The 55,348-nt window shown below is 36.4% G+C and overlaps 1 protein-coding gene across 1 annotated transcript; it reads left to right on the top strand.

Moving 5' to 3' along the window:
* Positions 1-16,498: 16,498 nt before the first annotated feature.
* Positions 16,499-35,069, top strand: LOC123876820 (apyrase-like). Its single transcript, XM_045923185.1, has 11 exons — positions 16,499-16,630; positions 18,670-18,892; positions 19,743-19,940; positions 20,373-20,503; positions 22,650-22,797; positions 23,535-23,661; positions 24,295-24,449; positions 25,052-25,142; positions 25,453-25,599; positions 26,414-26,580; positions 34,839-35,069. The coding sequence occupies exons 1-11, from the start codon at positions 16,530-16,532 to the stop codon at positions 34,977-34,979; spliced, it is 1,629 nt and encodes a 542-aa protein (XP_045779141.1). The 5' UTR covers positions 16,499-16,529; the 3' UTR covers positions 34,980-35,069.
* Positions 35,070-55,348: the final 20,279 nt, after the last annotated feature.

Genomic DNA, 55,348 nt, shown 5'->3' with positions numbered 1-55,348 from the left:
CCATGCAAAAAACCACGTCGACTGGTTGCTCCGTTGCAGCGTGATTGAATATTAAACCAACAAACACACTTTCGCATTTGAAATATGGCCAGTGATTATAAGAAACAGTTTAAATCTCTCTCTGCTCTCTGAGAGACGTTAGGCAAAGTGAACACGAATTATGACACTTCTGTGTTCTTATACAAGCTTAGGTCTCTCAATTTTGTCAATTAATGTCAAATTTCTTTCTCAGATCAAAACCTAGTAAGTGGTTTAAATTCAAAAGAAGTTTAGGCCGTCGTAGTTCTTTCTGGTCCAATGCGGAATGGCATACTTCACACACCTTTGAGAACATGGAAAACTTGCAGGTATGCAGGTTTCCTCACGATGTTTTCCTTCGCCGTTAAAGCAAGTGATATTAAATTGCTTAAAACGCACATAACTGAAAAGTTAGTAGTGCGTGATTCCGGGATCGAACCCCCGACCTTCGATTAGGAGGCGGACGTTCTAACCACTAGGCTATGACAGTTTTTAAATTAAAGGGGTTTAAATATTTTAGTGTGAAGACTGGCCAACACATTTATTCATTACATGTGCATCATTTTCTTTTTTAGGGTTCTGTACCTCAAAATGAAAAACGGAGCTCTTAAAGGACCACTTTGCTGTCTGCCCATTTGTCCGTCCGTCCGTCAAGAAAACCTATACAGTACTTCCCGTTGATCTAGAATCACGAAATTTGTTCTCGGATTTATTCCTTTACTTGGGCTATGAGAGTTGAGACCTATCTACCTGCCCATAATTCTAGGTTAACGGGAAATACCCTATCGGTTTTCTTGACAGACACGACAGACGGACAGACGGACAGAAAGACAGACAACAAAGTGATCCTATAAGGGTCCCGTGTTTCCTTTTGAGATATGGAACCCTAAAAACATTATGTAAGTAATAAGTATGCAAAGTATTTCCCTTGCAAACCATATTTAACAGTTGACATGTAGAGGTCATTGACTTTTCCTATCTTACTTTTAAGTTTTAATGCATTATTAAGTATTTACTGTTTTGACATGGTATTTAGATAATGGGTGATATTTATTTTATTTAATCTAATTCCTTTTAAAAACTTAGTAAGGCGCATTAATCTATAAAAACCTAGCCAGTTCAAAGACTTACTATGTTTTAAAATGGTCAAAGCGACTTACTAGCTTTTAATTTTACTTTAATGTGGGTGTCCTTACAATACAACGGGACATACTATGAAAGTTAGGCTTATGACATAAAACGATTTTCGGAAAAATGACATTTACTTTGTTTTGATATGGGGCGGTCGATATAATTAGGTACTAGGGTAAAGGCTCGAGTAAATGAACAGATTGGACGTTTTTACATGTATTAAGAGCTGGAATAAAAAACCGGCTGATATACCTTTTTTAAATATTTTCTTACAAATTCTTACACTTTTTTCAATTTCAATTTCAAAACCGTGTTCCGTTCAAACCGTTCAAACGTGCGTGTGCGTGCGTCCATGTGTGTGTGTGAGTGTGTTGTATGTTTGTACGAGTGTTTGTGAGTGTGGTATTGCGTTGTATAACCACATGAGTAGCGAACAGAGTCAAAGCTTCATACAAGCGCGCTACGATAGGTACACTACTACAAGCTTGAGGCGCGTGTGTGCGTGAGCACAGGCGCTACGTCGCGTACGGAGAGAAATCGGTTTATACCGGCTCGGCCTGTGCTCAAGCTCAGGGGCTGCAGTACACGTCGCGCGTCGTGTTTTCATTTAATTTAATGTTAATGATAATAATTTAAATAGTGTTTAAAATCTATTTTCTTGAACTGTCATAGATTTTGTTCAAAATCAATATCTGAGGATCCCTAGGATCACAAAACAGGAAATTGTTACCAAAATTTAAAAAAATCAACGCCATTTTGAAATTCTTTGTTAATTGACCGATTTCGTTCAAAATCGATATTTAGAGCTCCCTGGGATCACAAAATAAGAAACTGTTACCAAAATTTAAAAAAGTCGACGCCATTTTGAAATTCTTTGTTAATTGACCGATTTCGTTCAAAATCGATATTTAGAGCTCCCTGGGATCACAAAATAAGAAACTGTTACCAAAATTTAAAAAAGTCGACGCCATTTTGAAATTCTTTGTTAATTGACCGATTTCGTTCAAAATCGATATTTAGAGCTCCCTGGGATCACGAAATAAGAAACTGTTACCAAAATTTAAAAAGTCGACGCCATTTTGAAATTCTTTGTTAATTGACCGATTTCGTTCAAAATCGATATTTAGAGCTCCCTGGGATCACAAAATAAGAAACTGTTACCAAAATTTAAAAAAGTCGACGCCATTTTGAAATTCTTCGTTAATTGACCGATTTCGTTCAAAATCGATATTTAGAGCTCCCTGGGATCACAAAATAAGAAACTGTTACCAAAATTTAAAAAGTCGACGCCATTTTGAAATTCTTTGTTAATTGACCGATTTCGTTCAAAATCGATATTTAGAGCTCCCTGGGATCACAAAATAAGAAACTGTTACCAAAATTTAAAAAAGTCGACGCCATTTTGAAATTCTTCGTTAATTGACCGATTTCGTTCAAAATCGATATTTAGAGCTCCCTGGGATCACGAAATAAGAAACTGTTACCAAAATTTAAAAAAGTCGACACCATTTTGAAATTCTTTGCTAATTGACCGATTTCGTTCAAAATCGATATTTAGAGCTCCCTGGGATCACGAAATAAGAAACTGTTACCAAAATTTAAAAAAGTCGACGCCATTTTGAAATTCTTTGTTAATTGACCGATTTCGTTCAAAATCGATATTTAGAGCTCCCTGCAATCACAAAATAAGAAACTGTTACCAAAATTTAAAAAAGTCGACGCTATTTTGAAATTCTTTGTTAATTGACCGATTTCGTTCAAAATCGATATTTAGAGCTCCCTGGGATCACAAAATAAGAAACTGTCACCAAAATTTAAAAAGTCGACGCCATTTTGAAATTCTTTGTTAATTGACCGATTTCGTTCAAAATCGATATTTAGAGCTCCCTGGGATCACAAAATAAGAAACTGTTACCAAAATTTAAAAAAGTCGACACCATTTTGAAATTCTTTCTAAATTGACTGATTTCGTTCAAAATCGATATTTAGATCTATTGATCGATATTTAAAGATCGATATTTAAACTAAGCAATAACAACAAAAACAAACTTTACCAAACTTGTTGAACAAATAACTATTGTTAATTAAATTGTATCCTCCAGTGCCAACCCTACCAAAATAGTTATAAAATTTGCTCACTTCTTAGAAGCTTTGCCTCTGTTTGCTACTCTGTGGTATAACACCATGTTAGTAAATCTTAGTATATTTTTAACCGACTTTAAAAAAAGGAAGAGGTTCTGAATTCGTCGGTATCTTTTTTTTTATGTATGTTCCCCGATTACTCAAAGACGCCTGGACTGATTTGGATTTTTTTTTTGTTTGATAGGGTATACTTTGCAAGTGGTCCCATATAAATTTGGTAAAGATCTGATGAATATCTTTGAAGATGGAGAACAGAACTCCTCAATGGATAAGAGCAAATTCAATTTTTTTTTAATGTATGTTCACCGATTGCTCAAAGACGCCTGGACCGATTTGGAAATTTTTTTTTTTTTGAAAAGCTAGGTATACTTTGCAGGTGGTCCCATATAAATTTGATGAAGTTCTGATGAATATCTTCTGAGATGGAGAACAGAACTCCTCAATGGATAAGAGCAAATTGCTCGCGATCAGTGTAATTGCTTAGTAAACAGTAGGGTTTTAGCTGGGCATGGCATATTATTATAGTACAGTGGGGCCACTAAAAATTTTGAAATAAAAAATTTTCAAAAGAAAAATAAAACCGACTTCAAAAACCACAATAACTTAAATTATTTTTTACTTTTTAGTGTTTGTGATTTTGAAGTCGGTTTTATTTTTCTTTTGAATTTTTTTTATATTTATTCTGGTATTCTTCTTTCTTGGATATGGATCCCTCTTGGGTATCCCCATTTCTCTCTGTCTTTGGTACTATCAAGCTAATTTTCTCTCGCGATTTGCACAATAGCATTAGACCAACGCGTCTTCGGTCTACCTACCTGTCCTTCTTTCATCTGTAAAAATCGATACAATATGACCATTTGCATTTCAGTTTTAGGGCATGTCTCAAGGTGTCTGTAGGCTTTGTCTTTTTTCTTATGTCTTCAATTCTCACTTTGAATATTTTTTGCTTAATTTATGCAACTTGCCATCGCCCTTTAGCAAGTTACTATTTCTTTTTATATTCTTTGTCTGGACCCATGTTTGGCTGGCATAGGTAAGGCATGGCAGGATGCATGTATCTATAACGGATCTTTTAAGATGTACTGGGTAAGCTCCTTTCATTCTTTCCTTTTGTGCCCAGTAAAACAAGCATACTCGGGCTACTTTGAGAACCCATTAGCAGCTAACAGCAAGGCCTGGACTCCAATTTTTATATGTGGAAGCTGTATTTCCTCGTTGCGTTTATGAGCAAATAAGAATAGTTAACTACTTTTACTAAAAAAAAATTTTATTATTTGGCGCGAACCATCTAAACACCATGATGATTATTATTTCTGCGTTGTGAATATTACCAGAAGAAACAGCAAAAAAATTGTTCCAAGCGGCTCTATTGTAACTTGCAGTCTGCAATTTGAACGATTCTGACTTCTGGTGATAAATCTGTACCTCAGCCCCAACCCAGTACCTCTAATCTACCATTTCAAGAACTTTCAGAAGGTAGTGACGATGTAGTGACTTTTTTACATCTCAACTTAGACCATTCAATCAAAATTATTTGGATCACTTAATGAGAGATCTTAGATTGTCTAAAAAGCATCAGAACATGTGGCTTCTCGGCTCAAAGGAACAAATCTGATAACATCAGACACTTGTGTTACGGTATATTATTCTCACTACTCTTAACACATTCAGTAGCTGATGTTGCACTTCCAGCGACTTGGATGCAACAAGGGCGTTAAGTTTCATTTTCTCTGTAGTCATTTGGACTGTTTTCCAGAAAATTTAGGTGACTTTCAAACTAAGATAACTATACCAAAGGGGATAATATCATATGAAAGGGCTCTATTATACATTCTAAAACAGGTTTTATTTATTATTATTATGTAAAAGAGTTTTTGATTTATCGCGAAAAATGTAGAAAAAAATATACAATAAGTCAAAAACTGAAAATCTGACAATTTTTTTTGAATTCCAAGCCGAAAATATACTTAAGAATTTATTAATAGGAATCGAGAGTTTATGCACTAGATAGAGTTCGTTCATTCACTGAAATTTCCAGTTCATTTACTGGCAATTTATCCTTTTGTTAAATAAAATAATTTATAATAATTAATACCACGCATTTTATTTGATTTTTTGATATACTGTGTACAGATACACAAAAAATAAAAATTATATATAGAACAATTCTCATATATCTTAATTTTAGGTGAAAGTCAGGGTAATCCTTATTCGTTCATGTACTGGATCTTTTACCCTCCTACGTCAAAATACTAAAAGTCCGCGTAAATTTCGCAGATTGAAATGTCTGCTTGATTAATTGTCAATAGAGGGTCATGACATGTCAAAATTGCTAGTTTGAAGGTGAAATCGTCTAAGTCATTCGAGATGGTTTTCCTCTTAACAGAACTTTTGTTCATCTTTGACACGCTCTCCTGTAAAGTTACGAAAAATTAAATGCGATAAATTATTATGTTTGAAGATAAAGAATAGAATAGAATAAATTTTTATTCAAATAAACTTTTACAAGTGCTTTTGAATCGTCAAATAATTTACCATTGGTTCGGAATCATATACAAATATATTATGTGTATGTATAATGTATATGCATCTTATGATTAAAAGCCGATTCACACCAAGCACGTACACGTGACACGCGCCTTGTGACGCGCGTGAATCCGTAGACATAACTGCACGCATTACGTCTAGGCAAACGTTCACGCCACGCAAGCGGTATGCTATGTCTCATACAGTTCCATACATTACAACGCAATGGTACGCGCTACGTCTACGCTTACGCGACGCATACGCGAGCTGTGTGGCCGGCGCGTTAAATATGCGTGTATAAGTATGAATGGTGAAATCTAGCCCACAATATATACCTACAATATAGATTTATTATCAGAGTGATTGAAGTTTCGAGTTTATTGTGGTTCATTGATGTAATCCCCACTGAACCCTCTTCAGAGTTGCGGTGGCTGCCGGATTAGTCTGTCTCACGCTTGTCACGTCGATATTACGTTTCGGTAGTCATTATTATCGCGGCCAGCCATTTTGGCAGCGTTGCGACATGATGTGGAATTACAATTTTTGATAACAGTCCATACCGTTACCGTATACGTTGCCCGTTAGTGTATAATCTATTTAATAATATTGATCTCTACATAGAATAAAATTAAGTCGTTTCCCCCTGTCTGTATATGTACGCTTAGACCTTGGTCTGGTGGGAGGCTTCGGGCGTGGTTAGTTGCTACCTTACCGGCAAAAGCCATGCCGCCAAGCGATAAAAAAAAAATCCCGGCTGGATTTTTAAAAACCTAAATGCACGCGAACGAAGTCACGGCTTGGATGAATTAACCACATCAGCTAGTTTATTATTATTTTAACCCCCGACCCAAAAAGAGGGGTGTTATAAGTTTGACGTGTGTATCTGTGTATCTGTCTGTGGCATCGTAGCTTCTAAACGAATGGACCGATTTTAATTTAGTTTTTTTTTTTTATTTGAAAGGTGGGGCTTGATCGTGAGTATTCTTAGCTATAATCCAAGAAAATCGGTTCAGCCGTTTGAAAGTTATCAGCTCTTTTCTAGTTACTGTAACCTTCACTTGTCGGGGATGTTATAAATTTTTAATTTACACTTGTTTTAGCAGTATAAGTAGGTACCTACAGGTAGAGTTAGTTCCTCGTTTCTCCTTCCTAGGAGAAGGTAAGCGTATTCCATAGTTTACTTGAAGTACACTCAGTGAATGTACTCACCGCCTGCATAAACTCAGCATTGACTAACTAAACTTCATGAATAATTCACAAGCAACGCTATTTCATTACCGATGTAACACTGAATTTCAATACCATATATCGCTATGAACTGTCAGAATATTTGGTTTTACTATTTTTATGAAAATACACGATAGTATCATAATATTAAATTTAAAACATCCCTCTGTATTAAGTACTAGAGGATGCCCGCGACTTCGTCCGCGTGGATATAGGTTTTTAAAGATCCCGTGGGAACTGTTTGTTTTTCTGGGATAAAAAGTTGTCTATGTCAATAACATGGACGCTACCTCGGTACCAAATTTCATACAAATTGGTTGAGCGGATGGGTCTTTTGGGATCCCGTGGGATCCCAAAGGGAGCAGACAGACAGACAGTCTATCTGCTAACTTTAAAAAATATTATTAGCGTAAGTAAAGTATTACTTAGCAGCTATTGTGAAAAAATTTTAAAATTGTGAAAAAGTATTTTTTAGTTAGTTTTTTCACAGGACAATTCGTGTTTGCAAAATAGTTATGTGTTACATATTTAAATGTATATTTATAGATATTATTTAAATAAACTAACAAAATTTTACTTATTCTGTAATATTACAATAGTAGCCATCTTCCGAAATTATAATCTTTGAATAGTCAAGTAAAAACCATTATAGCGGTAATTACTAATTAACAACTCTATTACAAGAGATAAGACGGCCTCTTCTTAAATAATTTCCCCTAATCGACGTCATTATTATTCAAATTACATCTAAGTACCATCTCGTTAGAAAGGTCCCGGTCCTTTCGTAACACGGAAGGCGTCGTTACAGCTTTTGTTAGTAGGCAATGCAATAAAAACAAAATGGCGGAAGAGCGCGGTAGGAAATAAAAGCAGCGAACCTAATGTTTGTAAATTGTTTTTCAGAAAAACATTTTACAAACAAACTTTCTTCATCGTCTCCTGTCACCATCCTGTCACCGATCCACTGAACTCCTTTCAGAATGAGAACGGTTTATGAAGGGTTTTATAAATACCATATTCTACCATGCGGGCTAAGTGCGGATTGGCAGAATTCACACTTTGGCTCTTTGAGAGCTTTACGGAGAGCTGTTTTTAACCACCGACCCAAAAAGAGGGTTGTTATAATTTTGACGTGTGTATCTGTGTATCTGTATGTGGCATCATAGCTCCTAAACTAATGAACCAATTTTAATTTAGTTTTTTTTTGTTTGAAAGGTGGCTGGATCGAGAGTGTTCTTAGCTATAATCAAAGAAAATCGGTTCAGCCGTTTGAAAGTTATCAGCTCATTTCTAGTTTATGTGATACACAGATACACACGTCAAACTTATAACAACCCTCTTTTTGGGTCGGGAGTTAAAAAATATTGTCTTTAGTTAGAGGTTTGGATTCTCTACCTTTCCTAGCCGCTCACTTCCTACCAAATTCTAGTGACCCGATCGTCCCGTGGGAGCATGAACCCATCCAGAATCGCTTACAAAAAAAGAAAAACAATTTTCCCAAAGTGAGATATCGAATTTGGATCGACAAAAGACAGAAATTCTTTGAAATCTATTCCCGATAGTTATTCTCAATACGTCTAACCCCCGCGGATCGTGTTGCAATTTACGTTCGTACGTGAGTTACAATTTTTGTTGCTTTTTTATTTTATTGATGCCCAAAGTCGAGTACGCGGAGGGACTGCTTAGAGAAATAGTAGACTTTAGGTAAGACAGGTTTTTGGCAAGTGCTACCGAACAAGTGCTATAATTCTTGAGTTTGGATTTAAAAATAGAATCCGACCCTAGCGAGGCAATCAAAGGCACGAGGCGCAAATCATTTTGGAGTCATGTGAAACACAATTTTCTTCCCACTACAGTGAGGAAAATTTATAGTGCTTCTCTACTTTAAACACTATGCTCAAGACTGGCAACTAAAGTCAAGGGGTTTGACAGTTCTAATTTTTTTCTAAATAAAGCCATGCTAATCATAACTAACACTCCCCTTTCCCCTCCAATTAAGCGTGAAGCTTGTGCCAGGAGTGGGTACGACAATAGTCAACGGGTTTGAACCGCCGACCTTTCGGAATTTAGTCCGCTCCTCAACCGTTGAGCTATCGAGGCTCTGAAAATTAAATTAAGCTTGTCTATCCTTTCTTTATTCTATCTACATAAGTAAAAAAAAAGATGCGAATAACGTTGATCAGAATCAGTACCAATGACATATCCACGCTAGTGGTTAAAATAGACTTTTCAACGCAGATTTTGAACTTATTATTCTGTGGCATACAATACAATTAAATTCATTCATTAATTTTTTTCTACTCATAGTTCCCTTTGTCTTATGTTTGTGCTGTCCTCGTTAAAATCTTAAGGCGGACTACTTTCTTTCGGAAGGACCTATTTTTACTTGCGATTCTGTCTCAATTTTCTTCCACTATACAGTAGTAACTGAAAACCTTTTCTGAACAACACTAGATAAAAATAAAGGATGATCCTAGTATGGAAATTGTTATGGACTAAGAGCCAGCGTGTGCCAGACCTTCGTTATTTTATAAAAGCTAAGAGTTTATCTACGCATTGCCCCCTACATAAGAAGAAACGATCAGCGACTAAGAAGTTTGGATCATGGTGGCTTTGGGAGATACCTAACAGGCATTAAAGAGCAGGTCATATCTGTCGCAGATCCGACGGCCGATGTGGCAGACGTATTCTGGAGTGGAGACCGCGTACCGGTAAGCGCAGTGTGGGATGACCTCCAGCCCGCTGGACCGATAACCTGAAGAAGGTGGCGGGGAGCGGGTGGATGAGGAAGGCGGAGGACCATGTTTGATGGCATCTGGAAAAGCCTATGTCCAGCAGTAAACGCATACAGGCTGATGGATTGGATTGGAATAAAGGTGTAAAAATCTTACGTCAAAGTATAAAGTCAATTTTTTTTTCTTCGGAATAGTATTAAAAATCACGTCATGCATTGCCAGACACTTGGTATCTTGCCAACCCCCTGCCAGACACTCAGTCGACTGAACAAATCTCCTCTCCTCTCCGCTTAAGTGGATACTGGGCCTAACTGGAGTCGTGGTCACGCTGTAATAGATATGTCATCTAAATAGAGCCTCTACCTCCATGATTCGTGTCGTGGACGCTCCCGCATCGCATCCCACAGCCCACGTTCATAACACGTAGGTGTGGCCTTAGCTTTATGCCTTAGGTTCATTTTGTCACCTTGTTTAGTAACATCAAAGGAGAACACCGTGTTATTTTGCTCTAACCTTATCATGTTATACGGTAGTTAGATTTACGTCAGCTATACGACATGCTTGGTGTCGTGATTCTACATACATTATATTCTACGTATATTTCAGTATTGATCACAAATCTATATAAAGCACCTAACTCACCTACTTATTATTTGTTTAAGGGCAAGCACTTTCTCAGCCGAAATGTCTTGTATTAATTTTTTAGTTATCTAGCTAAGTGTGCTTTTGAACTAAGTTTTATCTCAATCGGTCTAATAAGCCTGACATCTAATAGAGCATATTTTGCCATTGCTCAGATTTAAGTTTAAATTAAAACGACACTTGCAAAAGATGCATATAACGCTGTCTCATTTTACTGAGCAAAGTCAAAGTGATCAAATCAGGAATGAGGAGATCAGAACCTTAGAAGAACCAGGGTAGCCAACATAGCGGATGCTGAACTGGCCATAGGAGCAAGGGGCTGGGCTGGACACCTCGCACCGAAAGCGTAGCGTTGGCAGATCTCCATTAGGTGCACAGACGACACACACAGTTACAGGTAGCCGCCGCTGGAACCAGGCGGTCCAAAACATCGGTATGAGGAACTCCCTGCAAAAAACCTACAGTCCAGACCAGCAGTCTATCGATTAACGACGGATCATCAACAGCCCATCACCGGCTCGCCACCTTGGGTCTCCTCTCAGTATGAGAAGGGTTTGACCACAATCGACCACGCTCGCCTAGTGTGGATTGGAAAACTCCACGTACAGCTATCTCTCTCAACTCTCCAGCATGTAGGTTTCCTCACGATGTTTTCCTTCACCATTACGAAAAAGCAAGTGATTTTAATTAAATGCTTAAAACGCACATAACTCAGACCACATCATCACTTTTCATCAGGTGTAATTGTGGTCAAGCGCTTGCCTATACTGAATCACACTAATATTATAAAGGCGAAAGTTTGTATGTGTGTGTGTGTGTGTGTGTATGTTTGTTACTCCTTCACGCAAAAACTACTGGACGGATTTGGCTGAAATTTGGAATGGAGATAGATAATATCCTGGATTAGCACATAGGCTACTTTTTATCCCGGAAAATCAAAGAGTTCCCACGGGATTTCAAAACCTAAATCCACGCGGGCGAAGTCGCGGGCATCGGCTAGTAAAAAATAAAAATAAAACTTCGAAAAGTTAGAGGTGAGTGGCCGGAATCAAACCCCCGATCTTTCGAATTTCGAAACCAGGTTAGCATCGCTGACGAGGGATGGACCAGATAAAATGCTAAAAACTTATTCCCGCGACTTCGTCCGCGTGCACTACTTAAATAACAAAACCCTATTTTACCCCTCAGGTTGAATTTTCAAAAATTCTTTCTTAGCGGATGTCTACGTCATAATAGTTATCTGCATCCCCAGCATGATCCATCCAGTAGTTTGAGCTATGCGTTTATAGATCAGACAGTCAGATAGCTTTTCCTTTTATACATTTAGATTGAGCTGCCCCTTAACATTTAACGACGTCGTTAAAGTCAAGAGAGCCACCGTTAACCTACAGGGTGCTTGAATCAGGAAAGATAACATTAATACCACACTTATTGTGCTGGACGGGGCATTACTTATATCTAAATTGTCTATTTTATGCTCTGAGCACTGAATTACAGCATAGAGTTTCAGTATATTAAGGTGAAAATATACAAGAATACCCGCTGCATCAGGAAATTTTAGCCTGCTAATAGTTCTACCTTAAGTACCTAACATATTATTAAATTCGTTATAGAAGAAGATATGAAATTGAACTTTGAATTAGAAATTTTGAAAATTGAATAAAATCTCACTAAGGCACACAGATTTTTTATGCATACATCTGCAGTTATCGTCCTAAAAGAGGTACTTAATTGGTCCAATAAATACTTAATGGTTATCGCTTTAGACGATAGACGAGTTAAAAAAGTGACAATGGCAAAACAGACCAAAGAGTATCTAACGGTTATGATAACAGTAATCGAAAAGTTTAAAACAAAAAGTCCCTGATATGACGCTAACCGTGTGAACACTGCTGAATAAACTTGGAAACTTTTCAACTTTCCTAGACGAATCACTCTTGAGAGTAGATGTGATGGCTAAATGCACTTTTATCTTGGCTGCTGTACCTTCGCTATGTTGAAATCATTCATTCTGTTTTAACACGCCTTTTCTTATTAAACCAGTAATCTCGCTCTGACTTGCAATGCGCATATTGTTACAAAAAAACTGCTATGGTAAACGGGAAGGTAGAAGTAGGAATTTTAATTTTTTTTAAATTATAAATATGGAATACCAGAGGATGCCCGCGACTTCATCCGCGTGGATTTAGGTTTTTGGAGATCCCGTGGGCACTGTTTGATTTTCCGGGATAAAAAGTAGCCTATGGCGTCCCCGGGATATAAGCTAACACTGTACCAAATTTCGTCAGAATCGGTTAAACTGTTGGCCCGTGAAAAGGTAGCAGACAGAGAGGACAGACAGACACACTTTCGCATTTATAATATTAGTATAGTATGGATTCGTCAAACAATATTTCTTCCAGTGTTAGTTTTATGCATGTAAATTACAAAATTGAGTATAGGTACCTATATTTTTTCACAAACAAAAAATATTAGAAGCGCTTTAAGCGCTGTTTTCTCGAAACTGCCTTTTCTAACTTAATGCCATCTCGTTTATCACAGCATGGATACTCAAAGAATTAATCTGAAGATATGTGACACGATTCGGTTTAATTACTTAATCCAGTCACAAAATTTTGCCTTGCAATCTTCCATTAGCATTATGAGGTTCCTACAACTTTAATATTCGACCATTTGGCTCTTTTCGCAATACTGCTCAAACTGCTGGCTTTTATTAGAACCTTAACATTTTCCTCTATTATGTAGGTACATAGAGTCTAGACACGCACGAAGAATGTATTTTTAACCCCGACCCAAAAAGAGGGGTGTTATAAGTTTGACGTGTGTATCTGTGTATCTGTCTGTGGCAACGTAGCTTCTAAACGAATGAACCGATTTTAATTTAGTTTCTTTTTGTTTGAATGGTGGCTTGATCGAGAGTATTCTTAGCTATAATCCAAGAAAATCGGTTCAGCCGCTTGAAAGTTATCAGCTCTTTTCTAGTTACTGTAACCTTCACTTGTCGGGGGTGTTATAAATTTTTAATGTACACTTGTTAGTAATATCATTCGAGTGAATCCGGAGTGGGTCAGCAAGTTAGCAGCATGTAGCAAGCTTGGCTCAGCACAGCCCAAGCATCGGCTAATCCACTTTAAAACGCATTTCACGTCAGTTCGCAGCACGTTGTTATTGGCAAAAATCCAAGATTTCACAGCCTTGCAAAAGCCGTTACAAAATATAGGAAAATCCCAATTTTGCTTTCTCGCCTACATTTTTAGATTTTAATATTTTGAAATATTTTATATTGTAGATAACGGGTAAATACCTCGATTAATTATGTGTTTTAACTGCTGATATTTCGACTAAGCTGCATGGGTCGTAGTCAACGTCACTATTAACTTAGATAATATTAGCGAAGTGTTGAATAAAATTGAAGGGAAGTTATTTGAACTTTCTTTCGTAAAAGTACGGAATAATTTTCCTCATCTCAGTCTGCTTTAAAACGTTAAAACGTCAAATAAGTTAAAAAGTATCTACTATTATTTTCTTCAAGATTTCTGGACGTATATGAACGTGTTTCATTTTTGAAAAAGCTTTTGAGATACTTGGTCCCATTAAAAAATTAAAGTGTTTGCAAAAAAAACTATCGTATTCTTAAAAGTATTTAAAAGAAAGATATTGGAGTGGCTCTTTCAAAATCAATGGATATATCGCATGGTGTGCTATTTAGGCGTTACACACAAGGAATAAAAATTATTTTTACGAATACATAAAATCCTAGATCATTTCATCCTACATAAAAGTAGGTAAGTACCTACTAACACGCGTATACCGCAAAATTTGTAGTTTTTTTTTTCTCTCTCGTCTGGCTTTACAAAGATTAGCCAATGTCAAGTTTGTAGTTATTTGTAATAAGTTAGTTAAACTATACAAGTATGAACATACGCACGGCCGCGGCACCCCCTTAGAGCGCTTTCCAGTCAGTTTTAACAAAAAAAAACACTCCAAAAAGGTAGAGCACGCCCGCCAGTTAACACCAACATAGACGAAGTCAAATTTGTAGTTGTAGGTAATTATAACATAACATTGTATATTGGAATAACTTAAAAGACTTCAAAATATGAATACAAACACAAACTTTTTTACTGTAGTTTTGTACAACTATAATTAAAGGTCAAAAAGCTTACTGCTACTGTTTCATTCTCTATTATGAATATAAAATAGTGTTATTCGTTTTAAGCAAGGCTTGCATCAGTTTTGCCGTTGGCAAAAATCCAAGGCTTTACCGCCCGATCCCACGCTTGCCGATATGAGCCTGATTGCACTTCCTTATCGTTTAGTAGTGAGCTCCGGTGCCAAAAACGCGGAAAAATGTTTAAACACTAATTTCTACAATGATAAAATTATAAAATTTGTCTGTTTATTTGTTTGGCGCGGAAATTTTACAGACCACTGGCACAGAGTAACTATCTAAGGATTTCAAAAACATTTCAAAGTTAATAGTGACGTGAGTGTATTATGTTGGACAGCTCATGAAGTCGGAGCACGACTCATGCAACCGAGTCGAAATCACAGAGTAGGTAGGTACATTACATATTGCTCCATATACCAACAATTAAAAACACCTAATTAATTGTGGTATGTACAATGTTACTATAATCAACGGGAAAAACGGAAGCGGAAAGGGTATTTCACATCTAGCAGTGCGTATTAGAAACGAGGAAGCAAATCGCTTCATACGAGTCCATGGGATTTCGACTATGTAGATGGAGGGAGACCTTGATGATCCTTAAGCTTTAAATATAGCTAAGGAACCCATTATTTTCGAAACAGACTCCGACCTATCCCTCTTGACACAGTCTCTGAATTAATGCTCTGATATTTTGTGGATGGTAGCACTCGAGATAACATTTTTACTTGAAATGGACACCTAAGCTAATACCCTAATCTTTTTATCAATAAAAAGCTACCAAACACTTATGTAAGAAAAATGGAGTAACCCACTCTTGACTATGACTTATGACTAAATGACTAATACTAAGTATGTACTTACATACTATCGTTTACTAAATCGCTTGCATACGTAAGGGCTTGAAATTTGTGTAGTCCACGCGTACAAAGTTTCGGGCATAAGCTCATTTACTTATAGAGTAGCCTCTCTGTATGTTTCTCTATTTGAGGTAATGAAGATGACCTTTTTTTCTAGTCCTTATCTATAGTAAACAGTATCATAAGGAGAGTAGAAGAAGAAAATTGCGAGTAGATATTATATCCAAAAAAAAAAAATAGATTCCGACGAATTGAGAACCTCCTCCTTTTTTGGAAGTCGGTTAAAAAGGGCAAACTACGCGACTAGACATGCATTTTTACCCGACTGAGGCAAAGCCAAAAGGAAGGATTATGTATGTATGTATGTATGTTTGTATCCAGATTCTGTGTGTTCCACCGTAGCGCCTAAACTACTGGGAAGAGTTTGATGAATGTGATGTCAATTGATTCGTTGTAAAGGTCCAGGTGACAGGCTATATTTTATACGAAAGAAATTGACCTAACGTGGGGGTCTTAAATTTTTTTCTTGCCATTGTTACCGAGTGAGATGTCAAATGAAAGAGTTTTAAATTCTGAGTTCAGGAATATATAAATGTACTACAACATTAAAATATACCAAGCGACAGAAAAACAATTTTACTGTTATATTTCAGCGTTTATTAAGACGATTGCAGTCGGGTCTTAGTTTTCAAGTTTATCTTGTTATTAGCTGATGCCCGCGACTTCGTTCGCGTGGATGAAGGTTTTTTAAAAATCCCGTGGGAACTCTTTGATTTTCCGGGATAAAAAGTAACCTATGTGCTAATCCAGGGTATAATCTATCTCTATTCTAAATTTCAGCTAAATCCGTCCAGTAGTTTTTGCGTGAAGGAGTAACAAACATACACACACACACACACACACACATACAAACGTTCGCCTTTATAATATTAGTGTGATTTTGGAGATAAAAAACCAGAATGGATTTGTTTGACACAGTTCGTCGGCTAGATTACAATAAAGATTATCGTGTTATGATATCTTATCTCGTATATAATATTGTGAGATCGCAATGTTCTGCCACTAGTATCAGGAGCAACCATGCTGAGTATCAGGACTTCAGTGTTTTTGAGTGTTTGCTCTCTAGTCAGTGCTCAACTGTATGAATTGAATGTAGTGCATTATAACGACTTCCATGCAAGGTAGGCGGTTATTTTACCCAACTTCAAAAAAAGGAGGAGGTTCTCAATTTGACTGTATGTTTTTTCTTTTTTTTTTTTGTATGTTTGTTACGCGAATACTCTGCCAAATATGAACCGATTTTGATTTTTTTTTTTGTTTGGTAGGTAATTCTATTTTAGCTTGGTGAAGATCTGATGAATGTCTTCGGAGATGGAGAACAGAACTCGTCAATTATAGATAAGAGTAAATTACTCACGATCAGTGTAATTGAATAGTAGATTGTAATATAAAATTGATATACGTATATAATTATTATTAATGTAAGCTTCTTGAATATTGTATAGAAGCAGGACTTTGCGAAAGTCTATACGATTTGCGAAAGTATATACGATCATTATCATCATCATCAGTGGATTTAGATTTTTAAAGATCCCGTGGAAACTGTTTGATTTTCCGCGATAAAAGTTGCCTATGTCAATTACAGGGACGCAAGCTATCAAGATACCAAATTTCAACCCACATTCATGACGCACAGGTGTCGTCATAGCTTTATATGAATTTACGTCACTATAGAAAAAATATACAGAAATTGTATTATACTTTTAGCTGGTATTACTTTAATTAATAACGTGAATCACACCAGAATAAAAATAACATTGTAAATATCAATAATTATAAATCTGCATCCACATTAACAAAACATTGCGTCGTGCTCTGTTTTCGACCAGAAATTACGTCGAAGCGTAAATATCCATCAGAGCGAACGTCGTTATTTGCGGTGAAAATATTTACACCTCATGCAGCGTTCACCACATGACGCTTATTAGTAGATATTACGCGAATTTATAGTCTCTGGACGTAATCTTAGATGAATGCTTGTAACTTATTTCTTTTTTTGTGCCACTACTGTTTTAACTGCACCAAGCTTATTTAAAACTAGCTTTTACTTCCTTATAACACCCTTCTTTTTGGGTCGCGGGTTAAAAACGCGACGCTACTTAGGTATTTTCAAAAATGCTATCGGGTTCACGGCGTTTCGTTGCCTTCGTATCGTTCGATAGAGTTGCAAGTCTATTAGGCATTTGCCTACATTTTATTCTTGAAATATTTTCTACGTTTACAAAATTAGACAACTTTGGTCTCATTAGATTCAGTACACCTTAATCTAGGCTCGTGCGTTTTATTTTATAGTATTTTAGTTTAGTTACATAAAAAAACTCAAGATTTTAGGACAAAAATATGGATAATTAGACGCTAGTAACTTTTAACATAAGCAATATTTCTTTAAAATTGAAAGGTACGAGCATAGCTCTTCATTATATCTACAACATTTCTAACAATTATGAAAATTGGACTACATTTACGGGGAGAAAAACGTTACAGCGTTTTGAAGGAAGCTTTTTGAGCTTCATTAATTATTCATCTAGTTAATAGGTATTTAATAATAACTTCTTGCACTCACATGGCACAAGATAACATTGGTCTCGTTGGTTTTTAACCCCCGACCCAAAAAGAGGGGTGTTATAAGTTTGACGTGTGTATCTGTGTGTCTGTGTATCTGTGTATCTGTGTGTCTGTGTATCTGTGTGTCTGTGTATCTGTGTATCTGTGTATCTGTCTGTGGCATCGTAGCGCCTAAACGAATAAACCGATTTTAATTTAGTTTTTTTTGTTTGAAAGGTGGCTTGATCGAGAGTGTTCTTAGCTATAATCTAAAAAAATTGGTTCAGCCGTTTAAGAGTTATCAGCTCTTTTCTAGTTTTCTTGTAGAAAAGAAGGTTAGATAACCGTTAGGTTCATAATATTATGTCAATAGACAAATGTCAAGCTGTCAAGATGGACGTTGGCTAAATACATAATTATTTATTTGAAAATGATGTTTTGGAAAAGTCGAAAAATACTTTGGATCGTCGGGGGTGTTATAAATTTTTAATTTACACTTGTGTATGAACAGCTAGACGATCCTCTTCAGCTTTGCAACTCGTTGCCTATGTCGGTTACCCTGATTCTTTTACGTTAGTACTTCTACGTATAATTAGTTTAAGTTTACCTATTTCAGATTTGTGGAAACAAGTCCATCTGGAACAGTATGCAACCCAGAAGTAGCGCCATGCATAGGCGGATTCGCCCGTATAGCTACTCTGGTCAGACAGGCTTTAGAAAGAGAACCAGATTCCATAGTGCTGAACGGGGGAGACAGCTTTCAGGGCACTATATGGTACAACTTGCTTCGCTGGAATGTTACGCAGGAGTTCATGAATATGATACACCATGATGCTCACGTAAATATTAATAAACTATTGTTGCTTCCAGATTATCTAAATATCCTATATATATTCATATCTAAATATCCTATATTTTCATAGTCCTTAGGTTAGCTATTATATTATTTTTTATATTTTACTGTACGACTTATGTTTATGTTAATGCATGCTGTGACTGCCCGTAAGTGGAGTTGCATAAGAGCCCTAGAATTTAAGGAACAACATGTATTTAATCTAAATGTGTAACTCTGTGGGTGGTACTATAGTAAATAAATAAATAAATAAATATAAATAAAAAAACTGACTGACCGCCTGACTGATCTATCAACGCACAGCTCAAACTACTTGAAGGATCGAGCTAAAATTTAGCTTGCAGATAGCTATTATGACGTAGACATCCGCTAAGGAATTTAAATTCAACCCTAAGGGTGTATAGTATAAAAGGTAAAGCTTACTGACTGACTAATTTATCAACGCACAGCTCAAACTACTGGACGGATTGGGCTGAAAGGCATGCAGATAGCTATTAGGTATGACGTAGACATAGTCATAGTCATAGTCATTTATTCTTGATAATATACATTATACGTCAATCCAAAAATTCAAATTATTTTTATAATAAAATGTCACAATATTTTTTGTTATAAATATAGAATGAAATACAATAATAAATATTAATAATCAATTTTGTCTTCAATATTTCTAAGTAAGAATTATAACTATAGAAACTAAGATTAAACTAAGATTTTCCTAAGGGGTAAACCAGTTTTTATTTTGGCAGCACACAACGTGATTGTCTATCGATGGTTGGAAAAGTCAGTAGAAACATAACTTTCAATTAAATAAATAAAGTTCCCCTTTCCCATAGGTACTAGGCAACCATGAGTTCGACAATGGTATAGAAGGAGTAGTCCCATATCTCCAACATTTGAATTCTTCAGTTGTTGTAGCCAACATTATCGATGACGAAGAGCCAGATATCCAAGGCTTATATCAACCAAGCGTTGTGATTGAGAGAAAAGGACGAAAGATTGGTATTATAGGCGTTATCATATCTACCACTAACGTAAGGCACTTTCATTTATTTATTTCATTTCATTCATTCTTTCATTTATTTTCCGCGTATACTAGTTTCTATACCGATTTGACTGGTTTCACATAATTTTTACAACCAGCATATTATCACTTTTAAAACTGCTTATAGATTATTATCAAGGCCTTCTGATTTTTAACCCCCGATCCAAAAAGAGGGATGTTATAAGTTTGACGTGTGTATCTATCTGTGGCATCATAGCTCCTAAAGTAATGAATCGATTTTAATTTAGTTTTTTTTTTTGTTTGAAAGGTGGCTTGATCGAGAGTGTTCTTAGCTATAATCCAAGAAAATCGGTTCAGCCGTTTGGAAGTTATCAGCTCTTTTCTAGTTACTGTAACCTTCACTTGTCTGGGGTGTTATAAATTTTTAATTTACACTTGTCATTAAATGGACTGTTGGCAGGAATTGGCGGCTACTGGTAATCTGACATTCACTGATGAAATAGAGGCTGTAAGAAGGGAGGCTGAGAAGCTGAATGAGGAGGGCGTGGACATAATCGTCGTTTTGTCTCATTGTGGACTTGAAAAAGACCAGTAAGAATTCATGGATATTGCAAAGATAGTTTTTATAGATGCTTAAGCAGTTGGAAAACAAAACGGTGTAATTGCAATTTTACTGTAATTATACCATATTGATTGAAATCACGAATTTGAACTCAATTTTGAATCAAAGAAATCAAAGAAAAAAAATGGATCAAAAGTGTAAGGGCCAATATTTAGACCAGCGCTAAATTCCAGCAGCTTGTAAGTGATGACGCAGCCTAAATGTAGCATATTACCCAACACATGCAAGCCAAAAGGGTATTCCATGTCTTAGAGCTCCTTCTCACTAAGTCGCAAGCAAGGCGGCAGTAGCAGCGCGACTGTCGCGCGAGAGTCGCGCTGTTCAGAAGCGGCAGACTTCCATACTAAAATGAGCAGCGCGACAGCCGCACGACACGTGATTTGACATAGCGGCCGGCAGCGCGGCAGCCGCGCGCGATCAGTCGGCTTCCAACCAGTGTTGCAAGCGCACGTGTATACAATTATTATTGATTATGATTATGTATGATGATTATGTATACAATTATTGTATTCAAGAAGACGTAACAATTCACCGAAAGACTTTTTTGACTTTCGAACGTAATTTTTTTTAATTATTACTACTTTTCAGCACTGTATACTGTTATATAATCACTATTTATATGCCGATTTCGAAACAAAGGATCAATCCAGTATTTTTTAATTTTATTATGAACGCGACGTCAATGGCACCGAAGGAAAAGCAACAATAGCAGCAGCAACAATGATGTTTCCGTTGGAATCCATTATTGAAATGTGTGCCACCCTAAACTAAACAAGTCGCGCTGCTGCCGCACTGCTTGCGACCTAATGTGAAGGAGCTCTAAGTGGTGCGAACCAGAGACAAGAAAGAGATATTTTATTGATCCAAAAAAGCTATTTTGAGTAATATGTTTATAGTCCATATATTACACAGTTTCATGATGAAATTATGTGAATTTTTTCACAGTATCGTGCCCGTATATTAAATCGTAATAAATTCAATTACCAGTTATTTGCTTACATCTTACAAGTAAATTATTTCAGGAGCGAGAGATAATAAATTGGGTGATTATATGAAGGGGAAGCAAATAATTACAATCATCTCTGTTGTTTTCGTATAGATTAATTATTTCAGTGGTGTTGGAATATAATTTTTTATTTTTATTTTATTGAAAATAGTACAATGATTGAATGATGTTATGATTTTAGCAGTCTATGTACATATGTATGTATGTGGGTATGCATGTTTGTATCCAGATTCTGTGTGTTCCACCGTAGCGCCTAAATTACTGGGCCGATTTTGATGAATGAGGTGTCATCGATTCGTCTTAAGGGTCCGGGTGACATAGGTTAAATTTTATAGGAAAAAAAATGACCAAACAGATGTTACATGAAAAAAGACGTGTCTCAAAATTTTTTTAACCCCCGACCCAAAAAGAGGGGTGTTATAAGTTTGACGTGTGTATCTGTGTATCTGTGTGTCTGTGTATCTGTGTATCTGTGTATCTGTGTATCTGTGTATCTGTCTGTGGCATCGTAGCGCCTAAACGAATGAACCGATTTTAATTTAGTTTTTTTTGTTTGAAAGGTGGCTTGATCGAGAGTGTTCTTAGCTATAATCCAAAAAAATTGGTGCAGCCGTTTAAGAGTTATCAGTTCTTTTCTAGTTTTCTTGTAGAAAAGAAGGTTACATAACCGTTAGGTTCATAATATTATGTCAATTGACAAATGTCAAGCTGTCAAGATGGACGTTGCCTTGATACATAATTATTTATTTGAAAATGATGTTTTGGAAAACTCTGATACTTTGGATCGTAGGCGCGGAATAGTCCAAGAAAATCGGTTCAGCCGTTTGAAAGTTATCAGGTCTTTTCGGTCTTTACCTTCACTTGTCGGGGGTGTTATAAATTTTTAATTTACACTTGTTTTTGCTATTGTATCGAGTGGTGTGTCAAACGAAAGAGGAGAAAATTCTGAGTTCATAAACATAAATGTACTACAACATTAAAATATACCAAGCGACAGAAAAACAATTTTACTATAATATTTTAGCGTTTATTAAGACGATCGCAGTCGGGTTTTAGTTTTCAACTTTATCTTGTATTTAATACAATACATTTATCTTGTATTTTTACAGAGAAATCGCTCTGAAAGCAAGTCCGTACGTAGATATCGTCGTAGGAGCTCACAGCCATTCCTTGCTAATAAATACAGAACCTCCGGCGGGTATAGCGTTCGTGCCTCAGGGACCTTACCCAATTGTAGTCGAACAAGAGAACAGATCTGTAAGTAGAAGATATTTGTGTTGAGATAGCTCAACGTACTTTATAAGAAGTAATAAATGAATTAGGACTCAGGAAAGATTAAAACGGAAAAATAACCAACCAGGAAGCAACCGTTATAATATACTAGAGGATGCCCGCGACTTCGTCCGTGTTGTTGTAGGTTTTTAAAGATCCCGTGGGAACTGTTTAATTTTCTGGGATAAGAAGTTGCCTATGTCAATTACAGGGACGCAAGCTACCTCGGTACCAAATTTCATACAAATCGGTTAAACGGATGGATCTTTAGGAATTCCGTGGTAACTCTTTGATTTTCCGGGATAAAAGTAGCCTATGTCCATCCCCGGGATAAGCTAAATCTATACCGAATTTCGTCAGAATCAGTTAAACTGTTTGGCCGTGAAAAGGTAGCAGACAGACAGACACACTTTCGCATTTATAATATTAAGTATGGATATTATGGATTGGCAGCTTTTTTCCTACATACTAATATACAATAAAAACTATAAAAAGTCAGTTAATTAATTTATCACATTACAATCTAATCGATTAACACAATATAATTAATAAAGTAAGATATATTTTGTGGAACCAACTCCCTTCGACGGTATTCCCACTAGATTTCAATATAGGGTCACTCAAAAGGCGGATCAACTAATTCCTGAAAGGCCAGCAATGGTACCCAATTCGAATAAATGATTTGACCTTGACTTTAATTTTTTTAATTTGTTATTATTTAGGTGCTTGTGGTTCAAGCGGCTGCTCATACAGTATTTTTGGGAGAAATCAAGCTTTACTTTGACGAACAAGGGGAACTTGTTAATTGGACTGGTGATCCTATCTTTGCTGGCAATGACGTTGAACAAGGTATCTAATTAGATTGCATAATATAACACAGTACATAGTGTAACCAGAACACTAGCAAAAACTTAGCGTTACTATTATACTACCTTAATACAGTCCAATGCCAATAACCATTTACCTTATCTTGTAGTTTTAGTGATTTAGTATTTCCAAACCCGCATTGCATAGCGTGCAAAACTAGGGTCAATGCCCCACCTACGATACGGCATTGACTTCGAGTGACCTATTTACGGAACGTTCGTTGACCTCTAGCGTCAGACTGATATTTTATTTGCGATATATTGTGAACTTTTCAAAATACAGGATTTTTTTAATTTTTTTCCTAGTTTTTTGTGGTGTCTTATCAGTAATCATCAGTACTACTATTACCCGTCTTCGTTTTTGCTAGTGTTTTTGTTACACCCTGTATATTGTGGGAGGCGACCGTCACGCAGCTGACGTGCCCGCTTCGTTGTTCCTTTGGTCGCGCAGGTTTGGATGATACTTTATAATGATGACAAAACGATTTAACTAAACAGAATCTACGACAAAAATTGTTTTCTATTTTGAAATCGTCATTACTTATTTTGTTGAGTGGATCTAGAATCTCTTTTACGCTAAGATTCCTTCGATAACTTGGATTAACTTTGATTTCAGCACCTGATGTTTTGGCAAAGATTAATGAATACCTGCCAATCATAGAGGAGAAAGCCACAGAGTTGGTAGGATTTTCTAAAGTACTGCTATCGTCGAGGTGCTCCTGCGGCGAATGCAACCTTGGAAGCTTCATTTGCGATGCTTTTATGAATGCTGTACGTTTTTTTTATTTTGCTTAGGGTCCGTATCCGCATCGGGACCCTATTACTGTCCATCCGTCCGACTGTCCGTCCGTCAGCGGGCTGTATCTCACGAACCGTAATAGGTAGAGAGTAAAAAAAAGTCACAGAATGTGTAGGTACGAGTATATTTATTGCCGCTATAACAAGAAATACGAACGCGTTTAAGCAAACGTAGTGTGGGACGCCCTCCAGCACGATGGACCGATTATATTAAGCGGCTGGCGGGAAGTGGCTGGATGAGGAAGGCTGAGGACCGGGTGTGGTGGCGCTCTTTAGGGAAGGCCTATGTCCAGCAATGGATGTCCACAGGCTGATGATGATGATGATGATGATGATAACAAGAAATACTAAAAATTTCAAAATGGCCGTCATGAAAATTTAAAAAAAATTCAAAAGTCTTATTTCTTGTACGGAATCCATCGTGTGCGAGCCCGACTCACACTTGACCGATTTTTTATTTATTTATCTACTCCTTGAATATGAAATGCCTTTCAGTAGGAAGTCATTAAGTTGGACGTAATCAAGTTAATGTACCTATAAGCAATATTTTTAAGTAAGGTATAATTGGTTTACAGGCGATAGAAAGAGCACAAGGAAATCAATGGAATTACGCACACTTCTGTTTGACAAACACGGGCGGTGTGAGGTCTGATATTGACGCAGGAAGTAAGTAATTCTAAGTAAATCTCCAAAAAGACAAAGACAAAGGCGTCGAACAGCATTTTTCTTTGTAAATATATATAAAAAAAAGAAAAAGCTGACTGTCTGACTGACTGACCTATCAACGTACAGCTCAAAATGCTGGACGAATCCGGCTGAAAGCCATGCAGATAGTTATTATGACGTAAGCAATAAGCATCCGCAAAGAAAGGATTTTTGAAAATTCAACACAGGGGTGGTAAAATAGGGGTTGGTTTGAATGTAATCCACGTGGATTAAGTCGCGGGCATGAGACAGTCAGTATTTCTGTTTTCAGACGTAACATTCGAAAAGCTGCTGCTATCGACGCCATTTGAGAACCAAGTGGAAGTATTTGACCTGAAAGGGCAGTATGTCTTGGAAGCGTTGGAGTTTGCAGTCGCCAACCAGCCTTTTCCTGGTGCAAGGATGCTGCAGATTTCTGGTAGGTAACTTTACCCGACTAGAAAAATAACTACACTAACTCTTGTATCCCATAGTATAAAATATGCAAAAGTGTGTTTGTTTGTTGATTCGTTAATTTGTCTCAAGTTTGTCCTTTAATCACGCCACAACGGAGCAACTTATTTACGTGATTTTTGGATGAAAAAACATGGAGATTTTTAAAAACCTAAATCCACGCGGACGAAGTTGCGGGCATCAGCCAGTACTTGATAATTAAATCGAATCATTGAAAAGAGCAACCGACGACTTTCTTGCTGGATCTTCTTTGTAGGAATGCATTCCGAATCAGTAGTAGATGCATGAGACCATTCAAATGTATTTGTAAAAGTTTATTTCATTATAACAGCTTTATATTTCTTATTGAAATAAAATTATTTGGAAAATTAATTATTTTTATGATTTCAGTGTTTGTGATTATTGAATTCGGGGTTTTAGGGTTCCGTACCTCAAAAGGAAAAACGGAACCCTTATAGGATCACTTTGTTGTCTGTCTGTCTGTCCGTCCGTCCGTCCGTCCGTCGTGTCTGTAAGAAAACTATAGGGTACTTCCCGTTGACCTACAATTATGTTTGGCAGGTAGGTAGGTCTTATAGCACAAGTACAAGAATAAATACCAAGTGGGTTATCATATGAAAGGGCTTCATCTGTAAATTCTAAAACACATTTTTACTTATTTTTATGTAAGTATAATAGTTTTTGATTTATTGAGCAAAAATTACCCGAGTACGGAACCCTCAGTGCGCGAGTCTGACTCGCACTTGGCCAGTTTTTTTAAAATCCTATTAAACTTGTAGGGCTCAGAGGGGTATTTGACGGTCTACGACCAGTTAACAGCAGGATAGTGAACGCGACCGTCCGTTGCAATGACTGCAATGTCCCTCGGTACGAACCCTTGGATGTCAACAAGACGTACAAAGTGGTCTCACAGAGCTTCCTTGGTGGAGGCGGCGATGGATTCAGTGTAAGTAATATCTGCATATTGTTCGCGACAGGTCGAGATGGCGTAATGAGGTGACATCACATACCACCTTTTTTAACCCCCGACCCAAAAAGAGGGGAGGGGTATCTGTGTATCTGTCTGCGGCATCGTAGCTCCTAAACTAATGAACCGATATTAATTAGTTTTTTTTGTTTGAAAGGTGGCTTGATCGAGAGTGTTCTTAGCTATAATCCAAGAAAATCGGTTCAGCCGTTTGAAAGTTATCAGCTCTTTTCTAGTTACTGTAACCTTCACCTGTCGGGGGTGTTATAAATTTTTAATTTACACTTGTACCTTATGTTATTGAAGAACTTACTTGTTACGTTATTCATCACAATCATAATCAAATAAACTAATACTGACATTGCTACAAATACAAACATTGGATTTGAATAAAAAATTGTGAAAGTGATATTATTACAATATTGTTCTGGAATCACGCGTTCGAATTTCCTATAATGTATTGTATATTATATGTTTTGTAAAAAATTTTTAGAGCCAGCTGCCAAAACTAAATTCCTGTAGGAAGGTAAATTACGTGTTCACAGCAGCGATATTTGTGATATCAGAATGTCAATTTTATCGCGCGTAAAATAAAATGTTCAAAAAAAAGGAAAATTTTAATCTATGTAGCTGTTCGGTTAACGGCCGTAACAATTTTGTGTCGTGAAATTGATACAACTCGTGTGGGCGAAACGATCGTGGATTTTGTGAAATTTTGTAAAATAGAGTCAAATAAACCAAATGAATTTACATCAGGGAGTCAATGGCTCAACGGTTTATTGGGCAGACTGTAGTCCGTGAGATTGTTGGTTCAAATTCCACCCACTGATAATAATTAATTTACTGTCCCTGAAGCAGATGTTAAGATTTTTTGACCTATTCAGGGTTCGGGGTTCGATCCTGAACAAGCATCTCTCACTTTTCCGACCTATGTGCGTTTAAGGGTCATGAGACCGGCCTGCCCGCGAAATTCAAATTTAATTTGGTTTTTCGCAATTTGTAAACTAATACGACAACGTAGGCTTATGGTTATTTAACAGGCCGGTCTCATGCCCCTTAATACAATTAATTTTAGGGGGAAGGAAAACATCGTGAAAAACTAACCACCATTTTCATATAGTGGTTAAAGTTTGCGTATCCTTACGTACGTGAGCTTCATGCAAGTGTCAAAAAGAACTGTACAAAGTTTCGACTCAAGTTGCCTTCAAACTACGGAAATATAATATAATATATAAATATCGCAATTAGTGTGAACAGTGACATTTAAAAGTAGGGTGAGCGATATTTATATATTATATTATATTTCGTAGTTTGAAATCAGCTTGAATCGGCTGAACGATGCGCGAATGCATAGGTAACGGACAGCAAACAATTTATTTTGTAGTATATATTATGTTATAAAGAGTGAGTTGATTTTTATCTATTAGTTACATCTATTTTAGAGTAGGTACATTGTCTGAATACTAGAATTCTAACAGCCAAAAGTTTATTACACTCTCCTCAATAACAAGTCTCAACTCAGTGCAAAGTGGTCGTTTAAACTTTATTCCGATACAAAACTGTGTAAATGAGCTTAGAGATTGTCCAATTCTCGCATACCAGACCGAATTTACCGTCAAATTTTAACTCGGTGAACGTTTTAAGGTCAGGGATGGTAAACCATTGGCATGTGTGCTATTGATGCTATAAGAGAAAATACTGTTCCCTTTTTAGTTACTACAGGCATTACGGGCAATAGGTGATATAGAGCCATGCTCAGACGACTTCTAGCAGTCGCTTGTCTTTTTTCTTCTAGTCGGAAAAAGAAAGAACTACAAGGACAAATTCTCACTATTTCATTGGTGTGTTACAAATAAAAGATGGATGCTCTTGGATTTGATTTTATTTCCATTCACACGACACAGACAGACATTGTATCAAGACAGCGATAGGTGACAAGTGACAAGTATGTGACAAGTGACAGATGACATTAGGATATTACACAGACTAATACAATACCGTAACATCTCCCTTTTTTTTTTTTTTTTTTTTTTAACACTAGGTACTAACTGTTAACAATTTTATTATTATGACAACGACAGATATTTTATAAACACAAGTATATACATAGTACAAGTACAACATTATTTTTTATAACACCACAAGAAAATCACTTATGACTATCCAGGCTGCATGGTTTACAACCTTTGCCTTTCTCGATACATTGACAGACTACTACTAAAATTGACATTTGTTTTTTTTGAACCTTTACCTTTCCTGAAAAATAATTTAAATACTAAATTTAATTTTTAATAATTTTGTTTACATCTTTAAATAATTGAAATACTAACAAACTTACTAACAAATAACAATTTCATTTTGTTTACATCTTTATAGGTATACTGACTGTGTTGTGTGCTGTGGAAAATGATATTATGTGTGTACTGACTGTTTAATGATAAACTGACGGTTTCTCCTAAACTGTCCTAGTTCACTATTTATTAGATAACTTCTAGGTTCAGGACCTATCTGAATAATAACTCCAGGAACCCATTTTTTGTGTTCAGGTTTGTGTTTAAATAAGATTTTATCACCTACATGTAATGGTTTAAGCATTTTTGTATGTTTATTATAATAAAATTTTGTGTATGACTTTTGTTTTTCATTTAATTTCTTTATTTTATTCATATCACAAAGCTTAGGTAGCAAGTTTTCTTTTCCAGTAGGAACTACTGTACGCAGTTGTCTAGACATACACAGCTCTGCTGGTGAATATTGACTTTGTTTAGGGGTATTTCTGTACAAAAGTAATGCTAAATACATATCAGATTTGTCAGTTTTACACTTAATTAACATATTTTTTATAGTTCCAATAGTCCTTTCAACTAAACCATTTGACCTACTTAAGTATGGACTAGAAGTTATGTGTTCTATGTCCCATTCTTGAGTGAATAACTTAAACTCTTTGCTATTAAACGGGGGGCCATTGTCTGTTATTGCAATCCTGCAAATTCCATGACGGGCCAATATTGACTTTAAATGTGTAATTACTTGGCTAGCTGAATAGCCTGATGTTAACTTGGCAAGTTCTATATACTTTGAATAATAGTCAACTACCATTAAGTATTTAGTTCGTTCAAATTCAAAAATATCTATACCAATTTTGTACCATGGTATGTTTTCATACTCATGTTGCATAATTGGTTCTTTACTATTATTTCGACGGTAAGATAGACAAATGTTACATTGACCTATATATTTTTCTATGTCATTTTGCATATTTGGCCAAAAGACTGTAGTTTTTGCTAGACGGATTGAGCTGTTTATACCTTGATGGGCAGAATGAATTAGTTTTAATATATACTCTCTCATTGACTCTGGGATTATAATGCAGTTAGATTTGAAGACAACGTTATCAATGACATATATTTGATCTTTGAGACTATAATAAGATTTGACTGACTGACTAACTGAACGCTTATGTTCAGGCCATCCGTTGTGACAATATTGAATTATTTGACTTAATGTTTGATCTTGGACTGTAGACTCTTGAATTTCTTTTAATTTCTCTGGACTGACTGACAAATTAGACATTATTATATTAACATGTAAATCTATATCTTGATCAACTTCTGACAAACAAGTTTCACTTAATGCTGCTCTAGACAAAGTATCTGCAATATATAAGTAACGACCAGGCTTGTATACAACAGTTAGATCATACGGCTGCAATCTAAGCATGATTCTTTGCAATCTTGGGGGAATGTCATATAGAGCTTTTTTGAAAAGAGTTATGAGAGGTTTGTGGTCTGTCTCCACTGTTATGTTATGACCATATATGTATTGGTGGTACTTAGTACAACCAAAGAGGACAGCTAGTAGTTCTTTCTCTATCTGCGAGTAGGACTGTTGTATTTTACTTAGAGAAGCAGATGCATATGCAATGGGTTGCTTGTCATGGGATAACACTGCACCCATGGCATCCTTCGATGCGTCTACAGATAAAATTATTTCCTTTTTAGGGTCATAGTATGTTAAGACAGGTGTTGAACAAATAACTTTTTTAATATTATTAAATTGAGACTCATGGTGCTCTGACCAATACCATTCAGTATTTTTTGATAAAAGTGCTCGCAAATGACTTATTTGCTGTGACAAATTTTTAATAAATGGACTAAGATAATTGACCATACCTAGGAATCTTTGAAGATCTGTTATATTTTTAGGACTTGGCATGTTACAAATAGCTTTTACTCTAGACTTATCAACTTGTACACCTTCTTCACTAAATATATGGCCTAAATATTTGACTTCTTTTTGACAAAACACAGACTTTTCTTTGTTAAATTTTACATTAATTTGACGTGCTCTTTCTAAGACTTTTTGTAACCGTTGATTATGTTCTTCTACAGTTCTACCATAAATAAGAAAATCATCCATCATAATTTTAACACCTTCAATATCACCAAATCTTTTTATCATTTCTCTATGAAATATTTCTGGAGCTGCATTAATACCAAAGGGTAACCTAGTGAATCTATATCGTCCAAAAGGTGTAATAAATGTACAGAGCTTAGAAGAAGCTTCTGACAACTTGAGCATCCAATAGCCTTTATTGGCATCTAATGTTGAAAAATACTGAGCTCCAGCAAGACTAGATTTAATTTCATCTAAGGTTGGAAATTGGAAATGTGATCTTAAAATTGACTGATTTAGCTTTCTAGGATCAATGCACAGACGTAATTTACCATTCTTTTTTGAGGTTAAGACTAGAGCGCTTACCCATTCAGTAGGCTCTTCAACTCGTTGTATGACTCCACTTTTTTCCATAGATTCTAGCTCTTGTTTTAGTGGTTGATGAAGACGGAATGGAACCCTTCTGCATGCCTCTATAGATGGAGTTGCATTAGGCTTCAAGGTTAGTTCGCATTGAAAATCTGTTAGACAACCTAAACCTTCAAACAAGTCCTTATTTGTATCAACTATATCTTGACATGTTAAATTCTGGAAAGAAACACTATTAATTTTTCTTATTAAATTTAAAGTTTTACAGGTATCCCTACCTATAATATTTTGACTTTTCATGTCGACAATATGAAAGTTAACTGTATATGACTTATTTTTATGAATCACTGACAAATTGCATTGACCTACCAGAGGGATAATTTCTCCACTGTATGTAGAAAGTGTGTTCTTACTTTTGTGTATGTTGGAAAGTGGCAGATTTAATGAGTTGTATGTGTGAATGGATAGAATATTTGTGTCTGCTCCAGTGTCTAATAAAAAATTTACCTGTATTTGGTTTATACATAGATCAATATTCCAAGGTTTTGACAAATTAGACTTATCATCCTGTATACAGTAGACAGAACCAACATAAAACAAAGATTCATTATTTACAGACTGATTTTCACAATTGACTACTTTTACTTGATGTGAACGGCAAAACTGAGCGAAATGATTGGACTTATTACACTTTCTGCACTTGACACCTTGAGCTGGGCACTTGAATCTATGTACCTGACCGCACCGACCACATGATGTATTCCTCTGACTTGACGTTGATGGTGTGCGTTGACGTGTTTGCTGTGACTGGTGTCTGGACCTGTTTCTATGGGAAGAGTCTCTGCGACTTGGTGATCTTGACACGCGTCCTATGAAATGTAATGATGCGTCTTCCAATGCTTTTGCTTGTTGTTTAGTAGACTCACAGCGCTTGGCTATGTTTATTGCCTCCTCTAGGGTGTTCGGTTTTTCAATTAGAATCCTTTCTTTATAGTAAGTGTTGTTGCAGTTCCAGCTAAATATGTCTCTGAGCAAGCTTTCACGTATGTCACCAAATTCACAAGTGTGACTTAAATTTTTTAGATCCGTGACATAGGTGTCTATAGATTCATTTGGTAGTTGTTTCCTGCTAAATAATTTATGCCTTTCTACCGTGACGTTTATTTTCGGAGTGAAATACTGTGTAAATTTGTTACAGAGATCGCCAAAACTAACTTTTTCGATATCTAGGTCAAATGAGTAAAAAATTTCCAGACAATCTGATCCGATGAATTGCAAGAGAATGGCTGTTTTACGTGCATCTTCGGCTTCATCTAAATTATTTGCCTTTAAATAGACTTTCAGTCGTGTGAGCCATTTTTTCCATAGCAATGGGACGTTGTTACCTTCAACGATGAACGGCGGCAGGGTCATGCCTACTGGCAATGGCGTCATGGCGTGGCTGGTTGACGACTCGCTGTGACCTGGTGGTCTTCTAGGCTTTGTGTTCACAAAATCTTCGTCCTGCATTGTTTTTCTTTATTGTGATCCCTGTTCTGGCACCATATTTCATTGGTGTGTTACAAATAAAAGATGGATGCTCTTGGATTTGATTTTATTTCCATTCACACGACACAGACAGACATTGTATCAAGACAGCGATAGGTGACAAGTGACAAGTATGTGACAAGTGACAGATGACATTAGGATATTACACAGACTAATACAATACCGTAACACTCACGACAACTACGATACTGTCTTAGTATAATGTTAAACGCAAAATAAAAAGTTTAAGGTCAGTGCATTTGCGCTGGTTTCTCTTCATTGTGGTTTTTTTATTGCAAGATACCCTTGTCGCCAAGATACCCTTGTTTGGTGTACCCAATAGGGATGATGACTACTAGTCAAATCAGCGACTTTATATCAAACATCAAAACGCTTGCTTAGTAAGGGAGCTTGTATGAAATACACAGATGTAACTTCATAAACGTTGACGTAATTTGCCGAACATTTCAGTCAAACGATAATTTTAAATGACTAGTAAACTTAAAAAATTAGCAGCGGCTAGGGATTTTACAAATTTTGGAAGACCTAGAGGGTTAATAGTTAATCCATACTAATATTATAAATGCGAAAGTGTGTCTGTCTGTCTGTCTGTCTGCTACCTTTTCACGGCCCAATAGTTTAACCGATTCTGACGAAACTTGGTATAGAGTTAGCTTATATCCCGGGGATGTACATAGGCTACTTTTTATACCAGAAAATCAAAAAGTTCCCACGGGATCCCTAAAGATCCATCCGCTTATCCGATTTGTATGAAATTTGGTACCGAGATAGTTATCCCGGAAATATAAACAGTTCTTACGGGATCCTTAAAAACTTACATCCACGCGGACGAAATCGCGGCCATCCTCTAGTAAGAAATAATTTATTTTGACAGTCATCATCCCAATTATGGCTAATGGAAAGCAATCATGAGCTCTACTAGTAGGTTAGATCGCGCTTGCATAGAAGATGCTTAGGTGTCTTGAAAACACTTAAATTACACGTGGCAGGAAACACGGACGCCGGAAGGACGCACCTTAGCAATTGGCATCAAAAAGGTCGAACCCTTTTTTCTTTTGAAAAATGGGCACGTAAATATAAAAAGGTTCGCCGTCCCTGGTCTACGTAGATGTTAGCGAGAAATTTGGTACAATTTAATGAACCAGTATATTGCGGCGATTCATGATCGGAATGAATCCAATTCCTCCGCAATTTACACAAGTTGGGAACTTATTTGTTTCTAGTTTTGGGTTTTTCTCGTTTTAACCGAGAATTTAAATGCCGCTGACAAAGAACAAAGCCTGTATTTTTTTGGTACAAAAAAGACATTATTAAAGCTACCGATTGCGGTGTTCGTGATCAGAATGAAATTTGTTTTCAAATAAATTGTTATTAAGTACTGGATAGCTAATACCTACCCCCTAATACCCGCGACTTCATGCGTATGAATAAAGTTTTTTCAAAAAATCCTGCGGAAACTTTTGATTTTCCGGGATAAATGCCTATGTCCATGATAGATCCTTCAACCTTCATCCACGTGGATTTAGGTTTTCCAAAAATCCCGTGGGAACTCTTTGATTGCCCAGCCCTGGGATGCAAGCTATCTGTGTACCCAATTTTGTTATCTAATAATACCCTCAGACCCGGGACAGGGCACCTTAACTTTTGTGTTCAAAAATAAAAAAGGATCAGTTCGTTGTCTGTCTGTCCGTCGTATCTGCCAATTCGGAAACAAAACGTATAGGGTACCTGGCCTTGACCTAGAATCAGGAAATTTGGTAGATAGCAATGTCTCATAGCACAAGTAAAGGGAAAATCCGAAAACCGTGAACCATTACCATCACAAAACAAATTAAAAAGTGTCAATTTTTGTACGGTACGGAACCCTTCGTGTGCGACCTCGGCTCTTTCCACTTTTTTAACCTAATTTTTATTCTATTTCACAGATGATTTCAAACAACCGTGAGAACGTGGAAGTGCTTGGGGTGGACTACGAAATACTAATGAACTACGTGCGCCAGCAGTCCCCAATCATCAAGGACCTAGATGGCCGGTTAGCGATTTCAGATCCTTGCTTACAAAATTAGGTGTAACAGTATATACTGTTAATGCATGAATTAAGTATCATCGGGATTCGATTACACAATTATTGTCTTAATTTATTGAAACGAACTTATTGTGAATATTACCTAAGTATTAAAAATATCTATTTATTGTGAACAATGCATATTTTTCTAGTCAGTTAGTTGGAACTTACCTAAAAGCTTTACAAAATTCATGCCCCATCCACTTAACCGATTTTGACGTTTGGTACAGAAGTGGATACGAGATACTTTTATCTCGGAAAATCCACCCAGAGTTCCCACGGGATATAAAAAAAAGCCGAAATCCACGTGGATGAAGTGCAGGCTAGTTCTACCATAATGAGAATAATATTTCGCGCAGCACAAGATAATATTAGTGCAAGATTAATAATAATATTATGATTGAGGTATTCTCCCGCGGTCGGACAAATTAGCATAATATTGTATCCATAATCAAACCGATATTGCTTCAGCGAGTGCAGAGTACACCAGTTTTAATACCTAGAAGCATTCTAGAATATATATGCAAATTATATTTTAGCCAAACATGGTCGCTAACAGCTATGGATGGACCCCATAAGAAAGCCGTGGCTAGTTACCACCCTACCGGCAAAGCGATTTAGCTTTCATCCTGCGTAGAAACCAAAAGGGTGTGGTTTTAACAAGAACTGCCATACCTTTTCCAGGTTAGCCTACTCCCATCTTAGACTGCATCATCACTTACCACAAGGTGAGATTGCAGTCACGGGCTAACTTGTCTCTGAATAAAAAAAAGAGAGTTGATTGACACTCACCGTGCGATGGAGAGAGCTATGCTTGGAATTTCTATATTTGATCATATCAGAAATGAATATCTTTGATTATCCGGGTATGTCCATTTCCAGGACGCAAGCTATCTCTGGGGAAAATGTCGTCAAAACGGGTTCAGCCATGAAAATCTAACAGATAGACAGAGTACAAACAGACAGAAAGACAGACAAACATAGAGACAGACAGGTTAGGACGGATAGAACTTTCGCATTTATACCTAATTTTATTATGGTACGTACAGTAAAATAACTAAGTGTACCCATAATAGACCCTTAAAATTAATAATCGAGTTTTTCCATATTTTTATCACAAAATATTATTCCAAGAAATTTATTTCGAAGAACAGAGACCTTTTTAAGAGCTCATGTTATAAAAGGTCAATGAATCGTATAAACGATGAAAATCTTTGTAAGAATATCTTCGTTATTCCTATGAAAACACCCAGGCAGAAGGAAAAAGCTTTTGAAGACAAATATTATACGCAACTAAAGATCGGTATGGATGGTATCTTTGTGACAAAGATCCGATTTGTATGGATTAATTCAAGCTAGACACGACACATAATCCCCTGACCCAGTGGTTAGCGCTGTGGTTTTATAAATTGGAGGTCTGGGGTTCAATTCCCGGCAGTGGTAATTTTGGAATTTATAATTTTTAAATTGTCTCTGGTCAGCCTCCGGTCTGGTTTGACTTCAGCCGTGGCTACTTACCACTCTTCCCATAAAGCTGTACAACCAAGCGATTAAGCGTTTTTGTTTGTATAGTATGGCATATTATTGTAAATTGAACAGTTGAAAAGAGCAACCGCTGAGTTTCTTGCTGGTTCTTATCGGTAGGAGAACCAGTGGTAAATTATTTTGACGATTCAAAAGCACTTGTAAAAGTTTATTTGAATAAAAATATATTCTATTCTATTCCATTCCAACTAATAATGATTTTAAGCTTATTTCGCGGTTTAACAACATTATGTAAACCACGACCCATGCAACTGGATCGAAATATCGATAATTCAAAATCATTATTTTAATCCTGCTAGGTATGTAGTATATACCTGCCCGTTAATCACACTAATATTATAAAGGCGAAAGTTTGTATGTGTGTGTGTGTGTGTGTGTGTGTGTGTATGTTTGTTACTCCTTCACGCAAAAACTACTGGACGGATTGGGCTGAAATTTAGAATGGAGATAGATTATACTCTGGATTAGCACATAGGCTACTTTTTATCCTGGAAAATCAAAGAGTTCCCACGGGATTTTTAAAAAACTATATCCACGCGAACGAAGTCGCGGGCATCAGCTAGTATTATAATATGCTTAGGCAATATTGTCCCTGAATATTAATTAAATTTCCGAAAACGGAACTTCGACGAAGTTTCTTGTAATTCACAGTTAATCCTCCAATACCAAGTTGTGTAATGGGCTCAAAAAGGATCCAATAAAGGTCACCGTACAACGTTTACCGCAGAACGATTTTCCCGAAACATTCTACGCGGAAGTTAGTGGGAACTCGCAACAATTCGACAAATTGATTTCCTACCTTGGTGTTCCAAATCGACAATTTGGTTACATACTGTACTAGCCGATGCCCGCGACTTCATCCGCGTGGATTTAGGTTTTTCGAAATCCCGTGGGAACTCTTTGATTTTCCGGGATAAAAAGTAGCCTATGTGCTAATCCAGGATAATATCTATCTCCATTCTAAATTTCAGCCAAATCCGTTCAGTAGTTTTTGCGTGAAGGAGTAACAAACATACACACACACACACACACACACACACATACAAACTTTCGCCTTTATAATATTAGTGTGATGTTAGTGGAACATGTAGGTATATTAATAACCAACTTCGGTTGACTCAGTGACCCAAAGGGATAGATATTAGATTCAGAAGGTACCAAGCGAAGTTCGTCCTTCACAATAGGGTAATACAAGTGTAAATTAAAAATTTATAACACCCCCAACAAGTGAAGGTTACAGTAACTAGAAAAGAGCTGATAACTTCCAAACGGCTGAATCGATTTTCTTGGATTATAGCTAAGAACACTTTCGATCAAGCCACCTTTCAAACAAAAAAATCTAAATTAAAATCGGTTTATTAGTTTTGGAGCTACGATGCCACAGACAACACAGATACACACGTCAAACTTATAACACCCCTCTTTTTGGGTGGGGGGTTAAAAATGATAATATGATGTTTTGTATAGCGGTTGTTTATGGGACTAAGCAATTGGCGTTCAATCCTGACTTTATTCTACTTAGTTATAATTTTATGTCGCCCTTAGGACCAGACGTGCGTGAAAAGATCATGAGGCACCTTTTGGAACCAATAAATAGATTTGAACTTTGTTTTTATGTGCATCGAACACATTTTCCGTTACGCGCGAAAGAATGTGGCCGTAAAAACCTTAATTACAAGCCATAGTCGTTTTGCAAATGGCCGTAACAATTTTATTGTGTGTAGGCGGCCTTTGTAACGTAAAACGACTGTGCGTGCACTGGTTTTGATGATCCTATTATTTCATCCAGAGACAGACTTTTATACCACGAAATACATGCTTAAAAACCAATACGTTATACTTAGGTCCCTAAAAATATGAGGCTTAGGTTATAGTTTTTTGTGTTCATTACAATCACGAATTCTACCAAAAAAAAAAATAGTTTTTTGTAGTTTTACCAAAATCTAGTAGTTTATGAGTTACGAAAAACCAGCCAATTGCGAGTCGGAGGTAAGATGCACTCTAAGGGTTCCTAACCATTTTACAAAAAATAACACTTTTAAATTTTTTTTAATTTTCATGTGACCATTTTAATTAAAACTTTTATTCATTCTGTGAATATTTCAACTCTAACTATAATGGGTTCACGAAATACAGCCTGACAGACAGACGGAGCGACTGACGGATAGACAGCGGAGCCTTATTTTCTAACAGGGTTCCGTTGACATTCTTCGGGTACGGAACCCTAAAAACAAATTTGCTATATTTATCTAAGTTGAAATAAAACAAGAATGTATTATTTTGTATTATTACTATTCAAAACGGATTTGAACAATAATACCAACCGGAAACCACAATTCGCGCTGCCACGAGATTAGATTCCAAACTGCTTATAGCCTGAGAGATAGACACACGATTACCTAAGGATTATAGCATAATCTATAATAATATTATAAAAAGGTGTGTGACTTTGTTTGTAGGGGGTAATCTCTGAAAGCACTGAAGCGATTTTGAATTTTTTTTCACCAATAGAAATTTGGAATCAGGAAAACCACAGACATAGTCTGTATTTTGATCTACAAAATTTCATAGATTTTATTGGATAATATTCAAATGAGAGCCAAAATACATTAATAAACTCCATTGGCCGATTGAAAAACATCAATAAACACCACTGACCTATCGAAGCTTTAGTTCAAAACTTTGTAGCTTTACAATAACCTGCTTTATTGATAATTAATAATACAAAATTATGGAACACCAGAACGTGATATTACAGGAAAGTGAGATTTTACTCCAATAGGTTCAATTTATCGGTGTTTAGTCCAAATTCAAAACGATCAGAAATGGTTGGAAATGCTTATTCATTATCATCATGAATCATGATCAACCCATCGCCGGCTCACTACAGAACACGGATCTCCTCTCAGTATGAAGAGGGCTGCGCCATAGTCCACCACGCTGGTCAATTGCGGATTGGCAGACTTTACGAGGGCGGCACTGAAAATTTCGGGAATCAAGGAAGTGACACAACATTACTATTTAAAAATGTATTTATTGCTTTTCAAAGTATTCTCCGCGAAATTTGACACATTTTTCCATACGATGGAACCAATCATTGAAGCAACCATTCCATTCGGAAGATGGGGTCTTCAAAATGGCCGTTTTGTAGGCGTCCACAGCTTCTTCAGGTGATGAAAATCTCTGACCACGCAATGTATTCTTTATTTTAGGGATAGTACAGAAATCATTAGGGCTTAGGTCGGGGCTGTACGGCGGATGGTCTAATAATTCTATGTTTTCTTGCTCTAAAAACTCTTTTGTTCTGTGCGCGGTGTGAGAACTCGCATTGTCGTGATGGAGGATGATGCGGCGGTTGCAGTTCTCTTTACGGAGTTCAAAAACGACCTGTGGCAAACAAATGCTAGCATACCATTCTGCATTAACCGGTCTTTGTCCCTCAAGAGGAATAGTCGCAACATGGCCGGTTTTGGAGACAAACGTGGCCACCATTTTTTTTGCAACACTTCGTGAACGAACAATTTTTGTTGGCTTTAACTCATTTTCGAACACCCAAACTCGTGACTGATTTTTTGTTTCGGGTTCGTACGTGTATATCCAGGATTCGTCACCTGATACGATGTTGTATACAGCATTTGAGGATCCTGCGTGGAATCTTTCGAGAGTTCTGACGCACCAAGTAACGCGAGTCGCTTTTTGCTCTTCACAGAGCAAATGCGGTATCCATCGGGAAAACAACTTTTTTACAGCTAATGGTTCATGCAAGAATATTTGTATTTGACTCATGCCAATGTCTAAAGTTGCCTGAATTTTGCGGTATGTCACATGTCGATCTTCCTCAATCAGCTTACGAGCAGCATCAACGTTTTCTTGGGTGACTGCAGTTTTTGAACGACCTTGACGGGGATCATCACTGAGCTTGACACGTCCACGTTGAAATTCAGCAAACCAGCGATAAATTGTGGTTTTGGATGGGGCTTCATCACCAAATGCAGAAATCATCCGGTCAACACACTATTTTTGTGTTAAACCACTTCGAAAGTCATAATAAATCATCGCTCTAGAATTTTCTCGAGTCAATTCCATTTTCTCAACGACTAAACAAGTTTGACAAGATATTGTGAAAAGACCGAGAATCTTTTTTTAAATAAATAAATGGTATTCGATTTTTAAAACCAAGGAATTTTCAATTAAAAAGATTTTAATATGACAGGGACAGTGGAAATATTCCATTCCCGATACTTTTAGTGCAGCCTATGTACACGCATTTGAGAACATTATGTATTTATGCATATAAGTATAAAATCTTGAATCTTGTAGAACTCTCGGGCGTGCAGGTTGCCTTATGTTGTTTTCCTTCACCGTTACAGCGAGTGATATTTAATTTTTTTAAACGCACATAGCTCCGAAAAGTTAGAGGTGCGTGCCCGGGTTCGAACCCCGACCTCCCGAATAGAAGATGGATGTCCTAACCACTAGGCTATCACGACCATCAATTTCACCTTTAAAACCACTGGCCTTTTGAGGCTTTAGTTCAAAACTTTGTAGCTTTAATAACCTGGTTTTATTGATAAACAATAATACAAAGTCACAGAAACACCGGAACGTGATATTACAGGAAAGCGTTCGAGTTTACTGCAATAGGTCCAATTTAACGGTGTTTAGTCCACATTCGAAACGATTTGTACGATCGGAAATGCTTATTGCATTGCATTATTTTATCGTGAAACTAATAGAAGAACATGAGTAAAATATTAAATTTTAGTAGAATTTGACGAGCTTTCTATTGCTACAATGTAACCTGTCTTTGATTTTATTTCAAAATAGTATAAAATAGAATTAGTGTCTGTAACTTTAAATGTTTTGTCTTGATGATTGGTGGATATTTATAAAAATTAAACTCGGTCAAGTGCGAGTCGGAATTGCACACGAAGGGTTTCAGTAGCATCGTACAAGAAATAACACTTTTTTATTTTTTATTTTCATTGCGGCCATTTTGAAAGTTTTAGTAGGTATTTGTCGTTATAGCGACAATTAAAATACACATTCTGTGAAAATTTCAACTCTCTACTTATTACGATTTGCGAGAAACAGCCCGCTGACAAACAGACAGACGCGCGGCGGACGGACAGACGGACGGATAGCGGAATCTTCGTAATAGGGTCCCGTTGGCACGCTTCGGTCACGGAACCCTAAATACGTTGCACTGAAATAATTATTAAAAGGCGATTCATCACTCAGGGATCAGACAATTCAAAGAATTAGACCTTTGTCAGGAGCAATTTGAAAGGTTAATCTTCTACAAAATAGGCACAGTCTTGAGCAATGAAGACAACGATGTAGAAGGAAAACGGAGTCCGCATAATAGACTGGAACAAAAACAAGTTTTAATAACTTGGCTTATTCGTATAATTAGGGTTGGCACTTGGGAAGTTATTATGAAAATAATTTAAATGATAAAAGCTGAGAAATAGAAATAGAACGCTTTATTTTATGAAAAAGGAGAACAGACTCTCGGTAAATAGAGATGAATATTTCTTTGTTATAAGTCGGACCGCGGACAAGACCAAAATATTATATTAAACAGATTAGGCTGAAATTTAAAAGTGAGATAGATTATACCCTAGATTGGCACATAGGTACTTTTTATCCTGTAAAATCTAAATACATACAAAGTGGCAAAAATAGTTCAATCATGTGAAGTATGGCAAATCCTCACCGCAAAAGTAATCTAACAATTGAGTTACCAACTAGGAGCAACATTGCGTAAACAGCACATTCAAAATAATAATATATTATCTCTGTTGTACCATAAAAAATCTATCTGGATTATTGATAATAGCAAAATTATTGTGTACTTTCCAAGAAAATTTTAAAAGCATTAATTGCAAGTTGCCAACCCTACGAAAAAGCCGGATTATTAAATGCATTCATTTTGTTCACTCGTTCATTCCAATATTAATTTCCCACAAAGAGTCGTTCTATAAGTTGCATCGACGCAACGTGCCGTGAAATTGCATTGCTGAACTTATGCCGTTTATATCGAGGGCCGAATGGGTACCTTGCTTTAATAGATGTTCTGTGGTATTTAATGTTAATGAATTATGTAATTTTCAAGTGTTTGAAAGTTAATTATTCAGTGTCCCAAGCACTTATCTCCACTTGTGGTTTCCCATGAATAGATTTAGTTCTTGAAATCCCGTGAGAACTCATTGAGTTTCCAAGATAAGTGGCCTATGTCACTCCCTAGCGGTGATATGAATCGCTAACTCAGTGTTCAACACTGAGTCAGAGTGAACTGGAGTGAGTGAATTCTTAGTTTGATCCTGAATCGATGATTATGTCAAATATTAGGCTACTAGCTTATGCCCGCGACTTCGTCCGCGTGGATATAAGTTTTCCAAAATCCCGTGGGAACTCTTTGATTTTCCGGGATAAAAAGTAGCCTATGTGCTAATCCAGGATAATATCTACCTCCATTCCAAATTTCAGCCAAATCTGTTCAGTAGTTTTTGCGTGAAGGAGTAACAAACATACACACACACATACAAACTTTCGCCTTTATAATATTATACTAGCTGATACCCGCGACTTAGTTCGCGTGGATGTAGGTTTTTTGAAATTCCCGTGGGAACTCTTTGATTTTCCGGGATAAAAAGTAGCCTATGTGCTAATCCAGGGTATAATCTATCTGCATTCTAAATTTCAGCCCAATCCGTCCAGTAGTTTTTGCGTGAAGGAGTAACAAACATACACACACACATACAAACTTTCGCCTTTATAATATGTGTGATAGTGTGATTCTAACGTGAAATCAAAGTAAAATAGGCCTACCTTAGAGCTACCTAGCGTCAAATGTACTAACAATTGACGCTTACCTACTAGTGACGTCGAAGCTTCGACGTTTTAATAGAAGTTACCTAACTGTCGTGAACTGTGACTGAATGATAGCCACCGAACTCATTTGACATTGGTTGGATCTACATTGCTGGTTTAGTAAGTGATACTTAAATAATTTTTCGTAGAAAACCTTCAATGCGCCTTCAATTTAGAGCCTCGATAGCTCAACGGTTCAGGAGCGGACTGAATTCCGAAAGGTTGGCGGTTCAAACCACACCCGTTGCACTAACTGTCGTACCCACTCCTGGCACAAGCTTACGCTTAATTTGAGGGGAAAGGGGAGTATTAATATGATTAGCATGGCTAATATTCTTAAAAAAAAAGGATTAAAAATAAAGGTAAAATATCCTGCTGGTCTTAATCTATGTCCGTGAAAAAATCACGCCAACCCGTTGCTTCATTGTGGCCTGAAGGACAAACCAACAATCAAACAGTACTGATTAGTAGTGACGTATATTTCAAATGTCATGATACAAAATATTTAGATTTTAGTTTGACTCCCAATAATATCAGTCAATATTGAACCATTAATTTTCGTGGCTCTATTGTAATTTGAATATTGTCATGACACATGATACAATGATTTACTCTCTTGTATAAAGGTAAATGTTATGTAAACCCGGTATTATGTAAAACAGAGGCATCAACGCGGACCAAACAATAGGACTCTGATTGAAAATACCGACGATTGTGACGGCCTCCCAGTGCAAATCGCTTTACAGTGTTAAACGTTATTGAATCCATTTGAATAATATTACCGCTTTGCAATGCGATTTATTTTATTCGTCGTCGCTTCGCCTCTACCGATGGCATTCACTGCTGAAGATAGATTTTTGCCGTATAGAACCCGACTAAGGTTATGAGTTTTATAAAACTGCCTGTGATTAATTAGCGTTCCAGTACAATGCCGCTTAAATTTAATGAATAGAGTTTCAAATTTCCACATCATAGGAAGCTAATTACTATGTACGTCCCCGTGGAATTTTGCTTACATATCTTTAGGCTGGGTTTCTTCGCCCACTTTTAATATGGGTACCTTCAAGTCAAGAGTGAATAAGCAACTTCTAGGCAAGCGCGCTCCATCTTAGGCTGCATCATCACTTGCTAGCAGGTTTGATTGCAGCTAAGCGCTAGTAAGTAGTTAGTAATAAAAAAAAACCAGATTAATTTGTATGTTGTATGGAACGATCCTGAATAAACAGCTTTAATGCTTCGATAGCTCAACGGTTGAGGAGTGGACTGAATTCCGAAAGGTCGGCGGTTCAAACCCGACCCGTTGCACTATTATCGTACCCACTCCTGACACAAGCTTTACGCTTAATTGGACGGGAAAGGGGAGTATTGTCATGATTAGAATGGCTAATATTCTTTAAAAAAAATGATGTCTCACGGTCCGATTCTGGTGAAAAGGGTAAAAGGCACACCAAATAACCACAACCTGGTCGTAACGCATACTAGTATTTTTAATGTAATACCTACATTATTACGGTTATGCACCCACTCACTTTGAAGCAATAATATAGTTAAAATATAGTTTAAATTACTCGGACAACTTTGTCATGAGTACGATCGTTGTATTGTATTCAAACACCGCTATCTATTATTATAGTACTACTGTAACAATGTCGTTATCTTGTTACCGTAGTAACAAATTGCGGAGTTCAAGTAGTGCGAGATGACCGTTATTTGTCTTAAACTGATTTTTATCCAACATCGGCTTTCTTTAGATGGTGAAAAGAGGTGAGCAAATTTTATGCCGACTTAACACAGTTAAAGGTATATAATTTGATGTATTAAAACTTAAAGTTTATTAGTTCTAGGACCAGTTCTTGAGCACGAAGTTGTGATTGTGAGAGTCAGTTTATGGTATTTTTGCTGCAACAGGATATTTTAGCTAATAATTAGAGTTTCAGTCAGAGTTAATTATGATCATCATACTGTTACTGCACTGATCTGTTCTTTTTGAAGAACAGACAGACGCCATTGACCTATGGGTCAAAAACATAAAATAACCACAGCTGGTCCCAACTCCCAACGCAAGCCAGTGTGTTGATAATGCAAACAGGTTACGCTTACAAAATCCGCGGCTAAAGCACGGTTTAATTTAGCTCCGACTACCAACACGTAGTCCACTGTGTACCGTTTGTACACCAAATAATGACGTAATGAAACTCAAATAGATTCCGAATGAACCTATTTGAATTCACTTTGAAGTGGCTTACAATTTAAATTACTTGGACAACTTTGTCATGAGTACGGAAATTGTATTGTATTCAAACGCAACTATCTATTACTACTGGAACAAGGTTAAGAACTTGTTACCCTATAGTAAGATCTAACTCAGACGACTATTTGTTTGAGAACGATTTTCATCATAAGACGGTGAAACGCACCGATTTTACCCTCACAATCGTAAGTTAGTGCTTACCCATGTTTTCTTTAAAACAGGATCGAGTTAGCGAGAGTTACTTATACTTACTTCATTTGTCAAAGATACAATCACACTAATATTATAAAGGTGAAAGTTTGTATGTGTGTGTGTGTGTGTGTGTGTGTGTGTATGTTTGTTACTCCTTCACGCAAAAACTACTGGACAGATTTGGCTGAAATTTGGAATGGAGATAGATAATATCCAGGATTAGCACATAGGCTACTTTTTATCCCGGAAAATCAAAGAGTTCTCACGGGATTTCAAAAACCTAAATCCATGCGGACGAAGTCGCGGGCATCATCTAGCGGGCAATTCAATAAATTATATTATAATAAACACTGCCAATTCTTAACACTGCTAATGGTAAATTAATATTTATCTATATTTAATTTTAAAATTCAGTTCAGCGGACTTTCAAATGAATTGTAATACTATTATAGTATGAATACGGACATGGATATATCGACCGCGCAAACCACCCGTGCGAAGCCAGGACGAACGAGACCAGCGACTTTTTGGAAAAAACCGGTATTGATTCATTTCCCGACTCAATTATTTTATTTCAGTATAATGCAGCGTAATAATTTCTATTTATTATATTAAACCAAGGTATTATTTTCGTTACAGTGTGTTGTTTATTATAACATACCTACTATTATGCATATTTTATATAAATTGTTGCGTATAAAATCAAACACGCAAATTATGTTAATATCGTTATGATAATGTGTTGTGTTATCAATTAAAATTAATCATCTATGTGAAATATATTTATTTAGGCATATATGGTACTGCAGCGATGAATTCCTGAAAACTGTTATGACTTTAGTATCATTATTAAAAATAATTAATTTGCGGTCATTTTGAAAGCACAAATCTATTTCTAGTTAAACATAATATTAGTTGACAAGGCTTGATTCGGATTAAATTTCCATGACACTAATATTATAAAGGCGAAAGTTTGTATGTGTGTGTGTGTGTGTGTGTGTGTGTATGTGTGTGTGTGTGTGTGTGTGTGTGTGTGTGTGTGTGTGTGTGTGTGTGTGTGTGTGTGTGTGTGTGTGTAGGCTACTTTTTATCCCGGAAAATCAAAGAGTTCCCACGGGATTTCGGAAAACCTAAATCCAAGCGGACGAAGTCGCGGGCATCAGCTAGTTAAATATATAAATAAGAATAGGTAAAATAATTATTGTTTCAAAATATCTGAAATTGATCTTTTGCTTACAGGAGTGCTTATGTTAGTTTATGAATCAATAATAGTAAAATAAGCGAAAACTTTTTACTTCACGGCCAAGGCTTTTAATTTTCTGTGTACGTAATAGAATATTATGTTATACGAAAAGAATATTATGGTAAATTATGGTAAGTATGGTGGGTATGGTACCTACGGTAGGTATATATGGAAATTGGTGAAACGTATAATATGGCTGGATATCACAAAAGTTTTTGAAATGTAGGTTCCTACGATCCTTCTCAGAACTTCGTTGCGTCCTACTTTAAAGTCTCGATAAATTTTAGATAAGTACTTAGTGTTACAAATTTAAATAGATCCTGAATAACGACAGTGTTGTAGAGCAACGAATTTCAGATTCACTTGTATTTTCTAGACACTACATTTAGTAAATTTTAAAATTAATGCTAAACTTGTTGTTTTATAACTGTTTTGTATACTTACTAAACTGTAAGATATTATTTCCGTTCTTTGATTAATTATAACATTTAGTGTGACTTTAATGTGACAGTCTCAATAGCTCAACGGGTATAGGAGCGGACTGAAATCCGAAAGGTCGGCGGTTCAAACCCCATCCCTTGCACTATTGTCGTACCCACTCCTAGCACAAGCTTAACGCTTAGTTGGAGGGGAAAGGGGAATGTTAGTCATGATTAAAAATGACTAATATTCTTTTTAAAAAAAGAAAAAAAAAGCTACATATAGTTTAAATAATACCTATTTATATAACCAATAACAAAGGAAAGGATTGATTAAAATGAAACACTTATTAATTCATGTAAAATATTTTACCACCAGTAATTAAAAGCCAAAACTCGACACCAAAAAGTTATTAAAAAAGTGCGTGCTCGAATATTGGAAAATCCAAATTGATATTTTGTCATCAATCAACCAAGGAAGTAATAAAACGATTATTTATTGGATGCGATGAGAGGTGCTGAATAACTCCTAGAAGTGGAGGAATCTCGTAAACCAGCTATAATCAGGGCCCTTCACGCAAGAGATAAATATATTTTCAAAGCCTTCGCTGTCCATCCGCCCGTCCGTCCATCCGTCCATCTGTCTGTCAGCCGACTGTATCTCATGAACCATAATATACAGGGTGTAACAGAATCATTATTATTATACTACCTTAACACGATCCAATGTCAATAACCATTTGCCTTATCTTGTAGTTTTATTGATTAAGTATTTTTCAAACCCGTAATGTGTAGCGTGCAAAATGGGTCAATGGAGCACCAAACGGCATTGACTTCGAGTGACCTATATACGGAACCTCCGTTGAATGTTAGCGTCAGTCAGATGTTTTATTTGCAATCTATTGTGAACTTTTAAAAAATACAGCATTTTTTTAATTCGTAGTTTTTTATGGTGTATTATCAGTAATCATCAGTATTATCACTTGTCTTCGTTTTTGCTACCGTTTTAATTACACCCTGTATATAGAGAGCTGATATTTTCAAAGAATGTGTATTTCTATCGCCGCTATAAGAACAAATTATAACTAGTGGATCGCTTCAAACAGTTTTGTTTGAAATCACGAACCTTGGACGCAATTTAAGCACAGTTTTAGCCTGTTTTGCTTGGAACTGAGTTTAGATTTGTATTCTGTGTAAAAAAGAAGAAGTGTCCGGAATAAAAAAAGGAAGATCAAATAGAGCAATAATTAAATCATTTTGTTTGCAAGTACCTCATCATAACCTCACTGATCTATCAACGCACAGCTCAAACTATGAAGATTACGCTGAAAGGCATGCAGATGGCTATTATGACGAAGTCATCCGCTAAGAAAGAATGAAACTTCAACCGCTAAGGGGGTAAAATAGGGTCTTGGTGTTTGTAATCTACACGGACGAAGTCGCAGGCATAAGCATGTGTATAAATAGAAGATGAACCTACTTTACTTTTAACTAGTTCTATATCAGTCAATGTTATGTTTTTTTTAAACATTTTCATTGGTTCCATACGCTTGAGTATAATTTATATCATACCTCTTTGTATGGCAAGATCGGGGCGCTTATTTGACGTCTGATATATGAGATTTGCATCTCTGTGGTCCATAACTCAATGATGAAATGCAAATTGCGGTTCCATGGAGACCAGTGGAATACATAACGGTCAACAATGTAACTGATAACTACTAATTGTTTTGTCATGAGCACGGAAGTTGTATTGTTATTTAATCACTACTGCCATCTATTAACGGTTTTTGATAATTGGCTACTTTTAACCAACTTCCAAAAAGGAGATGGTTCCCAATTTTGCCCGTTTTTTAGGGTTCCGTATCTTAAAAGGAAAATCGGAACCCTTACAGGATCTCTTTGTTGTCTGTCTGTCCGTCTGTCCGTCCGTCCGTCTTATACAATCCGTATGCGAAAGTGCATGCGTTTGTTTCTTGGTTTGTCTCTCAATAACGACGCCACCATAGAATAAAAGAAAGAAAAGCTACAGACAAACGGATCAACGTGATGTTTTGTGTGGATATTTAGAAAATTTTGGAGAATATCATAGGCTACTTTTTATAGCGAAACATCAAAGAGTTCAAACGATTCTTAAACTCTAAATCTACGCGGATGAAGTCGTGGGCATCAACTAGTGAGAAACAAAGTAATGTCTGGCTGAACTGGATTTAATCTGTGGTCGGTTTCTAATCCAAATCTCATCGGAGCTTACATCATTAAACCAGAACAGTCGATGTTAGTATCACACAGGCTTATCGTAAACTGCGGGTGGAATATTACTGCTAATTCCAGGCGTTGATAACAAACTTGGTCAGTTTTACTGTTGTTTGCGCTTTCATGGGTTAACCTACGCAATGACCTAGTAAGTAATAGACCCAGATATACTAGCACAACTGTCTACTACTCTCATTAGGTATGCATCTACTCTCCTTATCGAAAACAATTTTACAATAGATATACTATCCTAGGGATGGACATAGGCTACTTTTTATCTCGAAAAATCAGAGGACCACCTACTTAAATTGAAAAAAAAACGGCCAAGTGCGAGTTGGACTCGCGCACTGAGGGTTCCGTGCACAGGTATTTTTTTCGACATTTTGAACAATAAATCAAAAACTATAATGCATAAAAATAAATAAAAATCTGTTTTAGAATGTACAGGTAAAACCCTTTCATACTATGATACCCCACTTGGTATAGCTATCTTAATTTGAAGATTTAACACATTTTAATGTATTTTTAATGATGTTACCATTAATTCATGGTTTTCACATTTATTCTTTTACTTGTGCTATAAGATCTACCCACTTGCCAAATTTCATGATTCTAGGTCAACGGGATGTACCCTATAGGTTTTCTTGACAGACATGAACGGACGGACAAACGGACGGACAGATAGACAGACAGACAGACAGACAATAAAGTGATCCTATAAGGGTTCCGTTTTTCCTTTTGAGGTACGGAACCCTAATAAAAGGAATGGATAAATGTTAGGAGTATCTCTATTTATGGTAATCCTAAGCATTAGTAAGGCATACATTTTATCCTTTCATACTGATTCCCCATACGAATAGTTCCATAAGTATTAAATAGCATCGGGTTAACACGGCATGAAATTGCATTTGCAAAACTTATCCCATTTAAATCGAATGTGTTTTGCGGGCGATATGTGGCTTTAATAATGTTCAATATTATTTTGATAGTACATACTAGAAAAGAGTCGATGATAATAATAAAAACCGACCAAGTGCGAGTCAGACTCGCGCACTGAGGGTTCCGTACTCGGGTATTTTTTCCAACATTTTAAACGATAAATTAAGAACTATTATGCATAAAAATAAATAAAAATCTGTTTTAGAATGTACAGGCAAAGCCCTTTCATATAATACCCCACTTGGTATAGTTATTATCTTACTTTGAAAATTGAAACACATTTGAATTATTTTTTACATGATATAACCACAAATTCGCACTTTTCAGATTTATTCCTGTATTTGTACTATAAGACCTACCTACCTACCAAATTTCATGATTCTAAAGGTGCCCACGCACTCGAACTGCACTGCAGCGGAACTGCGCGTCGCGTCAGCGCCCCGCACGATATTCTCTCCAGCCGCGCCGCGCGGCAGTGACGTACGCGCGTCGCGGCTGGAGAGAATATCGTGCACCTTAAGGGTTCCGTTTTTCCTTTTGAGGTATGGAACCCAAAAAAATCTACGTTCTAACATAAGAATATAATATGGACAAACCCTTACATTAGAAAGTGATCAGGGGTGCATGTAATCAGCCATTCCAGGCCCACATTGAGCTCGGTCAGCCCGATATTATCCGCTAAACGGCCGAGCATTATGGGCCCTCCAAAATTATAAACGTGAATGATAAGAGTTACATGATTTAACTTTAAAAGTCAACAGTCCTAAATACACGGTAAAACGTTTACCCATCGTTTACCCTTTATTGGGAGGCAATGCTGTATTTTGTACTAAGACAGTCCTGATACAATTTTTTGCTTTTTTTTATGTAGACATCTGTAGCCCGACTCGATGAAACCCAGGATCAATCATAATTATAATTACAATGATATTCTTTTTAACCGACTTCCAAAAAAGGAGGAGGTTCTCAATTCGTCGGAATCTTTTTTGTAACAATACAAGTGTAGCCAAACAGTGATAGGGCGTCAACTAATCAGAGGCGATTGCGATCGTCACATTGTAGCTGACATTCTACGCGTAATTGAGCTACTAGGTAGGTACATAGTAGATATTCAGCTAATGACAAAAACCGGCCAAGTGCGAGTTGGACTCGCGCACTGAGGCTTCTGTACTCAGGTACATTTTTTGACATTTTGTACGATAAATCAAAAACTATTATGCATAAAAATAAATAAAAATCTGTTTTAGAATGTACAGGTAAAGCCCTTTCATATGATACCCCACTTGGAATAGTTATCTTACTTTGAAAATGGTGGACAGGCGGCGAAGACTGTGACGTGTGGAAGTCCCTGCAAGAGGCCTCTGTCAAGCATTGGACGTCAATCGTTGATAATAAAGATGACGAGGAAGCCTTTAAAAAGCTTTTATGCTCAACAATATTATTAATTTGGATTGCACTAAACAAAACAACATAAACTAATAACTGGTCGTAATTTCATACACAATTATATTTCGTTTATGCTAACTCAATCATTTAATTTATGATATAAATGCAATACTAAATTGTTACAAACAAATTGAGATGTACGATAACAACATTGTTTTAGTATCGACATTATCAAATTCAATTTAAAATAAATGATAATGCTTTGTGTTGTTTTTGCTTTGTGTGCTTTTTCTGTACTAATTTTGTGGTGTACAATAAAAGTATCCTCATTCATTAATTCATTCATTCTCCACTATTTGTGGAGCTAATAAAATAAATCTGTATACCTATTGAAGGCGTGATAGCCTAGTGTTCAAGATGTCCACCTTCTATTTAGCAGTTCGGGGGTTCGATCCTAGGCACGCACCTCTAACTTCTTAGAGTTATGTGCGTCTTGCTTTAACAGTGAAGTAAAACATCGTGAGGAAATTTGCATGCCTAGTTCTCCATAAAGGCGTGTGAAGCCAATTCGCACTTGACCAGCCAGCGTGACTTAAGTTAAGGCGTTTTTAGGGTTTCGTACCTCAAAAGGAAAAACGGAACCCTTATAGGATCACTTTGTTGTCTGTCTGCCTTTACGTCCGTCCGTCGTGCGGCGTGCCTGTCAAGAAAACCTATAGGGTACTTCCCGTTGATCTAGAATCATAAAATTTGGCAGGTAGGTAGGTCATATAGCACAAGTAAAGTAATAAATCCTAAAACCGTGAATTTGTGGTTACATCATTAAAAAAATTTAAAATGTGTTTAATATTTTCAAAGTTAGATACTATAACAAGTAGGTATCATATTATAGGGCTTTACCTGTACATTCTAAAACAGATTTTTATTTATTTTTATGCATAATAGTTTTTGATTTATCGTGCAAAATGTCGAGAAAAATACGCTATACGGAACCCTCGCACTTGGCTGTTTTTTTATTTTTAAAAGGAGACCCGCGTTCAGTAGTGAGCCGGCGATGGCTTGAGATGATCTGTGCAAGTCGAAATACACTTTGTTATTTGCACACTGAGCACTTTAGGAACTTCCTCAATTTTTAAAAATTATGGGCACATTAAGGTGGTTTTTACTCCTACGAAAGGGGTGATTACGAAATGCTCTTACCATAAACGTTAAGACTTTCAAAATCACAAGATTGTTATAGCTTGGTCTTGTTTTTGATAGTTGAAGCTTTTTGCTCCAACCACTTTAAAACTCTCAAAGTGTTATTGCGAGTTGCGTGCGAGTTGGGTAGATCACGATTGTGATTTTTACTCCTACGAAAGTTGAGTAAAGTATAAGATTCTTACGCAAGTGTAAATTAAAAATTTATAACGCCCCCGACAAGTGAAGGTTACAGTAACTAGAAAAGAGCTGATAACTTTCAAACGGCTGAACCGATTTTCTTGGATTATAGCTAAGAATACTCTCGATCAAGCCACGTTTCAAACAAAAAAAACCTAAATTAAAATCGGTTCATTAGTTTAGGAGCTACGATGCCACAGACAGATACACAGATAAACGTTTTCAGGGTATAAGTATGTAGGTATGTTAGTTTCTTTATTATACCATAACTTCTAAATGCCTGAGCAGATTTGGATGTATGGGATATCGTTAGGATTCTTACATAATAATGAGTGATACTTATACGTTTTTTGAAAAAAAAAAAAAAACAATATGGTGCCATTTTTAAATGTGTTTTTTTTTGCTATTTAGTTAGTTTTTTGGAAGGGCGGGTTTTTTATTACTACTAATTGTTTTTAAAATTTTCAAAGGTGATTGCGATTGCATGTTTTGAATTGAATCACTCCTGTGAGTTCTGTGGAATCAGTGATCAAAGCATATTACAGAAGTTCCGTTCTTGAAACTTTAACAATGTTATCACGTATAGAACTCCTCGCAATGCTTTAATGATACCTTCTCGAATAAACTTTACTGGGGAGAGGTTTGAAGAAAACCTTTTAACGTTTTACCGTTAGTAATTAGATTGATCGATGTTTTAGGACAAAGTTAACAGGGCTCTCCCCGTCACTTACTCCATACAATTGTAGTCCCAATTTCATTTGAATATTAAGCAACCAAAGTCCATGTTTGCAGACATATTCTAGAAACTAATATCTGTGCCTGTGGTGTTTTAGATTTTTTTAAAAATATGTAGTTTTAAAATTACAGGGGCTTGTATGTGAATTTTAAGATCGCGTAACTCTGAAACCTGAATATTTTAACGGAAATCTGGAAAACCACAGGCATAGATCGTTCCCGGAACGTTTCTACAAAATTCCATTGAGTATGATTGGTTAGTATTCCAATGAGAGACGAACTACGTTTGTATGGAGCGAGTGACGGAGAGACCCCTCTTAAGTTTTTGAGGGTCTATCGTGTATCTAGCATCAAACTGTAGATTATGCTGGTATGGATATTGGTATAGCGTTAACAGATAAATAAATGTTTTAATTATTGGAAAGGAGCCCAAATAAAAACCTCCAATTTCAATCAAAGTAACTTATTTAGAACTAAATGATGCCTGCAACTTCATTCGTGTGGATATAGGTTTTTCAAAAACTCAGAAACTCTTTGATTTTTCGGGATAAAAAAATAGCATATTATGAGCGTATACATTAGGGATTGCAATCCAGCGGCATTTTCAATCCAGCTGGATTTTTGCTGGATTGAAGCAAATCCAGCTGGATCCAGCGCGGATCCAGCACTTATTGATTTTTCAAAGAAATGCAACATTTTTTTTCGTTTTAACCGTATAAACTTTAATAACTAACTACCTATATTTGTTTGTAGTTATAATATGAGGTTCTTATCTACTTATCTATGAAAAAAGCGTTTTATATGGCAAAAAAACTTTTTTTAATGAAATTAAGTATGTATATAATCAATCGAAGTATGTACCATTCATTATCTATACACTATCGCCATTTTATAGGTAATTCATTGATTCCATTGCTAAAAAAATTGTGGAAGCGAGAATCAATAACACCTTAGAACCTTTGAACTGAATCGAAATTGAATTTTTTTCCTTGCCAGAAATTGTGTAAGTTCCAAAAAAGTGTTTGTTGGAGCAAGGTTCGGGGAGTATGGAAGGTGTTTCCAATCATAGCTCCTTAATTTAGCTATCGTCTGTCGTGATATATAAGGTCTAGCGTTATCCTGAAGCAGCAATGGACTAGAGCATTATT

Source organism: Maniola jurtina, chromosome 22 (assembly GCF_905333055.1).
Source record: "Maniola jurtina chromosome 22, ilManJurt1.1, whole genome shotgun sequence".
NCBI classification, from domain to species: domain Eukaryota; kingdom Metazoa; phylum Arthropoda; class Insecta; order Lepidoptera; family Nymphalidae; genus Maniola; species Maniola jurtina.
The sequence above is the reverse complement of the archived record's forward strand: the minus strand, read 5'-3'. Positions and strand labels throughout refer to the sequence as shown.

Excerpts from the sequence above, each read along its gene's own strand:
- LOC123876820 (XM_045923185.1), top strand. The coding sequence starts at position 16,530 with ATGCTGAGTATCAGGACTTCAGTGTTTTTGAGTGTTTGCTCTCTAGTC. Across the intron at positions 16,631-18,669 it reads TATAACGACTTCCATGCAAG|ATTTGTGGAAACAAGTCCAT; the intron begins GTAGGCGGTTAT and ends TACCTATTTCAG. Across the intron at positions 24,450-25,051 it reads GCGATGCTTTTATGAATGCT|GCGATAGAAAGAGCACAAGG; the intron begins GTACGTTTTTTT and ends ATTGGTTTACAG.